Source organism: Amblyomma mixtum, chromosome 3 (assembly GCF_055824585.1).
Source record: "Amblyomma mixtum isolate Tamu chromosome 3, ASM5582458v1, whole genome shotgun sequence".
In the NCBI taxonomy this organism is placed as follows: domain Eukaryota; kingdom Metazoa; phylum Arthropoda; class Arachnida; order Ixodida; family Ixodidae; genus Amblyomma; species Amblyomma mixtum.
This window is the reverse complement of record NC_143014.1, coordinates 92276970-92348127: the sequence shown is the minus strand read 5'-3', so window position 1 is coordinate 92348127 and position 71158 is coordinate 92276970. Positions and strand designations below refer to the sequence as shown.

The following is a 71158-nucleotide window of genomic DNA, read 5'->3' as shown; positions in this document are numbered from 1 at the left end:
TTTTCGTGCTGGGCACTGCACTGACGAACGATGGGGAAATCGATTTGCTGACTAGTGCGTTAACGGTGCTGGTGTTGATGCAACAGCCTTATCACATTAATTCTCGGCATTATCAGCACGTACAGGCATACGGGGAGCGGAATCTCGCAGACGCGTGCCGTTAGAGTGCACCAACAAACGAACTGCGGCACAAACACGCGCAGAGATACTTTAGAAAGTCGGCTTTGTTGCACGACCTTCACGGACCGCAAGAAAGACAACTTCAGACCTCCTGGTGTAAGGCTTGTGCGCCATGCGGGCAGCACCCCAACCGGCTTCTTTGCCTTTAGCTGCCGGCAGCCCGTCAACGCTTTTGCGGATTTACCTTTTCGACGCTGACAACACGCGACATAATCAGCATAAGCATAAGGTCTTGTATTTCCGATTTCAATGATGAAGTGCGTTTCATCGACCACTGTGGTATCCCTGTGGAAAGTTTTTTGGTACTAGTTTCCTTTGATCTGAAGTCGACTTTTGTTAGATAGAGAGGTTCGTTGTGCCTGCAGAAATCGGGCATCTGTATTGGTTCCCGTGTAGCCCCGGTGCTTTCTGACATTTTTCTCAGCCATAAAGATAGAAACATTAATGCTAATCTTGAAGGTTTCTCTATGAAAATTTTCTGCTTTGTAGATGATTATTTAGTGCTCGCGCCCTCTGTTCGTTTCAACAATTACGTCGTTGACGTTTTAAAGGTCTTTAGAAAATGTGGACAAGATTTGAACTTCACGAAGTGCGAGCAAATTGTGCATGGTTTTTGCATACTGTGCACCAAAGTCTTTCAGCACATTCCCATCAGTAAGGCAGAACATGAAGCGTTTCGCTCGTGAATGGTGTAACGTTTTATTGACAGGAAACATCTAGCTTCGGCTGCAACGCTATAAACTGTGACAATGCAGCACTTATAAATCACAACTGAAGTTTCCCTTATAAGTTGTATCTAAAGGTGAAGCTGAAGTGCGACAGCGGGAATCTTCTTCTTATTTATGAAATACTTCGTAAATAGCATTCGAGCCCCGGTAAAGTACCGGCCGTCAATTTAGAATTTCGCCTCCATTAAAAATTCAACCGTCGCGGCCAGGATCGAACCCGCGTCTTTCGAGTCAGCAGCCGAGCGCCATAACCACTGAGCCACCGCGGCGGCTGTTAGAGAAATGCACAGAATATACCAGCCCCTGTATATAGCCTTCATAAATTACGTGAAAGCGTTTGATTCACACGAAGCGACAGCAGTCAGATAGGTATCGCTTGACTAGATTGTGGAAAGGCCCATATAAAAAGTGACAGAAAACATCTACAGTGAGCGTGGCCGCAGTTGGCGCCGGAGAGTTTCAACTAGAGCTGAGTGGGACAGGCCTTTATGATGATGATGATGGTCATCAGATGAACTCTGTAGGAGGCTTCGGCTAAGACGCATGACGCCGCCTACCCTGGAAGAAGTCCCTATATACAGCTATCAGCTCGTGCGTTAGAATGAGCAGGCTATGGCCGACTGTTTCAAACTCGATGCGCCCTGCGGCAGCACTACATACTGAAGAACTTGACAACCTATAAAATTCGCCTCTTGCTACCTTTGGCTCGGCCTCAGAACGACTTCGCTTCGACAATCTTTGACTGCTTCAAATCAGCCTTTGGTTTAACTTTTCTTTGATTCAACTCTCGGTTCATCAAGGCTCAAGGCGGCTGTTCCCACGTTGGAAACTTGCGCTCTCTTCTGCCCCTCCCACACGCTGCTCGTTTTCGCCCAGGGGCTCCATACCCCTTTCCTATAATGGCTTCCCAGTGATTGCGAAACCGTGCAAACCATAGAATAATACTGGAAAGAGATATTGCTTCACTTCCATAACCTGCACTTTTTTTGGTCAGAACACCTATTTACGGCTTACTTTTTAAATCCATGCTGCAAAACTTGGCCTTCACTTGTTGCTTAGCTCTCGAAACCATGGCGGAAGCTCTGGACAAAACTACATTAACTATGGACTCGTAGAGCATCATCTCCAACGAACTTCCAAACGGTCTGTCGGTGGATAGCATGCACGACGTTGCTACAGTCCAGGGGTTCCAAACTCACTTATCTTGCCACGCAAGTCGCAGTGACAAACGTCTGCCTCCTAAAGACCAATAACCAGAAACGGAAGAGAAAAAAGAAGGAGGATTACAAGGCAAACAAAAGAACAAAAGCCCAACCGGCTTCTTTGCCTTTAGCTGCCGGCAGCCCGTCAACGCTTTTGCGGATTTACCTTTTCGACGCTGACAACACGCGACATAATCAGCATAAGCATAAGGTCTTGTATTTCCGATTTCAATGATGAAGTGCGTTTCATCGACCACTGTGGTATCCCTGTGGAAAGTTTTTTGGTACTAGTTTCCTTTGATCTGAAGTCGACTTTTGTTAGATAGAGAGGTTCGTTGTGCCTGCAGAAATCGGGCATCTGTATTGGTTCCCGTGTAGCCCCGGTGCTTTCTGACATTTTTCTCAGCCATAAAGATAGAAACATTAATGCTAATCTTGAAGGTTTCTCTATGAAAATTTTCTGCTTTGTAGATGATTATTTAGTGCTCGCGCCCTCTGTTCGTTTCAACAATTACGTCGTTGACGTTTTAAAGGTCTTTAGAAAATGTGGACAAGATTTGAACTTCACGTCTGAAGTGCCGAATTTCGGTTCCCTACAGTTCCTCGGCTTATCGCTCCACTTCGACAACAAGTATGTTCGTTGTTGCTATCACCCTCGGTCCACTGTGAAATTACTTCATTTCCACTTCGAACATTCTTAAGTAGAAAAAAATACAATAATCACTTCTTGTTGGCGTTCTGCCCTCCTTAAATCTTGTAAACACAAAATGAGTGCAAGTTTCCTTGAGCAAGTGGCCAGATTGCCCAATGCTGCTTGCCCTAGTTCAGTGATTGGTAGCCGATGCAATAAGCTTCTGCGTTGGATAAAAGGCCATGACACCAAGCAATCATTGTTACCAAGGATCAAGAAGCCTGCAGTTCTTCACTACGCACATCGTTTCGCGCATGGATTACGCAATGTTGCTAATCGTAACGATGCGGGAACTGTCATGTCTGCTCTTTTAAAGTTATCTGATTAGTGTGGATTGGTTCATAGGAAAGCAGAAGCTGAAAAGAGTGCACACAGAGGCTACGTCAATCATGTATCCAGGTTTGTACCATGTCGAACGCAGGTCATCTATAAAACTTCTCTCTGGCGGGAAATTCCATGTCGGGCAAACAGGCCGCTGTTTAATTGTCCGTTTGTTCGAGCACAGGAATTCTTTGAAGCCAACTGCGCTAGAAAATTTACTAAGGCATTGTACAAAATGTAAGCGCCAACCCCTTTTTGAAGACACTGTTGTGCTTCGTAAAGCGCGCACCCAGCGCACCAGGGAAATTATCGAAGCCTTCCATTACCTCCACGGTGGTGTTAGCTGTGTAAGCGATACATCTATCTCTTTATCCACGAGCGAAATTGCCTTCCTTGGAAACAGTTGTTAAGTGATCAGCCTTGCTTGCACGTGTTTGGCTCTGTTTTTTGTGACTTGCTTTTCTAACCTTGCATCACTTTAATTTTTACCCTTTTTTCGTTTTTCTTCCTTTATAATCTGTAGCCTTCCTAAGAAAGATTCAGTTGTGAGACAGCGCTTCTATGTGTCTGCTTCATTTGTATCGTCTTTTATTTTTGCGCTGAATTTTCCAAGATGTTTCCGAGACGTACTGGCAAGTCTCTCTGCTGTTTGCACCAATCGACATGTGCGAAATGTGCCTTACATTTTAAGGCAAATCTCGGCAAAACATGCCCCAAAGAGCACTACGTCTGATGTCATCTTGCAACTTGCACATTTTTACGCGATAGGGTTAAATGCCTCATTACCCAGAAAATCCGGCGTCGGCGTTGTGAGGGAAAAGTCATGACCATGGCTCAAGCAAGTGGTACACAGATAGCAACCTAGGAGGCAGGTGGGCCACATAGGCGACGTGATCTTGCGGCGTCCCCAACCTTCCCGCCACGACAGGTTAACGATTGGTCGCTCGAGAAGAGCAACCTGAGCCGCACAAGGCCCACCAGTGGCAGCACCTGTCATATCCCAGGGCAATGGCGCATCGCTCAGCCGCTGCACCACTGATCCAGGAGTGGTATGAGGACTACCTAGGAATGTAAAGCAGGGAATGACCTCTTGTCTATGTGGGAAATAACCCACTACGCTATCACGCCACACCCTTAAGGCGGAGCTTAAGTGTCCCCTCCAATTTTAAATGAGAAAACACTGCATTGCTCATCAGCAACAAAACCCGGCGTCGGCGATAACCAGCAGCAGTGGTTCCAAAAAACTCAGATGACGTCACCGTGGTATGAAAGGTAAATTTTCTTCGGAAGGTACGGGGAATTGAACCCAGACTGCGAGGCGAGCGTTGCCTATTGATGAAGAAAGGTGAACCTAGTACACGTGTTGCCTTACGACTGTATATGCTAATGAGTAGGTGTGCCATTAGAAAGGAATAGAGAGAACTAAAAATAAAAACAAGAAGGAAAAATGGAAAACAACGATGCTTTCGCATTCAAAGCACGTAAGTAGTCTTAAGTGCCGTCTGTAATTTTATCCTTGGAGTGAGGATATAGAGTTATACCAGCAAGCGTGACTTTCTGCCGTGAGAAAATATAAATTACCTTGATCCCACACGTCGGTGCTTAATTTTAGTTACTTTTTTTCGTTATTTCCAGGGACACACACTATATTAAAAAATAAAAATATCCATGGAACATAGCAAAAATGCGGCGTATAGTAATGTGACAGAATGGGCAACTTGTTCACGTCAGCAAGCTTCATGTCCCGCCATTCTGGACAAAAGCATTTTTCAACGGGAAAAAGTTTATGAACGCAATGTTTTTGTTGCGAAAGCAACACTACGCGAGTCGCCAAGCCATTTCGCGGAGCTGACGAAAGGCCATACTGAGCATGCGCGAGGAGCAGTGACGTCACACGGCGCACAGCTGGCGCGTCGCCGCTGCGCGGGTGACTCAGAGGTGCCGCCGCCGCTCTCGCCAGTTGCGAATGCGCAGTAGCGACGCATAGCTATAGACGCTTTACAGCGGCGTATCATGGGGGCTGCCATCTTTGATCACGTGATCACGCCGCCATTACTCGCCTCCTGACCGCTCGGCGCGCGCCTCGTCGCGACGGCTGCTGCGTCTGATGTTTCAGTTCCGACAGGCAGTGTTTCGGCTGAAACAGTTTGGAAAGGAGTGAAAAGACGACACTGTGTTTGGTGCGAAGCTTCGAAGGACATGTGAAAACCCTAATTTGATGACTTCAGGCGTGAAAACGTGATCGGGCTTCATGTCGCGAAGAGCCGCTGAGCTCTCCGTCTGTTCGAGGCAACGGGTGGATCGCCTGAATGCCACGCAAGGCTTTGCTTAATATTTTTTTAGTGTTATTATCTAAAACAGCAAGGTTTAACGACCCTGCGGCTGCGCAGGTCGTTGTCGTATTGTGTACATGCATGCGGAGACTGCTCTAGAACGCTCACATGCACATCGTACTCATTTGTTTACAACCTGTTAAAGGTGCTTAGGAAGCCTAAAAATATTTTCTGTTGGTTTGCTAAACAAAGGAAGACGACAAAAATAAATGAACAAACAAATGTTACCCATGTAAGCAGTACCATGCATCAAAAAGCCTTCACAAGCCTGCATGCAATCGTTTACAAGGATTCCGCGATATATTTGTGATAACGCGCGCATGGCAGAGCGTTCACTACAAGAAGTTCACAATTTTGTCAGCCTCACATAGTATAAAATTGTGGTACGCTCCATGCTCGATATGCGGACATGAACATGCTCGAGGTCTCGTTGGTTGTAAGCAATCAGCCGTAGTCACTTCTAGTGACTGTCTCGCATGGATCGCGAGGAAGTGACAACCGCTGAGCACAGTAGCCGTAACACAAATGCTTTATTCCGATTGTGGTCCACGAAAACCACGCTATTTGGAGCGAAGTTCAACAGTAGCACCAAGACGGTGTGTAATACACGAACTGACGGTAAGCGTTGTCCGCTCGCACGGCTATGCACTGCACAATATGCAGTAGCGTTAGTCGTCGTTTTTTTTTGTGACGTTTCGGTGGCGGGACAGCTTGTTCATGCGGCTATGTTGCGCACTTACCCTCGCAGATTTTCCAAGATCGAGACCTTTCTTTCTATATTTGCTGTCTAGCGCTGGCGAACATGTGTGCTGCGTTCGCCCGTTCAGAAAGGCTGGATGTCCAACGGGCGCGAACAGGGGCAGTACGTCCTAGTGCAGTTCGGTTCCGTAAAGCTCGCAAACGATCGCATCCCGCCCCTTTAACTGTTTGTCGCAATTCTCGCAATCCACAACAGAGCACGTATTTTCTCTTTTCACATTTCCACTGCTGCGTCGAGGCATACACGCCGGCGGCTTACGAGGAAAGTAATGGCGCCGTGTTCTGAGCGCACCTGTGGCGCCATCTGGTCTCAAACAGAAGAACTGCGCGCTGTAAACGGTCTATAGCGTGCCGGGGCCGCCGCCGCTGCCGCGTGCTCTCCATCGCCTCTGTCTCTCTCCTCGTTGCTTTCGCAGTCTTCCAGGTTTAACCAGAGCTAAACCACAGGCAATTTTTTTCATATATTTTAACATTTCGCTATAACAATCAATATATACGCAGGTTTCCCGTCGGCAGGCATGAAAGTTTTGCTATTAATATTTTTGCAAAAGTCAAAAACGCTCCCCATTGGCTTTCTATGGCAGTCTTAACTGCTCGATGCTATCGATGACAAAACTTTAAAAGAAAGACTTTGATACTCATCGGAAGAATGGACCATTACCTTCAATATTTCCATAACTGTTCCTAGGTATTCCAATATTCAAAATTTTCGTCCAATAATACTGGACATGTGCGTTGCTTGATGTCCCTCAGATGAAGTCAATTTGGTCACTTAGGCAAATTCTTATAAGATTGCTACTAAGGTAGACAATACTTACCCTCCACAGGCCACTCAGCTAAAATGCAGAAACTGTAGTTTGCTATCGCACATGCTCCCCGCAGTGTGCAGTCACGGGTATTCGTGTGTTAATGAAAACGAAGAAGAACCTTGGTTTCCTTAAAAATATGAACTTTATTTGCCTCGTGAACCTTGTAAACCACATAGGCAAAACGTAAAAAAATGTAATTGATATAGTATAGCTGTGTAAGAAAAGAAAAGATGTCTTTGTAAACGCAAACACTGAAACTTGAACACTGGGAAGAATAGACTATTCATATTTGGCTGTGGTATATTCAGTGTTACAAACGTGCTTGATGAAGAGTATTATACCAAGGCATAAAACAACCGCAGCATAATATGTGTGCAGTTCCATACCCTGCTTTATGTTTTGGACACACAGAACGAAAACATGGTGATTGATGTGGATAACTTGTATTTACAGGGCTGTCAAATTCGCACCAGAGTATAGGACTCGGGCATAAGCAGCCTTAGGCTCACATACGCCATTGACAAGATGGATAGATATATTAGGAGGAATACTTTGCGCAGCTTCTTCTCCATCCCGGGCTGCGGAGACAGAGGCGCGCCGCGGAAGGCGCAATAAGTTAACAACGAGGGGGCGTCCGCGGGCGCATTTGATTGTTGGGAGAAGAGCGCTCCTGGCGCGCACACCGGTGGCGAAGGGAGGGTACGGCAGGGCGCTCAGCCGCCGTGGCTGCTGCGCACATGCTGTTCGAGCTCGAGCGGCGACTCGAACTTGATGCGGCACTCGGGGCAGCGACCCTGGTCCTGGACGCCCTTGGCGTGGAAGCAGTCCTTGCACATGAACGACTGGCGCTCCTGCTGGCGGCCCGTGATGATGCGGCTGGCCGCGTCCAGGGGTCGCTCGCAGACGCAGCACAGCGATCCCTTGTCGCAGTGGGCCACGTGGAAGCGCGCGTGCATGCGCAGCTCCACCTGCGACATGAGCGTCTGGCGGCACACCACGCAGGGAAGCGGCAGCGCGGGGCCCCCGCCGTGCGAGTTGACGTGCGAGAAGAACTGTTCCTCGGAGCGCAGGACTTCGCGGCAGCCGGCGCACGTGGAGCCCTTGACCACCTTGCAGTGCGTCAGCTTGTGCTCGGCCAGCGTGGTCGCCGAAGGGCACATTTCGTCGCAGATGTTGCACTTGTGCTTGCTGGGGCTTGCCGTGTGGCTCTTCATGTGATTCTCCAGGTCCGAGCGTGACTTGCACGGCTCGTTGCAGTAGGCGCACAGCAGGCTCACCGACTTCTGCGAGCGCACGTTGTGCACCTGCTTGCGGTGCGCCGCCAGCAGGGCGTCCGTGCCGAACGCCTGGTCACAGATGTCGCACTTGGCGTCCTTGATCCTCGGCTTGACGCTCAGGTTCTGCACTCCGTCCGGGTGCAAGGTGAGGTCGGCCGCGTGGCAGGCCTGCATGTGCTTTTCGAGCAGGAACTCCACGTGGAAGGCTTGGCTGCAGAGGGCACACGCGAACTGCTTGCCGTGCGTGTCCAGGTGGCTTTGCAGCAGGGGCTCGCTGGCGAACGTCTGGTCGCACAGCAAGCACCGGTAGGGCGCCGCCTTGGCCAAGTGCGTGACCTGCACGTGGAGCGCGAACTCGGGCTCGGACCGGTAGGCGGCGTTGCACGCGCTGCACTTGAACACCTGGCACTCATTGCTGTGCTTGACGGCGAAGTGCACCTGCACGCCAACCTTGGAGTCAAAGACGTCGCGGCAGAGCGCGCAGCGGTACAGGTGGTGCGCGTGCACGTCGAGCAAGTGCTTCTGCAGCTCGTCGGGGCGCGGGAAGAGCTTGAGGCACGCCTGGCAGCCGTACTCGACCGACGTGGCCAGGAAGTGCGCGGCCACATGCGCCTCGAGCTGCTGCGAGGACGGGAACTCGGCGCGGCACTCGGGGCAGCAGCGGGACATGCGGCCCTCCAGGTGGGACGCCAGGTGCGCCCGGAACGACTCGAAGTCCGGGGAGGCGGCGCCGCACTGGCTGCAGAGCAGGGGCCCGCCGCCGGAGTCGGCGCCCATCATGGCCGACATGCGCTTGCTCAGCACCTCGCTGAAGCTGTGCGCGGCCAGCGTGTGCGTCTGCAGCGCGTGCACGCTGGGCAGTTTCATGCTGCAATACTCGCACTCGTACGTCGCGTCCACTAGCGACGAGGCCGTGGTGGCGGCCGGCGGCGACTGGCGGGACACGGCGCGGCCGCTGGGCTCAGGCCGCAGGGGTCCCCCGTGCGACGGCCCCACCAACGACGCTGCCGAGAAGGGCACGTGCGAGGCGCGCACGTGCGCCTGCAGCGCCTCCAGGCTGCCGAAGTCACGCCGGCTGCAGAAGCCGCACGCCAGAGGCTCCTCGCCGGGACTCGAGCTGCCGGGCCGCTCGGACATCTGCGGAGAAGAGCGGGACGTCAGGACCACCGCAACAGACGAAGGCACAAACACACCCGACTGCAACGAAGGATATCGAATTGGCTTCTCTTTTTCGCGTCGAGAGCCGCCCCTTTTTCCTCCTCCCAGGACGCCGAGTAATCTATTTTGAATATGCCGAACGTGAGTCAGGAGGAATATGAAGAAAGCTGCTCGATACAATCTCCGAGTCCCCGAGTGACCGGGCACTATGCAAGAAGCTGCACGTAGACTCTTCCCATCTTGCTAAAATGACAAAAAAACAAAAAATGCACGAAAACCTCGCAGGCGGCCAGCTCGGCAAACAAAGCGCGCCGTCCTCTGAGCCCCCGCCTCGCCTGCTATTCGTTTCGATCCGAAAAAAGCGCGTCCGAATTTTATCATCTTTTCTTTCTTTTTACGTTGCCGTTTCTTCGATCGTTACGTTGTAGCTGTACAACGTGACCCGTCGCATGCAAATCCAAGCCATCTTCCCACCCGGTGCAGTCTCACCGAGTGGAACAACAACCGGGAATCCATATACCAAACAGTTGGATGCGGATTTCTCCTTTTTGATCTTTTTCTTCCTCGTCTTCCCTTGAAGAATAGATGGACAATGGAGCTCTTTTTGCTTCGCTAAACGAAGAATAGGGCGTCCGCATTCCGGATCTGCATGGCTCAGGTTTCATTCGGATCTGCATCCACCCAAATCCCAGCAGAGATTATGTACAGGTGCCAGCGCAATGCCTGCGGATTACGCAGATTGAACCGTACGTCCGAATTCCAGGCGTGGAGTCAGATTGGGTCCAAGAGCTTTTTCCTTGCCCATTTCAAAGCCCTGACACCTGCGTATCCTGGCAGTTTCCACATGAATACACGTGGCGAACTGTCAATGAGGCTGATTTCGAGCCGTCACGTTGTCAGTGATTGTTTGCAAGTGCAAAGAAGTGAACAGAGATAGCATGCAGTTATAATACTCTGCTAAAAATATTGCAATTGTGAACGTAAAAGTATCAATATACTTTGAAAGACAATTGTCCCGTTGTTTATCGAGATATAACGAAATGCTAAAAATCTGTACGCCGATATGCTTCGGATCATTCGCTTGTCGACAATGCATTTTGCACCGACACCAGTTATATTCGATGAGCCATAAAAACACTGCTTTCTTTCAATGGTCGTTTACAGGTAACCCACGCTGTTTATTTTCAGGTAAAGTGCACGTTGCTAGAAAAGACCGAAAAATTACACTCCGAACGTGGGGCAGACGTACTATAGACTTCTCTCTCACACACACACACACGCACATAAGCTACGAGATGTTTAAATTTACATCCGAGTAGGTTATCCAAAACAACCTACGTAGTATTTATGTGTAAGAGGTTATGCTTGCGACCTTCATTAGCATACACGTTGGGCACCTTCATACGCATTGTTTTTTTTTTCTTCCGCAAGAGTGGAGGCTGCACTGCGAGGATGTACAAAGAGGACAGTCACTTAAATCGAACACCATCAAACTCATACAACAGCGCGAATGTAATCTACACGGTGAAGGTGATGCTTAGACTTACCGATTTGCATCCGTTTGCCTGGACATCAACGCTGCCCGGACCTGGGCTCCCACCGGTTAAGCTTAACTTGTCAGTCGAACACGAGGAGCTGTCGTCCCGTGACATGGACGTCTGCGAAAAGAACGGCACCTGTATTAGCAGCTGTGAGTGAAGGGGCCTTCCCTGCACGTGTTAGCAACACCGGCGTGGTACTACTACATTACTGCGTGTTCCACAGCAGAAATGAGTCAATAAGGGTGCTCCAAACTTCGGGACAAATATCCTTCGCATCTAAAGCAGAAATCGCGTCTCGACAATAACATGCCCGAAATTTCAGCGTAGTTGAAAGAAGTGGCGGTATAAAACCGAACGCGGTACCTGATTTTAATGAAGTATTAAACTAAAGGTACAATAACGGGTCGCTACCGGTAAACGGCAAGCTATAGGGCCAATACGCCTGAGAATACGCCTTTAAACTTTTAATCCAGCTGCCAAACTGCAACGTTTTATGGGATCAGTTGGACGGCTCTTGTGTGAAGGGTGGTAACGTGGTTCGGGAGGGGAAAAAAATGCAGGGATCTACGAAATAGCAAGCGATATGCAGCGCTGTGCATAGCGTGACGTTACAGAAAAAGAAAACACAAGGGCAGCAGCAGCGGCAAGGATCAGCGTTTCCACGGTTATACTAACCGATCCTCCGTCGGCAGGGTTGGTCAGCGTGACGAGGACTCCGTTGGCCGAGGCCAGGCTGGAGCCCGGCCGGGAGAGCGCGGCCGACGGCTCGAGGCCATTGGTGGCGGCGGCGGCGCTCTTGCGGTGGTTCTGCATGTGCGATGTGAGCGCGGCCGCCGTGTTGTAGCCGCGGTTGCACATGGCGCACTGGAACGGTTTGGCATGGTCGTGGGTCTTCATGTGGATCTTGAGGTGGTCGGAGCGGGAGAAAGCGGCCTCGCACTGCGAGCACCGGTACTTGCGGTCGCCCGTGTGCAGCTTCACGTGGCGGTCGCGGCTGCGCTTGTGCTTGAACAGCCGCTGGCAGAAGTCGCAGCGAAACGGCATTCGGTCGCTGTGCACCTGCGAGTACGAATACGACCTAAGACTCGTCTCTTCCTCGGGCACTGTCGCGGGAGCGCGTAATGCCTACGCACGAGTCGACACTAGAGACGCTGACGACCCCTCATGTGAATTACGGGCTGCAGTTCTGCGATTTATGTAGAGTAGGCGGCTTCGATTGCCGGCTCGTCAGTGACAATGGAAGACGAAACCGCCCGTATTCTGGAGCATGTTAAGAGGAACTAGGGCTGTTTAAATCAAACGAAAACCATTAACTATATGGCACCTGCAATCAATACCCCACGTGTTCATTGCGAAGTGCAAGTATAATAATTGATATTACAATGTTATCCCACGGAGTCTCGTCATGCGTACAAAAGTGCACGGTTCTTTGCCCTGTATTTGAGTTTTCAGCGTGGAAAACAGAGAAGCCAGTGATTGAAATGCGCGCCTTGTTCAGTGAAAACCCAGAAAGGAACACGATGGCAACTGACCCCTTCTTCTGCGTCACAATGGTGAGCAAAGATTTTACAGTTGTGGTGGGCTCACCAAGCTTTTTGAAGTTGTTGACAAACAGCGCCAGATTCTCGCGTGTAGTACGCTCTGGTCTCCCAATACCTAGACAGTACTGTAGCTTTGCCAACTGTTAGAAATTGACTGTGAAGCGCCCTCGCTAAAGGGCTCCTTTTCTTCAAATAAGCGGCCGCGCATGACCATCAAATGCGGCGTATTCGGCGTATTTCGAACACTGGCCAAAACCTGACGTGCCCAAGCGGCGTCTCGGCGCGAGGTAGACGAAAGGAAGGGTGGGCGCTGAGTAGAAAGTGCATCCAGCTCTAGATTGCGTGCTCTCATTAGCGCGGACGGGGGGCTTTGCTGCGCCCACTTCGCCCCCAGAGCAGACAATGGTAGTTAGTCCTCGCCTCCGAGCTTGCCACGCATAGGCGTCCTCGCACAAAGCTCATTTGCACTCGCGTAAGCCCGTAAGTGCCGAGGTATGGACGTGTGCGCGTCGCAAGATGGCCAGATCAGTGGGCCCCAGTGCGGAAGGCTGCCCGGTCTTCCATCCCGGCGGTAGGCAGTCACGATTGACGGCGAGTTGCCGCCCATTAGCGGACCGGCCAGATAAACAGGCCGAATGGCACGGCGGGACAGCGAGCACTGCCCGAGAGGTAACCGGCCGGCGCTAATCCACTTTGGCCTGCCGCGTGGCCAAGCCAGGGATGCCTCAAATTAGATGATCTAAATTGCGTTGTCGCACCTCCGCCGTTCTCTCCGGTTTATTTTGTTTTTCGTCCTTCCCACAGCGTCAGGTCTGGTGGCCATGATATTCGCGGGCCCTGGATTAGGCGTAAGCACGTTAATGTGGATCGGGTAACCGCATTGCGGGCTGGGACTCGATCTTGCTCTCAGGGGACCCCGGAGCGAGGTCTGGTCAGCGTCTGCTCGTGGGACGCGCTCGGCAGGGGGAGCCGCTTTATGTCTCCCTACTGCTGCCGGCGCTGAGCGGGTGGAAAACGACCCCTCTCGTCAAAGATTTATAGCCTTTTTTATAGGCTGGCCACTCTCCCGAGCGACCGGCAGCGCTCCGCGCGCGAGACAATTGTCAACGGAGGGCAGACGGACAAGTCCTCCGCGGCTCCTGCGAAAGGGCCTCACTGCATACCTCGCGCACTGCGCCAGAAATTGCCGAGGCAAATAGCTAATAAAAGCGGGCATTGTTGGCGCACAGCACGCGCCGACCAGAGCTTCGCGTAAAGTGATCCCGTATATGCGTCCCTGTCCAATGGCGCTGCTCTGGGAGGGCATGAGTTTCCTGCGGCGAGGGGAGATGCGCGGGTGGTCCAGCATGAGTCGCCCGTAATTTGCCACTTAATGGTGTATTGGATGCAGGGGGGAATTGGACCAACACAGCATACCCGCCCCCGGCGAGCACCCCGCGAGGTGGTTACCTGTTCGTGGCGCTTGAGGTAGCTGAGCCTGGGGAAGGCCTTGTCGCAGAAGTGGCAGGCGTAGGGCGTCGCCTCGGTGACGCCGATGGTGAAAGACAGCTCGGAGTCGGAGGCCGGTCCGCCGGCCAGCAGCGAGGGCGGGGGCGACAGCGACGCCGACGTCAGCTCGTCCTCGGGGCTGCCGGACGAAGAGCGCCACGACGAGGGCGTGCCTGCGCCGCCGCCCGGGGCTGCCCCTGGGGACAAGACAGGAGTGCGCGCTCAGCGACACGCCCGCGACAGCACGTGTCCCCGCGTCCCATCTTCGCGAGCAGCAAACGGCGCGGCAGCGAAATGTGGCGCGAGTTCAAGGGCGGTTTGGCCATCGTTTCTCGGATGCACGCAGATGTCGCGCAAGAACACGTCTTCTCTCGGTTTGCAGGGATCCCCTCGGTCTGCCGCCCAATTACCCGTCAGACGCGCACCCTGGCGAACCCTTGCCAGGCCCCTCGCTCCCACGAAGGGCGGCCGCCCGCGGGGCTGCGCGCGGCCCAGACGTGCGCCACGGGGGGTCGCGCCGCGCCCGCGCGTTTAATAACCGGCGTCGGAAAAGGAGGAAGTCCACACAATGGCAGCCGGCGCTCCATAAAGCCGCCTCCCCCAGCCGTGACCCCTCCGCCACCCACCCGCGATCGGGAAAAATAAACCTCGCGCAGCACTGCCCTCGCCGCTCTTCCCAGAACTGGGCGTCTGGCGGCCGTTTTGTCAGCCCCGCCGGTCGGTGCCGGATTTTCGGGACCCAAGGTGGCCGTTCCTTCCGTCACGGAGAGGGCGAGAAAGCGCCGTTTCGCGAGCCTTGTCTAAATCAAGCGCTCCACCCAGTTGGGCGCCAGCGGGCCCCCTTCCGGCGCCCGCCTGCTATGGCCGCTTGCTCATCCGAGCTGACAACTCAATAGAGCAGGCCGCTGGGTGACCCCGCGCACAAAGGGCCATCCAGGCCGGATTCCTCGAAGCCCCCCGCCGCGGTGGTGCCTGTCTCCTCCGCAACAGGTCCGGACGTCTTCATCGCCGCGGACCCACTGCGCGCGAGGCTTACGCGAGCCCTTTGTGCCTCTAACATTCCGGCCGGTCTCGCCTCCCAACGGTGGCAAAACCGCACTCGCGGAAACCTCATGAATGAATATGGGCCAGTCGCCATGTCGCGCGAGCCGCGTACGTGACCGCCATTACAGAGAGGCGCTGGCAGCCCCCCTCCCCATAAAAGTTTTCGCCTGGGACCGCAGATAAGGTCCCTCAGATCCGCAGGCTGGACGACGCTACATGCATGCACCGCAGAAAGTGCTCAAGTAAAAGCGGCAGTGCACTAAGTGAACACGCAACTTAATAGCACAAACGCTCCTAAATAAGGTGGCTCGAGAAAAGTTAACGTCGAATGTAATAGGTGGCTTTCCTTTTTTACTGCAACAATACAAAAAAAATTGTTGTGTCGGCACGCATATCGACACGATGCAAGGGCTAGATTACTAAAACCAGGTCGGGGGCTACGTGACAAGCACTGACTTTAGCCCCAGACCACAGGCGGATATATTTGGGGGGGGGGGGGGTCTTCCTCTCGCCTGGCATGAAATTTTACATAGGAAAACCATGATGAACCTCATTCTGTCAAGGAAAACGTCCGAAAAATGCACATTTGAAGTGGGACCCCCCCCCCCCCCCCCCCCCAAATCCGCTCCCTCCAAGAGTGACCCATAAATCTGCACCTGCCCCAAACCGCATCAATTCACTCATATGCCATCTTGTCCAGCTCAAAGTCTATGGCGAAAGTTAGAAGTCTGGTAAGACGATCTCGTTCAGTTTTATCTTTGTCAAGCTTCCTTTGAACAGAGAGGACTGATGAAACAAGTGCATACAATCTTTGGCCAGAATAAAAGTGAAGGGCCGGGCCAATAAATATTCCCATAAAAATCAAACTTCATCTTCGCAAGACAGCGGATCGCTATGCAACTGCTTCTTTTGCACAGTTACCATCCTTGACGTTGACCACAGCAGCAAGACCTTGCTCACTGTCGATACGATCGGTTTCGCATGGATTCCTCCTGCACGCTCTTTCAGTGCATTTCTCTCGAGCGTTGTTGACAGACAGCAGAAATCGCAACAATGGTTACCGTATGTCTTACATTCACTTCCACGATTACTCGAGAAACGGCGCCCTTTTGCGACCACGATCGACCTGCTTAATTACGTCAAAAAGAGACTGAGGCTATGAGGGACGCCGTAGTGGAGGGCTCCTGATAATTTCGACCACCTGGGGTTCTTTAACGTGCACTGACATCGCGCACTACACGGGCCTCTAGAATTTCGCCTCTATAAAAATTCAACCGCCGCGGAAAAGATCAAACCCGCGTCTTTCGGGTCAGCAGCCGACCACCATAACCACTGAGCCACCGCGGCGGTACCTCCTTGGGGTAACAACCTGCTCGCACAACCATGCAAATGCCAAAGGCCATACAACAGTCAATTTTAAGCTAAATGTGCCCGTACATGCGCGCGTGTTAGTCAACTCCTCATTTCATGATTACGATGGCGTACGATTACAGTATCTTAATGGCAACTGAGAAGCAATAGAGCAAGCCTGCGCGTCTTTGAACCGACTATCGCATTGAATATGTGTAGTTTGTCAAGGTCAAATTATTCCTTAAATAAATGTCCGCCTCTTTCTAAATGTGTGTTTCTGTGGGAAAAGCAGAAGTAAACTGACGCGGGATTGCAAGCCACTAAGTCAACGGAAAAAGTGCGCACGTTAAAGTAATCTCGCAGGAGGACTCAGGTTACGTGCACGCATGCCCTGTAAAAAGAAAACGCACAAACGTTGCGTTGCGGCGAGCAAGGCGAAAAACCGCATTCAGCGGACGAGCCCCATTCACTCGTCGCTGTGGCAGCTTATCGGCATCTGCTCTCGGACGGCTAGATTGCGGCGGCCCGTGTCCGGCAGCCGCGGCCGGCCCAGAGGACTCTGGAGAAGCCAGCGGCGAAAGCGAGAGGCCACCGCGCGCGTGGGCACTTTTACGACTTTGTTTTTGCACTGTCCCCCCTGCTGGAGCGTCTCGGCGGAGGTGGTCTCTGCTGGGTGCGCCCGCCGGGTTGCGAGGGGGGCTCGAGGGGGTCGCCAGTGTCGCCCGCGTGGCCGGCTCGGTGCCACGCACGCGCGCGGGGGTCGTCGCTGGGCGCCCCCCACCGCCACCGCGTCGGGGGGACGCTCGCACGCCAGGGAGGTCGCGGCCAGATGAAGCGGACAGATAGGGAAGAGCACCTCTTCGCCTGCCGCGTCGCGTGCGCACTGTCTCCATCCGAGAGCGCCTTTGTCCGAGCTCGGACAGGAACAGTTCCGACGCACACCCATGCGACAGGAGAGATTCCTTCGTCGTTTTGGTTCGGTGGCCCGGCTGGAACCGAATCGGACTGTTTGTCTGGATCGCGTCTTCTCCGATGTGCCCCAAATTGGAATAATTTTTTCTGCATGATTTCACAGTAGGTATGAGCTGTTTGACTTCTTCGTATTATCCCAACTCTCACAGACTCATCGAACCGTGACAAAACTGTTACGAGGCACGACGCAGCACGGTGCAACACTTTACCAAGAGGCCACCTGACTTCATGCAGGTGGTTTCAGAGGTCTCAACGCGCACCGTCGCCAGTCCGTGACTTAAAGAAAGACTAGTGCATGTTGGCTTTGGCAAAATGGGCTTTTCGCCAGAGGACGCAGCCGTCGTGAACAAGCTCATCAACACTTGGTCCGGATGAGCGCGCAACTATTCGAACGGCGTGATCAACGTAGCTAGAGCATTTCCTAGCGACCCCAAGTTACGGCTACGCAATGAATACTTTCCACGGTCAAACCCCCTGAGCTTGGCGCGCGCTCCGGGATCTCACTGCAGTTCCTGTTACCACTGTTCCGGCTCTGTCCTTGGAAGGGGGGGGGGGGGGGGGGGGGATAGTCTCTCTCTGAAAAAGACATCAGCGGGACGTGGGTGCGGTGGCTGGTTTGGAAGGGGTGCAGTGCATCCGCGGCCGAAATAACAAACTGCGCCGCTGGAGAAAGAGCGAACAGCATTAGCCAGGCAGCAACCAATAATTTCCCAAGTCGCGGTCTGTGTATGACGCACGCCGCCCTGCGAGTCCAGCCGGTCGGGTCGCCGCGCCGAGGTGCGCAGGGCGGGCAAAGGAGCCGCCGGGGTGCGGTGGGAGGGGCGCGCTCCCTTCGCACCCACATGCGAGGAGCCGGCCGCGGAGGGAGCACAAAGCGTGCGGCGCGAACAAAAGTGAACCGCAGCGGCAATTGCGTGCGCGCCGGCGTCTTCCCGTAATGAGGTGGCGCGGAGAGATTGAGCTGTTCGCGGAGGAGATGATCGGTGGCGTCTATTTATCTGCCCACGTACACGCGCCCGCTGTTTGTTTCTCCTTCGCTCGCTCCCTTGCTAACTTAATTTACACCAAGTGAGAGGACGCGGCTACAATTTACGCCTCCCGTGCCGAGAAGCGCGGCCGGGGCGCAAATGTCTTGAGAAATAGGACGTTTGAGGCGAGCCGGAGAGACCGAGTGTAGCTGCTGCCCACAAACTCCTCCTTGTTCGCCAACCCCACTGCCTTGAGTATTTTGTTTTTCTCGCTTTGTTTCGTTCTTCCGAGTCCGATCATTTCTGGCGTATAAATTGCCGAAGGGAAACGGCGTGCAACACTTCTTGGAACACCGCCGCTTGGATAGAGCCAATATCGCGCCACTCCAGCAGCTGTCGGCCGTGAGCTTATAAATTTTTTAGAGCACCAAATCGCATGATGTCTGAAATGAAAGACGAAGCGCGTCGTCGCATGTTTCACGTCCTACCCAGGAAGGGAAACTGTTGCAAGGTATAAATCAGTGTGCCACTGGAGTCTCCAAGAAGAGGCATCCCGCCGAGGCGGTTCGAAGCAACATCCGTCGGCGACATTTGAGAAGCTCCCGAGAACCGTGTTCCTGGGTCGTGTTCGCGGCTACTGTCGGCACTGCTGCGCTGAAATGCTGGCAGGTTGTCCGTCCGCACCTGTTCGCCATGGCGACGGAGCAAGGCTGTCTAGAAAGAAGCGCCTAGCTGCTCGAATTTCCGCGGGTAGACGCAACAGAGCTCAAGGCAACACGAATCCAGAGCTCAGCGCGCTGCCATTCCATAGCTCGCCTTGTGCTGGCTCCTGTTCCCAAGGGAAACACAGGAGCGACACGTCATGTGACACGAAGTAACGCGCGGCCATGAAAGTCACGCTCGCTGCTGCGAGACTGTTAGCGCCCCCTTTCCTCCAATGGAGCGAGTAGGTGCCGCACCAGACACTTGCAGATTCAGAAATTTACTCTTGCCAAGCGTTAGAAAGTTGACTCGTTCGAAAGTGTCTGTACAACAATGTACAGTCTTTGTCAAAAGTAACCAGGCCGCCCGTTTTTCTTCTCAGTCGTATATTGAAGGTATTATGCCAGCCCTCAAGGTCTAAATCTCTGGCATGGCAAGAAGAACCCCTGTTCTCACCTTCAAAGGACTTTATGATCTTTAGGGTAGCCGTGAGGGCTCTGTTATACGAATGAGAAGCAAACCGTGGAGCCTGGTTACTTTTGACAAAGACTGTACTTCTCAAAGCTCGCCGGTCTATGAGTCTCGACTGTTGCCTAGCTGTGAGTGCTTCACAAACACACAAAAAAGAAAAAGCGTAAATTCCAGTACAGTAAACTGCCGGTGCTAGACGTTTTGACCGAGTCAGAACGTGTAACTCGCTTCACTTATCACTGGTTAAACTCTTATAAGTCGCCATTGGCTCTGGCGGTTCCCAGATGTCGCATGTTGAATAAGTAATTAAATAACAGCAGACTTTAAAAGGAACACACAACATTGTGCTTTTCTCTTTCGAGTGGTTCGAAGTTTTCAGGGAGGCACCTTGAAAGAATAATTTGGCCCAGGCATCTCGCCTGCCACAGCGCAACAGCGATGAACCGTTTTTAGGGATGGATAGAGTGTCTCTTCACGAATAAAACCCGTGAAGAAGAACTTTCGTAATGTTTTAAGATATTTGCTACTTAAAAGGAAGCAGGATTGGCAAGCACAGAGCCTGACACTCAGGTAGCCTCTTCGCAACCGTACGTTCACCATTTTTCGGAGGCACAAGGTTCAACGTCACGAAAGCAGGAAAGTAGCCAGAGTTGCGACTAGATTCGAACAGAGCTGAATTCAAGAGATGCTGCTAGTTCAGCACAGCAACAACGGATGCAGAGACGCGCGTATCAGTCCTAAACAGAAAATTAATCGCGTAATTTTATGCGGAAAAAAGAAAACACGTCAGCAGCGAAAATATCTGTGCTATGACTTCTTCACCAAAGGTTACATTTACACCCCCCAATACTCACTACAAATACCACAGGCAAGGTTGCCAGTAGTTCCGGTTTTCTCCCACTATATCTTCTCTGCCGCGCTCTGGAAAAAAAGTTTCTCGGCGCGTTTTCTTTTTTACACGCAGTTTATCTGTGGATTTAGTTCATTACTGTGGCTGTCAAAATTCCCTGTCTCGTACCATATTCGCATCACAGGAGCAACAACCTGCACAATGCGTGTAAAAACCTCTCCCATTAAGTTCCCATCTTGTGACGGCGGGTCGCGTTATGAGCAGCCAACTTTCGCATTGCATCGCCTTGTCACCACTCGCAAGCAAAATTAAAACGCTTAGCACTGCGGCAAGATAGTTCACAATTTCACAATTGTTTCCCTCTTCTTTTCATGTTTAATGACATTTATGCTTTCTGCAAAATTCATACTTAATTGACATATAGCGCCGTGCGCTCATGTGAAAAAGGGCCCGGATTAAAAAGAAAAAACAGAAATGTAAGTCAGGGCATTCCGTGGTTGACCGGCGCAACAACTCTTGGCAATCATGACAGCAGATCTGGGGTGCGCCGCATTAATCACAGCCAGCTATTGCGTACAAGTTTTGCGAAGAATCTCGCCCTGTTTCTCAGCGACAGACTCACTTGTGTCAATTAATCCTCCGTGTCACTGCGTCTCGGCTTGAAGAAACACAACAGCCTGTGGCACCACCGCCAGCGAGCGAGAAAAGAGCGTTCACATGAGCCGACGCACTGCAAAACCCGGGCCCTGCACGTGTGGCCGACGCGGCGAAGAGCAGCGGGGAGCCAGCGCCCACCGCGACGAAGGCGGTCAAAACTCGGAGGCCCACGTTTTGACAGCCCTCGGCAGCGCGCCAGCACTCACCGAGTCGAGCGTGTTCCGGCACGGCGGCGAGCATCTCCTGCGGCTGCGACTCGGAGCCCACGTCGAGCTCCTCGGTGCCGTCGACGTCCACGTCGGAGCCGGGGTCCGAGGCGGCCATCTCTCGGCACATGCCTATCGCGCACGGAGTCCCGGACAGAGCGGCGCGCGCGGCGATGCGAGCGTGTCGGCCAGCGGCGGTCGACTCGCGCGGCGAGCGGGCGAGCGGGGCTACCTACGGGGAGGCGGGACCCCCCGGAGGAAGAGGGCGCCGGGGGGGTCCCGCGCGCGCGAGGGGGGCCGCGCGCGACCTCCCACAGAGCGCACCCCCTCTGGGCTCTTGTTGTTGGCCGCTTCCCTTCCCCGCGCTGGGTCACCCTGGTGATTATACGACCACCGGCTTTCTCTCCGGCCGAGAGAGGGCTCCCAGACGATGTCTTCATTACGGAGGCTCGCCGTACGCCTTTATTTATGCTCCCGGCAGGTACGGGCGGCCACTTGTCTCTCTTTTCTTGGCGGGCGCTCGAAAAACGCCGGCCGCGCTGCCAGGGGAAGAAGACATGGGTGGCGGGCTCCCTTCTGGCCGGCAGGTGCGACTGCGGCTAATGAACCTCGCGTGCGCGCCTCTGCGCGGGCCCCGGGTCGCCGGAGAGCTCCGCAGGGGGCCTCCTCTCACGCTGTCCACGCTAAGCGGCGTGCCAGCGCGACGCGGGTGGGACGCGCCCGCGGAAAACGCCCCGCGGTGCGTCCATCTGCCTCGCGGCTTTGCGCAACAGGCCGCTCTAATGTGGACGGCCGTCACAATACGCGCACAGATGTAATCGCGCCGCCTTGCGTGCGGGCTTTCAGGCGCACGTAATGCGTCGCCCCATTCGGTGCGCGCTGTGCTGTACGCGTCGTTACAATTATCCCCGAGTGCTGATACCGTGCAACTCGTTCCATGTGCGGATGTGATGTGCCATCGCTTTCGCTGACTGCTCAGTCTCGGGGTACAAGCCGTGACAGCTTCGTTACTGTGACCTTTTTTATTTTATAGAAACGCTTTCTGTCAGTAGAATCTGTGCTGATAAATCGAAGGTTGTGTTCACGGATACCGATGGTATGCTTATATTTCCTGCGTGTCTCGAGTCAAACACCAATAATCAAACGTGTTTTAGCCACGGCAAACTAAAGGTTTTGTATGAGTGCCTTAAGCTCTCTAAAACAAATTAAAATAGCAGTTGTTCAAACCGTAACCAGATTTATTTGTTTCGACGTTTTTATTATCGGGTAAGTAACGGAGGTAACGAAATGTGGTAAATAATTTTGCGCCCAGGTTTTCGTAGCTCATGCGACTTGTAGGCATGGGAAACCGTATCTAATGTGACAGTGAACTTTCAAGTGTCCGCCCACCAACATCCCCAAAAGAATGCCAAAAATGCCAAAAGAATATATATATATATATATATATATATATATTCTTTTGGCATGCAGGGAGCCCAAATGCAAAATTATGACCTATGCTGGCACACCTTTATTCATTCGATGAAGCAATCCAGAGGTGCTATATACGGTGCATCGAGTGTGCTATAGTTTCTTTCTGCACCAGCTTACGGAAATCCCGTTACCGTGATTTATATGCCCGAAAAAACCATAGTACGCTCGAATACATGGCATGCGAATTGATAGTCGGTGCCAAAGTTTTGGTAGAAGTTAAGTACTTTTCCAAACGCCAAATGTAACTGCAGCGAGTAATTACTTCCCGGCCTTCAGCAAAATAAGCATGAAACAAACAAACAAAAACAGCGAAGCCGTGATCCGGCAAGAAACCACAGCTCAGAATGTATAATGATCGTGTTTACTGCGTGGCGCGCATTGCCAGAGTCTTTCGTGTATCCAGAGGCGAAAAAAAAAGAAAACAGATGGAGTCGAGTTGATGTTAAGATGATACAGTTTGCCATTCTTGTACGGGGACAATGATTGCACGGTGCCTCTGTATCTGAATGCCTGGACTTCTTATTTTTTTCATGTGCCTATAACGTGTTTGGATTTCGCTGTTTTCTGGAATTTCGTTACGCACACCCAGCTAGTATGAAAACCTAAGGTCTGAGGAAAGAAAAAATCACAGAGACGACGTTTTATTCATGCTAACCAAGACAAAAATGGCCAGATATTTCTGAGGGCTGTTACTTTCATACTTTTCCATCTGCAGTTCTCCCTACTTCTATAATTATTCAAGCTTTGGACTGTCTGGCATAAAGAGGCGTGCATGTTATCACCTTTGTCGGCACACAGTGCGCATGCCGGTACAGTCTTGATCAAAAGTCTCAAGGCCACAACGTTCAGCTGCAGCGAAATGATTGTTCCTATAGAATGCTCCGTGTAGTGGATCATTCAGAAGACAAGTCAAGCACGAAGCTTCTCTAACGAAAGAAGAAACCTTCTGCTAGCATTTCAAGGTCATTCGGTCTTTAAAAGTGCCGTAATGGACCTGTTATGCGGCTGAAGCGAAAAGCCTTTGGCCTTAAGGCTTTTGACTAAGACTGTACTTACATGAGACTGGATAATTTGCCGGAAGCCTTTACCACTGTACTCATGGGCTGCTTGTTGCAGTGAGGGAGCAACACTCAACTGCAAGACGGGCTCTCCGAAACTCAAAGGCGAAGTAGAAGAAATAAAAATGCGTGCACATCTCTATGACAATCTTCGGTTCCATCAACAAGCGCGTGAAGACAGCGTGCGCCGTCCTCCACGTGAGAGTACACATCACCGCCTCGTATACTTTTAACTTTCTCCGGTATCCCCGAAACTCTTTCTCATGAATGGCCTTTTGTTACCCGCGGTGTTGCGTACAAGTGTGCTGTGATGTATCGGCAGAGTGTTCTGCGCCAGGTCTTGATTCTGCGCGAACGCACACTCCGCGACAACGGTAGTTGCCCAAAACGAATAACAGGCTGTAGAAATTATCATCCAGACATGCTGCCCAAGAACGGAGCATTCTGTAGTGGCAGGAGTAGCAGAATAGGATCCCCGTATCAGAATATGAACGCGTACGGGGCTGATGATTAATGGCTTTTCTGGACACAAAAACGAGTATAGTTCAGTGACTGTATGCGACAGTATTGGATCTGTTTATTAAACTTAACATTAACAAAATAGAAAGGGCTAAGAGAAAAAAGCTGTTCGGTTTATTTATTCAAAGTTTAAAATCACCAGCTCCCCCCCTGAGCTTATGGCGGTTTATAGTATTGAATCCCTCGAAACGCGAAGACAACATCGTCTTGACTTTCTTTATTCTTTGCTTGACCTTAAGTTAGTTTTGAACCCTTCTCAGTACTTATCCCCTCTTAATTATGTTCTGTATCTTTCTGCAATACTCTTATCGATACATGCCTGTCCTACTTGAAACCTGACAAGAGTCTGCAGTATGTACTAAATAAATAAAAAAAAATGTCTTGGGTCTGAGTCACCAGGTGTTGTACAATTGATGAAATCAATTCTGAAAGTGGCTGAATGTTGACGATGGTCAAGCAATGGTCTGCTTTTTTATTTTTTTTTCACTGTGACTTCCGACTTAGCTTCGTGCTTGGCCAAATCAACCAAGGGGGAGGTGGGCGTCTTCCCACGTTCATGATTAAAGATTTCAGTGTTCGAAGCTGCTATTGGCTACATCACCTTCGAATGAATTATCAAAACGCCGTAGAAAAACATGCTGAAATAGTGTAAAGGTAGCGTGCATTATCTTATATAGAAAAGGAAAGAAACCCAAGCGACATCTGTAGTGAAATTGCCGGTTCTCTTTTCCTTTTTAAATCTTTTCTGCCGACGTGGGCTAAGCACAACACGCAAAAATATCATTGGCCCCCCAATGACGCTTCACACATCGGCACAAATGACGCGTTCCACGTGAAGTGTCAAGCATTTTTCGAACTACGCTCAGAGCCTCCGAGACATCGCATCTCTGATATATGTCGTGAGCGTATCAGCAGAAACGCTTGAGCGCAGTATAGTGTAATGTGTCACAAGCACGGATTTCTGCGAACACGCCAAATGTAAGGAAGCTCGTGCATTGCAGTATAGCGCCACGGGGAGGAGTGACTGAGTGGAAGCGTGCGCAATCAAGTTTTAGGTTTTTCTTTTCTCGTGCTGAGAATTCGGAATCGCATGCACCGTTACCAGACTCGATCCGCCGTGTCCGAAAATTTACAAATGCGCGCATGCGAGGCGTGCTGGCATCTTTCCGCCCTGTCAGTGCTGATATGTTTTGCCGTTCTAGTAGCGTGTCCCACCAGGCATCGGGTCCAGGAGCACCGCCGCAGTGCCGAAGGAGGAAGGAACGTGGGCCGGAGACGGGGAGTAGGGGAAGTGAAGGAAAAACTGTATTTACATTTTTACATGATTATTTACAAAAATGACAAACAAGGTAACAACTGAGAAGTCTCAGGGAAACGTTGAGCGTATCGCTCAGGGAGTCGCTCCGGGAATGGCTTTGGCAATCGATTAACGGCTCGAGCGCTTTAAATAGACCCTCCCGAGATCTTCCCGCCTTTTTCAACCAATCGTAGGGACTTCGTCCGGGTGCTCCAAGGTCGTTCACCGCTTCGTCGTCTTCCTCGGCTGAGGCCCCTGAATAGTCGGAAGTGGCCCGTCAGGCCAGGTGGATTTCATATCTTGTCTCGAGGAAACAAGATGGGCGGACACCTGCCGCGTCGTCACCTTGCTTCATCCGCTGAGGCCAGTGGATACTTGGAAGTGTCCAGAAGCGCGTGTTGACGGGCTAGTCGTTTCCGGCCAGGTGGATTCCATATCTTTGTTCCAAGGAAATTCCCCAAAGGCGCACACCTGCCGCGGTGTCACCCCGCGGTTGACAAAAGAGCTAGGACCGGTTGAATGGCAGGCGCTTGGCAGACGCTCGTCTCCGCAGGTATGCAGCTGGCGTTTGGGTCATTGTTACCCTGACAGATGCACACACAAAGTCGCAGGGTCAATACTTGGGTGCCTTGGGTGACGTTTAAGGGGAACTCCGGAAGACACGTCGTGGCAGCTAGGCAGAAGTGGTGGTACCAGGAATCCAGGAGTTGAATACCTCCCTCGTGTTCGTTTCCACCTGTCAAGAGGTTGCATGGGAGCGCGTGTATGAAAGAAGACCCCTTTCGCAGAATCACGCACTGCATCTGGGCATGGCTTAAGTGCAGACAGGTGCGACGGGAACACACAAAGAGAGTTAGGGGGGGGGGGGGGGGGGGGGTAGAAACACAACAGTGCGCACAGAGACACGGCACCCACTGTGCCCGATTCCACATCGCAATAGTAATCCCTTGATCTATGGAGTTGCGCGGGAGGGTCAGGCTCGGAAAACGTATATGCGCCATGCCGGCGGAAACAGATAGGCTGCATACCGCAGTCAAGCATTTCTGCTTCCCAGCCACTGCCCACCTGACGACGAGTGCGGCAGCCGTAGAATTGCGGAGGATATATGGCGCAATATCTGAATACACGTGCAGACCAGCCACGCGAGCGAAACGCGCAGCATTTCCAGCTGTTACGTGTGGGCGCGCTCCGTTCTGCGGTGTGCCTGTGCAGATGCACTGCGGCCGGCTTCCCACCAGGGCCCGGAGCTGATTCTTGAAGCGTCGGAAACCACCGTCATGCGCTTGGTAGATAACAGCATGGCCGAGTTTAGCCAAGCGTCCCAGACTCGGCAGAGCTGGAAAACCACCGAGCACAGGCCAAACAGGTGACCCACCTTCCGGGGCTCTAATCTGATCCCGAAATAAAGTTGTACTGACTCGAGAAGGACAGGAACGTAGGAAGAAAATGTCGACAACATTGCTGTGTTATGATCGCATGCATGCAGACCTTGTCCTGTGCATGTTACGCTCGTATTCATTGAGAGTATGAATGTCAAGCTGCGACGCAATTTGGTACGCAGGCCGTGACACTGGTCACAACTCCCTAACTCCCTAATACAATATTAACTCATTCGTCGGACCGCACTACGAAGATGTTTACAAAGTGCGTCGCAGCGAAACTTACCCTTTCCAAAAGCGCTAATCCCTGCATGCACCCAGAAAATCAGCTGGGTGGCTTTTTACTAATGGATGACGTTAATCTTCGTTTTTTCCTTTATCCGAGACTTCGAAAGTCCTTGGCGGGTTGATAACGAAAAATTCGCCAATTATTGCACTGCCTAGCTAAGTACTTCACACAGCCCTGTCACTTGCTGCTACAAAGATTGTGTAGGCTATTGTATCACTGCGGGAAACTTGGCCCAGCACCATCTCATGACATAGCGCAGAAAAAATGCGCGTTAAAAAAGTCCAACAAATGAGCAATGAACTAAATAGGCGCAGCCGCTTCAGCACACCTTCTTTTCTTAAGAGCGCGAAGCTGAAGAGCGAAAACGCAACATGCGCAGAGGAGGAATGCCGGTTTCGCACCATTCGAAATGTAGAGTAAGCACCAGCCCCTGACAAGTTCTCAAGAAGGACACGTGAGGGCTGGCAAAGACTCGCGTACTCAGCTTCAGTTTCATGAGCCACAAGTGGCTTCAGACAATAAAGTTCTGGCTGATGGTTGCGACGGTAGAGGCGCTTTGTATATGATTGCACTATAGGTGTCAGAAATGTAGCCTAGTATTGATAAAAAAAAAAAAACTAACGTTACGAGTTTCGCGAATGACCGTGCGTCAGCTGGCTCATTATATAGCGAAGAAATGCTGAAATACATTTCTTGGAGAAATGGTGAAAAAGTTGATTTACTAGAGTAGACGCTCTATACGGCAGCTGTGGCTTAGTGATAAGAGCTTCCGCACTGTGTATTCGGGAGGTGCTTGGCTTGTATTTCGGAGCTGCATTTTCAGTTTTTGACTGCGAATGACCCCCCCCCCCCCCCCTTTTTTTTTACTTGTGAGCTTTACAAGTGGGTTTCGTTTGTGGGAGCTGGGTTCGTAGGGGACAGATGCATTTTTACTGGTGTGTGCACGCTAAAGGTGCATTTTCCCGCCGGGCATACCCACCGTGCTGACATTTCGGCTATAACCATAGGAGCTCATCTTCACCGTCTTCAATCATCAGAGGTCCTTCATCGCCTTCCCATGCATCAGCATTGCGAGTGCCATCCGTAAGATGCATAACCACGAGCTAGAGCGCTAGTACTTCTCCACTCCGCTAGGGGCGCTGTAGCCTGGGCTTCGGTAGTAATCGTGGATTAAAAGGCAGATCAGGAAAGAATTTTTCTATGATAACTCAAGAGGCAGTGCCCTACTTTTTGAAGCTAGATCAGGGTGTCTTAGAACGCGCAGCTACAAAAAGAAATTTAACGAAGAAGATGACACATGTGCAGTGTGTGGTAGATCTGTGGAAACAATTGAACACCTCATAATCAAATGTGATGGTATCCATCCGGATGTCGATGCAGGCACAGTCACTCTTTCTGAGGCCCTAGGGTTTAAAGATAACAATGGTCATGTAAATAAATCTGCAGTGGAAGTCAGCAAAAAGCGATTGGAGGATTGGTGGCTGAAAAGCAGAGATGTGGAATAAGGTTAGAATAGTAGGAAACCGTAAGCAAAGTTGATGGAGAATCTTAATGAGAATTGCCAACACAGTAAACAAAAAAAAATAAATAAAGAAAAGCTGAGCATGGTGGCAATTGCCACCACCCCGTTTCAAAGGGGGCGCTCCTATCCATCCATCCATCCATACGGCTTCGCACAGTTCGCACAATATTCGGGAATGACGCCCTTCTAACGCCGTAATACAACGTCATACTGGGAAATGCCACCGCTTCACCATCTATTTATGCGCGCCTTTATATAGGAGCTAAGCGTTAGCATTTGTTTCTGCGCTCACTTTAGGTCATGTCATTAATTTCAGTAAAAGGCTGCGCACTACGGAAACAAGATGAAAGTGAAGCTATTATAGTATGGACAAAAAATGTGCTGAGGCTTAAGTGAAAAGAGAAACTCTTGATAACTACAGCTTCAACGACGCAGCACGCAGTGTTATTATTCCTGGTGTTCTACTGGCCACGTCGCATGAATGAAAAGAATTCCGCTGCACGGGAGCATCTATTTTATTCGTAAATGATACGACGCAGTAAAATAGGCAAAAGTGTTTTACTGAGTAATCGTGGATTAAAAAACGACGAGTGTAGCTTTACGCCTGAAAAGGTAAAAGAACGAGGGTGGAAAGCGACACACGCACGCGGTGGTGTCCATTCTTAACGTTGTAGGCGCTGTATTGCAACCGTAACAGCATCATTATTCCTCCACAGGAGAAACTGAAATCGCTGAAGGAAAATCCCGCACCAGTGGCTCTGCGAACGTCTGTCACGCGGTCAGGCATCGGGGCGAATAAGCACAGGACGGACCGAGATGGACACTCGGCGAGTGCAAAAGGCGTTAATCGCAAGTAAGCACAAAGTAGCGTTACTTGCGGACACCCCTTCTCCCTCCGAGCGCCGCCGCCTGCCCTCGCACTGCATGCTTGCGCATTCCTCCTCCTCCTCCTATGGGAGAGGTGCTCCCACGACCAGCCGGCTCCGTGGCAGGCCCCTCAGCGGCGGTCCGCCATTGGCCGGCGGCCGCCCAGCCGGCCGCCGGTGGGTGGACGGCCCTCGCCCTTCTGGGAACCGCGGGGACCACACAGCGGGTCCCTGGGCGTAGCGCCCGGGACCTTGGCTGTGGGCCGCGGGGCGTCCGCTTGATTTGCGCGCAGAGGCCGGAAGAGCTTCCCGGTACCGGTCCTGCGCGCCAGCCGTCCAGCGGCGGAGCGCGTCGCAGCGGCGGCCCCACCTGCTCTCGCTTTATTTACGAGGCACCCTGGCCTTTGTGCTCGTCTTCTCCGCGGTCTTCATTAGGGCGCCCGGCTGGAGGTCTACGAACTCGGCGACGCGGCCCGCGTGCCGCCACGCGCGCGCGGGTGCCCCGCGGGGTCCTTCCCTGAACGCGCTCCCTAATCAGGCCTCGTTAGAGCACGACGGTGCGAGCCGCGGTCACCGCGGGTAACGCGGGAGTCTCTTAGCGCACAATGTCCCCCATAGGACGGCCGTGCACAAAACGCGACCGCCGCGGCGGGGCAGCTTCGGGGAAGCCGGGCAGTGATGAATGCGTCACGATTCTTCTTGGGTGTTCGAATGCCATTCCCTGCGCTGTCACGCTCCTCCGCTATCGGCGCGTAAGTGGCCGCCGCTGCTCGCGGCCGGCCCGAAAGGCTTGCCTGCGCTTTCCCCATAGGAGTGCTCGAATTTGATCCCGCGGGCTTCGGGCGAACATTTGGTACCTTTACTTGAACCAAGACAGTCATCTTTGTATCTCGAAGGAAGCGGACCGCCACTGTGTAGACTTTTGTATCGGGCGGTGCGCTACTGAGCGCGGGCGAGAAAGCTTGCCAAGTCTAAACGCGTACTCCTCCTTTTAAGTGCACACGCCATTCCGTCGGTAATTTTTAGCGCCGACGTCGGCCGACGAAAACACGGGTCCAAGGCTCGCCGAGGGCATGTGTCAAGTGGGCGGAGGATGGGACGAGGAACGGGGGCTTTGATCGCGCCCGAGCACCAGTCTGCAAGGCCGCGGCGGAAGCAGCGGCGGGAGGAATCCCGGTGCAAGGCAACATCTCAATCATGCAGGCTCCTATTAGTCGAGAATGGAGGCTCCCCGTACTGATCCCTTCAAGGCCCTCGCATGCTTCGGCGGGCACGTTGGCCGTGCAGGAAACTGTCTTCTTTCAGGATTAGCGCCCACGCGTCTCCGGCGCCGCGCGGAGGAGAGGGCCGGAATGGGCGAGCTCTAATCCGCAGCCGCCTCGCCGCCCGCGACGCAACAGGTTCCAGGGCGCCGCCGCTCACTTCCTGCAGCGCGGGCCGGGAGCGCGCTGGTGGCCCGCGCAGCTGCGCGCTGAGCCCCGGCGGTCAGGTGGGGAGGCGCGTTGGCCGTCTACCGCGCTCCAGCTGGCGCTTAGCGTCACGAAGGCGCAGTCCGCGCACAGATCAACTCCGGAAACGCAATGTCTCGTAAAGAAGTACACAGGTTTCGAACCGTTACTTGCCTCATAAATTTCAAGGAAGGGGATCTGCCACGAGGACAGTTAACACCCCTTCTAAGTGGCGACAGTTACGGCGTGGAAAAGAAAGCAAAAGTGGTACCTCTCCACAATTTCGACGCAGTCCAACATTCTTCTGGTCAGTTCACCCCCCCCCCCCCCAAAAAAAAAAAAAAATCGGTTCCTCAGAGACAACCCGTAATCCCACCGCCCAAACCCATCCCCCAGTACCATTCAAAATTTACTACAGCGCAAAACACATGACTGACTTAAGGGAACTAAGGTGAGAGGCAGCAAAGCTAAAGTGTATAGCTAAGTCTAGAAAACTGACCGCTGTGAAGATAGTTTCCAAATACAGACTGTAGCGTTCTGCGATCGCAATTTGCGCTGTGCCTCCGTTAGGCCTGCGTGTCACCCTTTCACCCTATCGGCAGGTACCCCTCTCCTTTGGTCAGTCTGCTGCTCGCGTAGTTTTACCGGTTTATTTTGTTCCATTTGCGTGGGCCGCCAAATGCGGTTCGCTTCGGCTCGATTCCGTTTGCGGGCGGCTTCTCGCTCGGCAACCAACATTCGCTCACTGTGTGGCGGTTTCATGCCGACCGCGGCTGTCGACTCTGTCGCGACCGCACACAAATACACATACTACGCGAAACGCAGCGGCGACTCGCGCCTCTCTTCAGCTAAGTTCAACGCGGTCAAGCACGACTCGCGCGCCCTTTTCCCCGCCTCCTCACTGCCGCTGTACGTGTCCAATCAGCCTGTGTGGCAGCCGTTGCTTTTAATTTTTTTCCCGTCTTCTGGCTCTGTTGTCATCGCAGCGTCTTTCCTCTTCACTCACCTCGTCTTCCCAAGACAGTCACGCGAACACACACCCGATTCGCTCGGTTTTCTCGGAAATGAATGGACGATACGCGCGGTCTATACACGACATTTCAACACGAAGTACCAATAGCTTATGTGGGCCACGTTTCCTATGGATGCAAATGATGTATGTGTAATTCTACCCGTCGCGGTGACTCAACGCCTATGGATTTCGGCTGCTGGGCTAAAGGTCGCAGGGTCGAATCCCGGCCGCGGCAGCCGCGTTTTCATGGAGCATAAATGCATAAGACGGCCGTGTTTTGTGCGACATCAGAGCACATTAAAGAACCCCAGCTGGTCGAAACTAATCCATACCCCACCCCTACGGCGTCTCTGAGGCTATCCTCCATTACTGTTTGTTCTCCAATACGCGCTGCTCTATCTTTTAAGGCGGAAGCGTTTAATGCCTCATCGTTGTAAGCAGGAGTTTTCGACAGAACTGTCACGCTTTTCAATTGGTCGAAACGGTCATGACGTCACAGTGCGCGAATTTCAAACGGGGCCAATTGTACTTTGGCTAGTAACCATGCAACCAATTAAAGGGATCGTATGGTGATGCTCCAAGTAAGTGGGAAGGAGTTTAGTTAATTGCTTAATCACCCAATTAGCCTAATTAAACTTTCTAATCAGACCAGATAAATAAATAAAATTGAGTAGGAAATTTGTCGAGTTCGGGAATCGAACCCCAGTCTCCGGAGTGCGAGACGAGCGTGCTAACCCGCTAACCCCTGCGCCATGCCAGCTCGATGGTTTGGAAAGGACAAAGGAGCGTCTAGTGAATACGGTGTCTTCGTTCACTCCCATCTTCCTCCCTTCCCGTTACGGCGAGGTTCAGGTGTCCATCGAGGTATGCCAGACAGATACATTTCCTTTCCTGAAAAACCAATTCACCGACGAGCAAGGCGTAGAACCGAACGGGCGATGTCGTTCTGTGGACTCCCTGGCAGCGTTGCAAGACGCTGTCGCGTTTCATTCTTACAGGCGAAGCTTAACATCTTAACAACACATCAGTGACACAAGTAGCAACACCGCGCTTAAGGCTTTCGCCTCACAGCACTTTAGGTGAACAAAGTGCCCCCCTGAATTTTCGTTTCTTTTTGTTAACGTTATACTGATCACTCTTTCTTCAATATATCATTGCATTGCCTTCAGCCTCACTTCAAGCTTTTTCGTTAGTCACCAAGTTTCGACCGTACAGGTAAAGCGATGACACAGTACGACTACCTTGTCACAACGTGTAGCAGACTTTCTTCAGGGAAATCCAATCACTGCTTCGACCGCGGAGTACCACTGTAGGGGCGGCACAGAGCGCGAACAAAGGGAGCCACCGCTCGCCGGTATGCAACAGCGCTACCGTGACACCGGATGCCGAGAGCGGCCGCTGCGGCGCCTTATGCTACAGAATACGCGCCCGTGCCTAAGACCGGATTCGCATGACGTCCCCGACTTACTGCATGTATCAGTGCTCGCGTTCATTGTGACATAGGAAGAACACCGACACCTTCGGTGCCGGCGTCCGGAGGTAAGAACACGAGGAAAGTGAAGCACACCGGATGCAGTACAGCGGTAGAAGCAATGGTGGATTTAAGGGAACAGGCCCGGCTGCCTCATCGACCCCGCCCGCCCGCTCCTAGAGGCACCCATAAATCTAAAGTTGGTAAATTGGTTTTGAGGAAAGGAAATGGCGCAGTATCTGTCTCACATATCTCGGCGGACACCTGAACCGCGCCTTAAGGGAAGGGAAGAAGGTGGAGTGAAAGAAGAAAGGAAGAGATGCTGTTGTGGAGGGCTGCGGAATAATTTCGACCTCCTGGGAATCTTTAACGCTGCCCCTGGGTACAAAACAAGAACTTTAAAACTCCCTCAATTTTCGTTCTCTTCGAGCCGAAGAAGTGTGAGCAGTAGCTGTACCATACCCTCTCGCCTTCCACAAGAGCGTCGGCCTCAAGGCGCACATGCATCAGTACTGTTCACCTCAGTCACATGGACTCCCACCACCGCCACCCAGATGGCGTCAAGTGCAAGACAAATGCATCGCCCAATGATCTTCAAGTATAGAGCCACCCCCTGCGTCAGCCACAGATATGCCGATGTATTTCCTGAATACATTCCACTCAGAGCAACTCAACCTCGCATCAACAGATCGCTCAGCGAACAAGGATCACTACTCCGACAAACACAAATAAAAGCCTTTCTTACGCAACTCAGACACCACACGATGAATAGTTCTCCGCAGGGCTGGCCCTCAACATATAAATTTTGGACATACTTAGACCATTCTTCTCATGTATTTTATGGGATTGCTTAGAGTAAAAAAATTGGCTGAATTAGGAAAAGAAAATCTCTGCCAGCCTTTTTCGAGTGTACTACAGCATTCGAAAACATGCAGCTTTTATATATATATATTCATTTTGATCGCACTTCTCCAATAGATCTTGCTGGTGACTTCAACGGCGCCGTCATCAAGCACGAGAAATTCGTCGTCGTTTCGTGATGTTGTTGACTGGGTTGGATTTGTTTCGAGTGGATGCATGTGTTTGGGTCTTCAGACGAAGGCCGGTCCCCAACTGAATCGTCAAGAAGTGTTTATTCACCACGTCTGTTTTCTTTCGAGCGTATTGTCAACCAGTTTCGAGGAGATGGCTGACAATGGTTCCAAGAAATATATATATATATATATATATATGCCGGCTTGAGTGTTTTATATTTGCGCTAGTGCACCACTTTGAACCTGCGCAGTTGGGATTGCAGTTTGCGATAGCTTAGCTCCTTATCTAAGAGGAGTGCGACTGTCTGTGCACCAGCGCAAGTGCCTCCCAACTTTGCAACTCTGCGAGCTCGTCTCTCCAGCCTATTATTATACGCTACTATTGCCTGAAGACGTTTTGCTCCGTTCCGGCAACCGGCCGAGGTCCGATAAAACGACGCTTGGTAGTAACAAACTCCATTCAGTTCTCAGATACGTAGTCGGGGCCCTATGTTCACTGTGGTAGTGCCTATATTCTTCAGGATGTGTGACTATGTGACATGGTATGAATGTAAGAAATCATGACAACCTTTTTGCTTTTTTTTGTTGTTTTTTTGCCTGTTTGTGTGTTTGCTTGCTTGCTTGCTTATTGAGTGCTGTATAGCTTGACAGGCTTGCATGCTGCATCGTTTTCGCTTCTTTGAGAAGTGAGCCGGTTTTGGATACCAAAAGATATGACGAATATCCAGCGCAGGAAAGCCTTTCTGACTGCCGCTCAACGCCGTTTCCACAATCGCCCTCCCGATCAGTGCAACTACCGTACACTGCAGGACAAAGGACTCTCTCAGCGGCCCTCCAATCACCAGCTGCGGCCACCTTATTCTCTCAAACTTCATATCTCATCCGCCCACCTGACTCTCTGACGCCTTATTTTGGAATAAATTCCGTTATCCCAAGGGACCACCGGTTGTTTTTCCCTCACATCACATGCCCTGCACATATGTCCATTTCTCGTCCCTGATTTCAGCTTTGGTATTACTAACTTGCGTTCGTTCCCTGGTCCACTCGATTTGTTGGCTTCCCGTCTCTTAACGTTACCGCTGTTGTTTTTCTTTCTTCCTTCCTTGCACGCTGCGCTCTCCTCAATTGAATTTCAAGCTTTTTCGTTGGCCTCCAAGTTTCTGTCCCATAGGTGACCACTGACGAGATGGAGCTAGATGCCGGGCGCTCCAGCTAAAAGAAACCAAGATTTTTTTAAAAATGCGGCGGAGAGTCCTATAGGTGAGTGAAACCATCGAGCTCCATTAAGAGTCGTTTGGCCTAGTGAGCAGTATATGTTTCATTATGTAAACTCAATTACGAGTAAAGGATAATTAATTATCTTTTTAAATATTCATATCAGGAGTAATGTGTCAATGCGGAAGTTGTAGGTCGTATTGAAAAACAGTCGGCCTGGATGTTTGCACCGAGGCACCGTTTCCGTAAAGGAGCTTTTTCTACCGACCATAAGAGGATGCTGGCCAACACGTGACAGCGATGCTGTTTCGGCGTCAGACGCGTCTCGCAGAACAAAATCCACTTTTCTCCGGAGGGCTCTCCCGGAGGGGGGGTTTCGCGAGTGCACTGGGCGAGATATATGCGCCAGCGGCTGATCACCACCCAACCATTCTGGACAAAAGCATTTTTAAACGGGAAAGAGTTTATGAACACAGTTTTTTTTCTTACATTGTAATATTTCACTATAACAATCAGTATATCCACAGATCTCCTGACGGCAGGCTTGCATTTATTTTATTAACGTTTTTGCTATCGTCAAACGCATTCCCCAATGGTTCTCTATGGCAGTCTTGACTGCTCGATGCAAGCGATGGAAGAAATATAAAAGAAAGTTTTTGCCACACATGCATCGGAAGATTGGACCACTACACCTTCAATGTTTTCATAACAGAACCATACAATCTTCCAATGTTCAAAATTTTTGTCAAAGAATGCTAGACATGTTCTTTTAAGGTCAGTAAGTAAAGCTGCGTAGATGGCATGCCTTGATACAAATATTTTGGCCGACTGTTTTTCGAGGTGGCCTACAACTTCTGCATCGACACTTCATTCCTGACACAAACACTTAAAAAAGGTAATTAATTAGTCTTAGATAATTATTCAACTTTGGAAAACTAAAAAAAAAAAAATACCGCAGAGTAGGCTGCATGACTCTTAACATGCACTCAATTGGTTTCACTGGGGCTAGGACATTGCTTATTTTTTAAATCCTTTCATGGTTACTTTCATCTGGAGCACCTCGTATATTTTCCTCTTGTGAGATAGTACCGCCGCCGCGGTGGCTCAGCGGTTATGGTGCTCGGCTGCTGACCCAAAAGACGCGGGTTCGATCCCGGCCGCGGCGGCTAGATTTTCTTTGGAGGAGAAATTCTAGAGGCCCGTGTACTGTGCGATGTCAGTGCACGTTAAGGAACCCCAGGTGGTCGAAATTTCCGGAGCCCTCCACTACGGCGTCTCTCATAGCCTCAGTCGCTTTGGGACGTTAAACCCCATAAATCAAACCAAACCAGATACTAGTACCCTGGTATTCATGACCAGAAAATACCTGCCAAATGCACTCCACCCCATTCTCATTCTGCTAATTGTTCACTCTCTGGTCCGGATCTGCAGTCAACACTTGCCCAAAGTAGATACGAGGTCTGTTAGAAAAGTATCCGACTTTATTTTTTTTTGCGAACACCTGATGGATATGAAACAAGCGCGCTTACAGCAGCCGACCTTGAACCCTCGTGGGCATGTACGAATTTTTTCCCTCCTGCCGATAGCGTCAATCGCTGGGAAGCAGCGTTTGAGTGAGGCAGTGCGCAGTGCTCTCGTCGGTTTTTTGTTGCAAGGAAAACGGCGGAGTGAGAGGAGCAGCGCTACTACCTCAAATTTCGCCAGACACTTGGCGATAGCCAAGTGGAAACCATTCGAAATGTTCAGACGGCTTTCGGTGATGATGCTATGAGCAGCACACAGATTAAGCAGTGGTGCAACTGGTTTAAAGACAGCCGCACATCCGTGGAGAGAGAGCCATGCTCCGGTCGGCCATCAACATGCCGAAATGACCAGGTAATTGCCGAAGTGAACGCTGTGGTGATGCGGGACTGTTGTGTGACTATCCGAGAAATTGCGGGAGAGGTGGACATCATCAATTTTTCTGCACATTCCATTATCACCGAAGATTTGGCCATGGAGAGAGTGGCAGCGAAATTCGTGCCGAAGCTGCTGAGGTGGAGAAAAAGCAGCTTCGTGTTGAAGTCTCACAGGAGATGCTGGATTCCACAAACAGTTACCCTGACTTCACCGACGCCGTAATCACTAGTGACGAGTCTTGGATGTACGGGTACGACCCAGAAACCAAATCCCAGTCGTCACAGAGGACGCATTCCACGTCACCAAGACCAAAGAAGGCCCGCCAAGTGCGCAGCAATGTCAAAGTGATGCTGACTGCTTTTTTGACTCCCTCTGTGTGGCACACCACGAGTACGCACCTCACAGGGTCAAAGAATGACTAAATGGTACTACAGGGATGTCCGCCATCGCCTACGTGGTGCTGTGCGGCGCAAGAGACCGGAATTGAGGTCAACAAGAAATTGGCGCATCCCTCGCGGCATTGTTCCTGCACATTCCTCTCATTTGATTCAGACTTTTCAGGCGAAAAACCAGACTCCTGTAGTTCAGCAGGCTCCTTACTCTCCTGATATGTCCCCCTACGACTTCTGGCTGTTTCCTAAAATGAAGAGGCCATTGAAAGGAGCGCCATTTCAGAAAAGAAAGGACATTATGGCTGCAACGACAGCAGAGCTAAATTTCATTCCGAAAAGGGCCTTTTCGGAATACTTCCAACAATGGCAGCACCGCTGGGAGATGTATATGGAGCCCCAAGGAGACTACTTTGAAGGTTATTAGGTTTCTAACGCTCCAGTTATGCCAGTTTTTTTTCTTCGGCCAAAGGTCGGATACTTTTCTAACAGACCTCGTATATCCCCTTACCATTTCCAGTACTTCGCTACCTATCGTAAACTGTTGACCCTTGACGAGACTCTTGTATATTGCAATAGTTTTTTTCATAATTTTTTTAACCATCGTTCTGTTTTGTGAATCGTTATCTGCAGTTTGTCACCGGAGTTATTTAGCAACGCAGTGCCATCGGCAAATCGGGGATCTGCCACTGCCAATTATCCCCAGCCCTTCCCAATGCAGTTCTCGGAATACCTCCTGTAAATGCCCCATGAACTGCAGTGAAGAGACGGCGTTTCCATCCTTGACACCCTTCCTAATTGGGATTTTATCATTCCCATGTGTATAGATATGATCACGATGCAGTCCCAATAGATATTTTCCAGCACCTTTACATATATATGCCTCTTCTACGAGCCGGCTACATAATATATGCATGTCTGCTGATGTTTAGACTGAATCAGATACTTTCTCGTAATCTATTAAAGCTATTTGAAAGGGCTGGTTATATTATGCGCATTTCTCTATCACCTGGCTCATGGAGTGTATGTGGCCTGTTGTCGAGTATCCTTTTCGAAATCTTCGGTCCTTTGGTTGATCGAAGTTGCCACAATTAAGAGGACCGAAAGATTTCGCAATGATGACCTTTAACCAAAACCTTACAAGGCATCTTTTAACCTGTTTTGTGTGTGCAGAATTGCATAGCAGGAAAGGCTTGCTGCTTCATGGCAAGTGCCTCCGAGTCAACAAGTGCGATGAACAAGAGATGGTGCTTATCAGTTTTTTGCAATCGGTTTTAAGAACGTCGTTAAGAAATTTTTTCCGCATGCCTTATGGCAAATAACTGTGAGCAGCAATCGGAAAGGCATTCCAGCGCTAAACCTCGTATCTACCGGTACTTGTAGCTGAATCCCTCCACAAGAAAAAGAAAACGACAGAGCGTTTTTTTCTGTTCTCGATAACATTTTGTGGAAAAAGCGAACCCGGCTGCACCACGATACAGGGTAGCGCGCAAATATAAAAAACATAAAAATAAAAATTCGCGTGTTGCGTGCTCGCTAAACGTTGTAAATGAACTTCTGCCTGCCTTCTGTGGTAAGTGACATGACCACGGACAACCTCCCTTCGAAGCGGGGCCAAATTCCCGACGCGTACGCTGAAATTCACTTGCGGTGCAATACAGAAATCTGAAATGTTTGAAGGAGCTGCGACCAGTGCCTTCTTTGTGCGCGCGTCTAAACCAAAACGGAATTGAAATGTAACCGCATTACTTTTCGGAAGTAATTGTAATGTACTGTCGTTACTCCTCATGGCGGTAATTTGTAATGAAATTTAATTAAATTGGCGAGATTTCTAGGGAATTATTTAGTAGCGTAATGTACGTATCTTTCAAAAGTGATGTCGCGATACGTGTAATGAGCTTACGCTAGAAATTACCGAGGTGGAAATAATTACAACGGAGACAAATGCGTTGGTATACCACTCCTCTGAGATGAGGCGGAACTGTCACAGATTGTTAACCTCAATCGCACAGATTTAAAGCGGTCCCCTCGCGCACATACGTACTTGAATGATGCTGCAATTTTTCCTTTCGTTCACAGACACATCCTTGAACTCTTTTGGGGTATTCACTGTTGTGTTTCTAACCCCCCCCCCCCCCCCCCCCTTAACTCTCTTTGTGTGTTCCCGTCACACCTGTGTCCACTTAGGCCATGTCCAGAGGCAGTGCGTCGTTCTGCGAAAGTGGTCTTCATACACACGCTCCCATGCAACCTCATGACAGGTGGAAACGAACACGAGGGAGGTATTCAACTCCTGGATTCCTGGTACCAACACTTCTGCCTAACTGCTACGACGTGTCTTCCGGAGTTCCCCTTAAACGTCACCCAAGGCACACAAGTATTGACCTTGCGACATTGTGTGCATCTGTCAAGGTGACATGTCTCAACGCCAGCTGCTACCTGCGGAGACGAGCGTCTGCCAAGCGCCTGCCATTCAACCGGTCCTAGCTCTTTTGTCAACCGCGGGGTGACGCCGCGGCAGGTGTTCGTCTTTGGGGAATTTCCTTGGAACAAAGATATGGAATCCACCTGGCCGGAAACGACTAGCCCGTCAACACGCTTTTCTGGACACTTCCAAGTATCCACGGGCCTCAGCGGATGAAGCGAGGTGACGCCGCGGCAGGTGTTCGTCTTTGGGGAATTTCCTTGGAACAAAGATATGGAATCCACCTGGCCGGAAACGACTAGCCCGTCAACACGCTTTTCTGGACACTTCCAAGTATCCACGGGCCTCAACGGATGAAGCGAGGTGACGACGCGGCAGGTGTTCGCCCATCTTGTTTCCTCGAGACAAGATATGAAATCCACCTGGCCTGACGGGCCACTTCCGACTATTCATGGGCCTCAGCCGAGGAAGACAACGAAGAGGTGAACGACCTAGGAGCACCCGGAAGAAGTCCCTACGATTGGTTGAAAAAGGCGGGAAGGTCTCGGGAGGGTCTATTTAAAGCGCTCGAGGCATTCATTGAGAAGCGATTCCCGGAGCGACTCCCTGAGCGTTACGCTCAACGTTTCCCTGAGACTTCTCAGTTTTTACCATGTTTGTCTCTTTTTGTAAATAATCATGTAAAAATGTAAATACAGTTTTTCCTTCATTTCCCCTACTCCCCGTCTCCGGCCCACGTTCCTTCCTCCTTCGGCCCTGCGGCGGTGCTCCTGGACCCGATGCCTGGTGGGACACGCTACTAGCTCGGCAAAATATATCATCACTCGCTTTATCGCTATTCAGTTCTCTTTACAGCGGATGATGATTTTCTCAGCTTGTCCACTGCTCCGGTTTGTTTTCTTAGTATGCTGAACACTTCTCTCTTTCCTGTTCTGTATATTGCTTTGGCCTCTGCTCTATTGGCCGGCAACGAACCAAACAAAGAAACATAAAATAAATAAGTCACATACTATGCATTCAGTAATAATTTTCTTTGGAAGTTAGCGCCTGCTCTTTTTGTATTCTTGCAACCTGTCCTTCATTGCTGTTGTTAGGCTACAATAGCATCAACATTTACCAGCAAGCCTAAACGTGCGTCTTGCTCACGTAAAAGATGAGAGGATGGGGCGTGTCCTGTCTTCTATTCCTCGATCGCCCTTTCACTCGAATTTGATCCTTACGTGCCGCAGTGACGAATCAGCGCCAAGTGACCCACCTTCTCTCTCTCTCTCTCTCTAGGTGAGCACTGCGCATATGGTATCTGAAATCGAGGCCCACCGTCTCCGGAAGGCTTTGAAACCGAGCGAAAGGAGAAAGCATGGCGTGTCACGTGGTATGCGTACATGTTTCTTTTTCACTTGCATGTTTCTTACGTCCCCATACATGTTTCTTACGTCCCCATACTGGAAAATACCGTTGAGAGTATTCTTTTTTCTTTTTTGCCCTTTTGCTTGCAGTTTTTAATGGATTGTATGTTGAACGTCCTCCCTTTTCTTATTTAAAATACTGCGGGCATAGCAAGTCCAAGCAGGGCAAGGTCAGTACAAGAAAAAGGAATACACTGATGTTACATAACAGTAGATTGGTACCAAGAATGGACAAGCAAAGCGCAATAAAACTTAGGGCAATTCAGTTATTGGGCGATAAAAAACGATGAACTGATCGGTAGGATGCTCTATTCTGAAAATGTTTGGAAAAAGAAAAAGAAAATTTAGACATGCCAGTTCGTGCAGACACTGGCGATATGCAGTTGTTATGTGTATGGCCGGAGAGCCTGGCGGAATTTATGTAAAGGCAATCTCGGTGTCTGATGCCAAGTTTTCTAAAAAAAATATATATATATAAAGATTAAAAAAAAAGAATAATCGGGGATTCATTTTTCTTTCAGGCGGTGGTTTTAGGTTAGCGAGATAAAGCATGGACGATGGACATAAATGAAACGGGCATATAAACGTTGCATATTTTCAAGTTCTTGTCTTGAATGTCGTTTTATGTATGAAGATCTCACGTCGCACGCATATTTGACTGTAGCTACTCCTTTCCCATAGGATGCTTGAGAAGTGTTTAGCCCGCTTAGATTGTGATGATGTTTTACGCCTATTTATATTCATTTACCCATCCAATTATATTTATTGTTAGACAGAAACTCCAATTTATAAATTTTATTACTGACGCGGAGCACAGCGGTTCTCTCGAAATATATGGTCATTTCCCGTCTCTCACACCAACTTGCTAACATTTGCAAGTTATCATTGAGAATTAGTTAATCGAAATGGATTTAATATCGTTAATACTTCAGCAAATAATTCATTTGAAATTGAAGATTGCGATTCCCGGACTATATCATTTATGCTGATTTTAGAAATGTAAGACCCAAAACGGACCCCCAAGGAAAGCCAAAATAAGCACTATACGCGAGAGTTGACTCCATTAATATTTACGAAGTGCTTACGCTTGGTAATGCTAGAAACAACCTAATACAATTTTGACAGAGCTAATTCTTACCATGCACTCCTGATGGCCACCTTTCAGGACTTCTGAGGCAGATACACGCTTTAGTCGACGAGGATTTCTTTTGTTATTTTACCTTGACGAAAATTGTGTCACGACACTACGCTGCGAAGAAAACGCCTCCTATCCTTGTTGTATTGCACGAACAGATGCAGAAAACATTAATACGGAAAATCGGGATCGATTAGCGTCTAACAAGCGGCACATTTGATGTTAATAATTCGTCGCAATAGGAACGCCCGACTAGCAGTATTATTCGGCGCTGCTTGAAGATTAAGCACTCCATGAAATCATTTTCAACACAGTGGCGTTTGACACTAGCGGACGTAAAGTTTCACACAATGCCCCGCAAAACGTTTCAACAAAAATCCTAGAAGCAGTCATCGAAGAATAAAAAATCTTCATGCCATCTTTGTTTTTTGTTTTTCTCTAATTATCTTTGGGGGTCTGTGAGCTCACTTAAAAAAAAAAAAAGTTACCTTGTTCAGGCACAGCTAATACAAGGTTATACGAGGTGCACGAGTTGTTATCGCTCCTAAAGGGGGTATTAGGGCTGCACTGGTGGTCGCAATTGCAGGGGACGGCGTATGTTTGCTTAGGGACCGTCACTGCTTAATGAGCACCGTTAGCAAAGCTGCGCTATTAAGGAGATGTTCGAGCGATGCCACTGGGTGTTGTTCGCTGCAGCTGTTCCTCGCGGTGCAGCTGCCAGCGCCTTTCGCCTTTGGCTTGCACGCGAAGGCTGAATTCAGGCGGACAACTGAACACCGGCGCCCCGCGCAGCCATGGGAATCGAGTGGCCCTTGCCGCACCCTGAATATGGGCAAAGACGCGCAGCTGAGCAGGAAAAAGTGCACTCAACGTATACACTCGCGTGGGCCGAATTCACAAAGCTCTGCGAGCGTAAGAACGGTAAACCACTGGCGCACGCGTTGGCTATCATAACGCTGTCTATCATGACAAGCTGGGTCATCCCCGAAAGCGCTTTTCCCTACGTGTGAGGTGGCGAGAGATGTGTGATAGCTGCAGTACACCGCGACTGCTTTTAAGCTGCAACAGTACGCGGCATGGGTGTGGAGGTCGTCAGAATCCTCGCCTTGCATGCTTTGCACGCGTTCACCAATGCGCTTCCATCGCGTTTCACACCGCTTGCAACCGAACTCTATACCTCTCGACCGGTTTTGTTTTGCATACGGAGGCAACAGGGTCAGATCATTTATTTCACCAGCAAACTAAGCACTGCACGACACGGTGTTTCACAAAAAAGGATTGGTTTATGGTTTTACGTGGTTTAACGTCCCAGAGTAGTTCAGGCTACGAGAGACGCCGTAGTGGAGGGCTCCGGATAATTTCTACCATCTGGGGTTGTTCAGCGTGCACTGATATCGCACAGTACAGGGGCCTCTAGCATTTCACCTCCATCGAAATGCCTCCGCCGTGGCCGGAATCGAACCCGCATCTTTCGGGTCAGCAGTCGAGCACCATAACCTCTTAGCCCCGCTGTGGCGGCACAAACAAACAAAGGAGCTTCGCAAGTTGCATTGCTATTGCACAGGACGTACTGAAAGCACTGAGGTTTCATATGTTGTTATCTGAGCTTTCAAGTATGTTTACCACCTCCCGTGGATGACCATGAGAGGCAGCACGCTGTACTGTTGTGAATGCATTCGCGTCTGTTCTGTAGCATAAATACGAAGTTGCGGAGCGCGTATGCAGGACAATCCCAGTTGTCGAGCGTGCACTACACCTTCAAATCTGAGATTATGCAATGACAGCCTGTGGCGCTCCTTGGCCTTAGATGCCCTTGCGCCAATAAACTCAATTTATCATTACTATACCATCAAATTTCGGCTAAACAACGGGTGGCAAGGGCTAAAGCGCTGCAGCGCGCTCCGTTATACTTCCATCCACGCCATAGGATGGACGCTCAACGCTTGTACAGTTATCCAATACAAGGCACATGGCGCTTCAATGCAATGCACGCAAGCGGGACGTACATTGGGTGCCGGGCGCTGCGCAACAAGGGAACGTGAGTCTCTAGATAAGCTAATATTAAATAATACTATTAAATAAACTTACCCAGTGACTTTAAGGGAGCGTGTTCGTTATAACTCATGGTAAAGACTGTCAGTAGCACAATAAACACGCACAATTCTCCGTGGTATGTTGAAATTTCGGAAATTTATTGCTGCATCGTTAAGCAAGGAACTGCGCGACACAAACATGGACGTGAGGAGCACACGGACAGGCACCTAACGACGTACGACCTACCTGCCCAACAACGTGCGCTATTGCTGCGTGGTTGAAAATGCTGGCTAATTTTACAGCTATACACGAGAAACAACACTGAAAAAAGTGCGCGAGATGGCAGCCCTGCGGGTGTCGTTTTGCCTGGTTGTCGCTGCAAAATTATGCATGTCTAACTAACTAGCCCGCAGCCATGTACCTGTATTGAAAACGTTATTTTCGAACTCCCCCTCCGACGAATGGGGACGTCTACAGTAACTAAACTACTTTAAACTACGGGATTTGACAAATAAAACAAGTAAGGATCGCACGCAATGTCCAGTGGAAGTGCTTAGAGCTCTTTTTCTTTACGTTAAAATTGGTAAAAGTCCGTTTCAGAAAGAGATACAAGCGACACAGAGGTACGATTCGTCGGGCTGCTGATGTGACTGCGTGCGTGCCATAGATGCGTCCGCACTGAGTTGGACTGCCTTAGCTCTCCTGTAGTGAAATATACGCGGCGAGCGCCCGGGCTGTGGTCAGTCATGAACCGGTCTCACGTATAATCGTCATCGCAGTCACCTGTATTCAGTGCAGGGCGAACCCTTCCCTTGTAGTATCTTGAGGTACACCTGTGCTGCGCAATTCGCGGTGACATCTCCTCCCCTCCCCCACTATATGTGCTTACGAATGTTTTAACCTCAACACCCGATCCTCTGCTCCCCCCCTTTGGGTGCCCTTTTGCTCGGCCTGCCTGATTGGTCAGTTTGAGAGCCCGCACAAGAGGCCGCTGGTTACCTGCTGCATGAATTACATATCTTGCCCGAGTTCATTTATGCCTCTTAATTGATTTCTTGCAGCAAATTTATTACAAATGACTTTATCGCCAATTTGCTATTACCGTGTAGGGGACTGTTTGCATGCCCATGCCAGGGTGAAAGAAATCTACAAAGAAAAGCATAAAACTGATTACAATGAAAATGCAAGCAGCTCTCTTATCCAGATTGAAACCGGGTAGACAAATAATGCACATTTTATTTAAAAAAAAACATAAAGCACCTCATTGCACAAAGTTTGTGGCCAAAAGAAAACTTATTTAAATGTACACGACTCTGTATGACCTTATTTCTTTTAGAATTGTCTCGGTCTCCTAGGCTGACAGATGAGGCTGTTGGTATAATGTTCACGAGTGGCCCATGTTGATTTCCATGGTACCCTAGTCACTAAGATATTATGTACTCAAATTTCGGGTCGTATTCACAGCCCTGCTCTCAAGGAAGAACTCTGCATGACTGGCGTCGCGTAGACAGCTGACAACCGCGACGACCGGCGACAAAGGCGCCGACAAATTACGAAACGCAAATGCATGAGAAATTTTCTGTAACTCTGTTTCCTTGAGGCTCGGTCTTATATTACAGGATTGTAATGACCAGTGTATGCGTTTTTCATTTGCTCTTAGAGCACTGATATCGAAGCTACGCACTTGAGCCAAGAGAAATGAGTTCGGCGAGCGCGCGCTTGCTGCCGGGAAGTTCGACGTGGGTAGAATTTTCTTTTTCCGTCACGTACCCTGGCGTTGGTAAACGTGCTTCACTCCCATGGCAGGCAGGGACAAGCTAATTATTTAGAGCAGTGAACATGTACTTACATCTACGTGCCACATGCATATGCATGCCGCTAGCATATCCCTGTCTCGCCAAGAAAATAAAAAAAAAAAACAATCGAGTTGACACCCGCTAGAGGCAGCAAAACAGCATTCTAGAAGAGAAGTTTTGTGCAGAATTTGAAAACGTGTGGGCCAGTCGAGGAACGCTGGGCGCTTTTTGCGGAGAGCGCATTGTCTGAGAGAGTTATGGAGCGTAGCGGCAGCGGGCACGACTGCGCCGGGCGGCGCGCTCCCCCCTCTCTCTCTGCGGTACCTCCCCCCCTCATCTCGGGGCGCGCATCATCTGGCCCCGAGGCCGCACTTAGCCCAGCGCGCGCTCGACGCGGGCCGGCGACAATGCTCGCCACTTTCGCCGTCTGTGGCCGCCCGCTGGCGCGACAGTGCGCCCTGTCAGCGCCAAGCGGCTCCGAGTTTTCACTGGGGAGTCCAAAGGACGTGTAAACACGGCTGCAGATACACTGGGCCCTTTCACGGGGCAACGGGACTGAGAGGCCGCGGCATATGGCAGGCCGCGGAGGGGCCGGACACCGGGGAGGAAAAAAATCTCTTAATAGCTCTTTGAGGTCCACCGGCCGGCGGGGACGGGTTTTCCGAGTGGGCGATTCCACCTTAAAGGCGAGAGCGGGTGAAAGCGGCCGGTGGGCTCGTGGCGCGATGGTCTCTTTGACGGGCCCACCTGCAGGGAGCGCTCCGGCCGGCCAACGGGACATTGTGTCGGCCGGCCTGTCCGGCGAGCGCCTCGCTGACAGTGGCGGACCGTGCCACGTCTTCTCGGGCCCGGCTTTGGGAAGCGCTGACAGCGGCTTTTACTAGGCGGCCCTGCTATCAGCCGGCTCCCTATCCTTACTAGAGTCATTTGCATGCATCGCCCAGCGGGAGTCGTTTGAAGGAACGCTGCAGCGTCCCACTGCACGCTCTTTCTTATCGCGGGGTCGCGCGACAGTGAATGGCTGCGTAGCACTGTTGGGGCTGTTGCGGATAAGTGAACGGATGATGGGGACGTACGTGTCACTTGTGAGGCATCTCGAACAAGGTTCGCCTTCTTGTCCATCCGTAGTAAAGCTTTCACGGAGCAGCGCGTGCTGGGCGCTTAGCGACTATCGCGACTGGGAGCACGTCGTTGTATTCATGGGCCTTTCCTTTGCACGAAGTGTCCCGAGACAATTAGGAATGAATGGCGTCTAAGTATTCAATATTTTTACGCCTGTTGCAGGCACTTGCACCGTTTATAATTCCACGCATCTTTGTTCCATAAAACAATTGGGCAGGTTCATGATGCCAGTCGGTATGACGAAATTTGGCAATTTCTTAGGGCCGTACATGCTCGGTCGTTTAGTTCCTGTGACAAGCGCGGTTGTTGGCCTACGTGCGCGGCTGTAAACGCAGATACTTTGAATGTCCAGCGCATGAAATCCCACGCTTCCGTGTCCCGACCCGCCTATCTGGACTATCAGCAGTGACCGTTTCTTTTTCTGCTGTTTACATCCTAGCTTCCGCCCGTCTCATATGCTGTCGGGAGCCGCGGCGCACCTGCGGCAATGGCTCGCTTTACCGACGTCGCTGCTGCGACATGGAGTGAGAGTAGCAGATACGGCGGCGGTCAAGGGCGCGCTGTCGACAGCCGGACGAGATCATGCAACAACGAGGGCGGAGGAACAACGCTGAGATCGTTTTGGGAAGGCGGGGGGGTCAGCGCAGGATTTTCTCCGTGGTGGTCGACGCGAGCGGCCACAGCAGAGTGTCGCGGGTCATGACGCGGTGGGCGTCTGTGCAAGATACACAACGCGGCGCGCGTGCGGCCGCCGGGCGCCCGTCCGGCGGGGCCTTTTGATGGCGGGGCCGCCGGGGGCGATGCCGTCGCTCGGGTGCGTCCGCCGCCACTGGACGATGGGAGACGGCGATCGTCTGGCGTGAGCGCGAGATCCTGGGTGGTCGGGCCGCTTCTCTGCCCCCCCCCCCCCCCCTTCCTCCCCCTCCCTCCTCGGCCCAACGCCCCGGCGGTTGTCGGCGGCGGTATTTCGGCCGGCCCGGGGAAGGTAGTTATTTCTAAGGTGACGTTGTAATTTGAGCGGGAAGGGAGGCCACTTCCTCTTGTTTAAGCGACGGCCTGCGTGGGGGCTCCTCTCGTGCCGGGGCTGGCCTCCTCCGACTCTGACAGCGGACGACGGCTTCATCACCGCAGCTGCACAACGCGGCCGCCGACTCGCCCCGCCAAGGAGGAGGCCGCCGGCTGCTGCTGATGCCCGCCGAGACGGGGCGCTCCGCGAGGCGGAAAGAGCCAACGAGGGATCGGGAAAATGAGTAGCACATCAGACAGTGGGCTGAAAGTTTTATCTGTGACTCAGAATCACCGTATCTCCTCGCACCCAACTACGAGACACAGTCACTCAAAAACCGGCTGGAGTCGGGTGAAGTCTGTGGGAAAAGGGGAAGTGTTTTAAAAGAAATAGGGGGAAACCCGAGAATGTTTTATGAGACATTATTGCTGGCGTGCATGTAGAGCTGAAGTAGACGCGCCGGAAGGTGTGATGTGGCAGGGTTGGGCCATGCTGCAAAAAAATTAGAGGAAGAGGATAACACCCGAGGAAGCCTACAGGAGAGCGGAACACACATGCCACAAAAAGTCACTAAAGATATGATTCGCGCTCGAAGTGGCTCGCTCACGCCGCAAAGACATACGGAAGGTCAGCATTCCCATACTTGTGGCGCGAATAGCCCTTGCTCGGCGGCTCCAGGAACCCATTGAGAAAGATGGCTCTCGTCGCATGTGCGGCGCTGGTCGCGCGGCCGTGGCGGCAAGGTGTCGCGGGCGCGCATCGCTGGGGACACGCATCGCTAATCAGCGCCGATCCACCGGGCGCTGGGGAACACTGCATCGCCGTAATGACAGCGCAACGACGGGAGCGCCGCGCGCCGGCGGCGGCGCTGGGACCACCGCGCCCCGCACTTTTGTTGCAGAGGTCCCCCCGGAATGAAACCCGCACAAAGCGGCCGTCCGCCCGCAGACCAAAAATAAGCAATCCGAGCGGCACGAGAAAATTGTTTCCTAACTACCGCCGGATGCTGGCGGGGCGATACGCGGCTTCCAGTTGGTCCAGGGACCCCCCGCAAAGGCCCTGCGCTGGCCCTTTTTTCTTTAAAGCGGAGGGAAGAGGCCCGGCGTCATCTGGCGTCTGCGGCGCGGTGATGAGTCCCGCTGAGAAAGCGCGGCGCCTCTGAAGAGGCCAGCCGATAATCAACCGGCCGAATGAACTCGTTCCGGCTTCCGGAAAGTGGCCCGCGCAGATCGTTGCGCGACAATGAGTTTCGACAGCGCCGAGTCATAAGCGAGCGGAAGAAAGCGGAAGGAGGCCGAGAGAAATGGCCTGGGAGGTGCACCGTGCCACTTCGCCCAATTGTCAGGCTCGACATCAGTTATGACCGGCAGCGCAAATGACAGCGGCCGGAAGGAGGGCCCCAAAGGCTGCGCCGGACTCCCGCTTGCGTCAACGGCCAGTGCGAATGGGCTCGCACATGCGCGGCTCCCACCTGCGGCCGTGCTCAGTGCTGGCCAATCGCGACCCCCGGAACCCGGGCTGCGGAGCGACGGTTCTGAGTTAATCTCCGGGCGCGAAGGGCTGGACGAAACCTCGTTTGGGACACCGCGCGCGTTGCCTTCCTACGAGACCTATACGAAGCGCACCAAAGGCGACCAGCGGAAATGAAGCAGTAACGGAATTCGATAGTGGTCATGCATGGATCAAGCGTTGCACTCCTAGAAAACGCAGTGCGCGTGCCGAGAAGCACGTTCCCTCATCGTCAGTCAGCTATAGCTATATTGTTGATACAACAATAGCGCAATAGCCCTGTTCGTATTCCTGACAGCCTTGTCGAACTCAGTCCCTGCCCAGGGCTAGCTATAGGTTGGATCGTGCATAACGTTAACGAAAGATTGCCGCTTTTCTAAACACTTATTAAACCTGTTCCTTCTTCATCTCTACCAGACTACGTCGCCCCCTCTCCCTCCAGCGAACGGAATAGCCGGCTAATCTCCGCGCGCAGCCCCAGCATGACGAACGGAAGCTAATGGCACCTTAACCGTGCCTTTGCCGGACCAGCGGATGAAAGCGTAACCTGGGTGGGACCAGTGTCCGCTGCACCGAAAAAAGTGGCGGATGAGCGCGGGGCCACGGCGTGCGGGGAGAACGAGTGGGCGGCCCCTCGGTGCCGGCTTGTTTGAGGGAGCTGCGTGCCGCTGCTGGGCCTTTGTCGCCGGCCCGGTCCATCAGCCGGCCGCCGAAGGCGTCACGCCGAGATGGACGGGGAAGCGCGTTCGAGCGTCCAGCGCTCTCGGACGGGCACAGCAGCAGCCCCCGGACTTTAATGAAGGTCTTCGGAGAGTCTCACGGGAGCCGGCGCGGGCCCCGGTTTTGTTCTCGCGGGGGGCGGCTGCGAGCACGCCGGGTGGCCGCCGAACGACGCTCCTGGTCCGGCGCCGCCTTCCATTTGGGCCGCGACCGAGCCAAGGTCGGCCTCTCAATGAAGCGCGGCCCTTTCACGACTGTCGCCTCCGCCGTCGCTTTTTATTTCCCGCTCTGGGCGTGTTCCCAGTCGCCACTGCCAACGCCCGCGCTGGGAGGCTCGCAGAATGCGCGCCTGCGGACCTGCAGCCGCAGCGTCGAGACTCGTCGCCGAGTCACGGGGCGGACCGCCGGGCGAGGCTCCTTCTGCGGACACCCGCGGCTCCACCCTTCTTGCTCCCGGAGGACGGCGTTGAGCGGTGCGCGCAGGTGCGAGTCAGGCACCCCTGGCGGGGGTGCACAGCCGCTGACGAGCGTCGACGGAATGCGGAGCGAACACGTGCGGCACCGCGGGGCGACGACGCTCGCCACGGGTTCTCGCCTGCCGCCGTCGTAGCGCTGATGCGCGCCACTCGTTCTCTGCGGACGTAATCGCTTAGCGCCTGTGCGGCAGGCAAAGAGGCAACTCGGGTGTTTCCTTCACGAGGAGCTCTGTGGGCTACGCGAGGCACTACGTGGGACACTAAAGTTTTTGTTATTTAGCAAAGGCAGAATGGGAATGTCTAGACCGCAAGCGAAACAAAACGCTTTTTGAAATGCTCAAAGTCTCTGCCACGCAAGACCCGTTCGTGTAGCGCTGGGTTAATAATGATAAAAAGATTCATCGCCACAAGGCGGAAATCGCCTCTGTGCTGCTGTTTCAATTTTTTGAACCAGTAACTAGCCGTGATATAAAGGTTCGCATTTTTCTTGGATGTTTTGGAACTCCTTTTAACATCGCATAGTGTGCAAGCTTCTCAAACCCTCCTTGGATGCGAGCCAAAATACCATCATCAGCCAAGCTACGTGAACTGTGGGACAAAATCCCCTACCAGTGATCTCCAATTACCGCTGTCCTGCGCCAGTTGCAGACACCCTATACTCCGGTAACCTTCCTAATCTCATATGCTCTCCTGACTCACTGCCGCCCCCTGTTGCGCGTATACCTTCTCTTAGATTCCACCCTGTTGCCTAGCCTGGCCACCGGTTGTATACCTGTTCTCATGCCTTGCTCATCAGTCATTTGCCTAATTCCGATGCTGGAATCCATTAAAAACAGGGCTGCCCGCTTCATCGCGCGTAACTTTGACCGACCCATGCAAGCGTCACAAAATTCAAACAAAACCTTTCAGTTCATTCCCTTGAAATTCAATTCGTCGTACTATTAGTCTTTTATGTCTCCTTCATATAAATATATCAATTCCGCCAAGCAATCACCTCTTCCCCTTCGAAATTCCAAATTCTCCTTCCCTTTTCCCCAGCCTCCAAATTTTTGCCGCATAGGTCAGTATCAGGAAGAGGCAACTATTATATACTTTCCTTTTGAGGAATATTGGTGTGCTATATTCATGACTTCAGAGTACCAGCCAAATGCACTCCAAGCCATTCTTGTTGTCTATAGCTATTCCATTCTCATGGTCTGAATCTGCAGTGAGTATTTACCCCAGATAAATATATTCCTTGACCACTTGCAAACCCCTGCTTCACGTCAACGGTTGCTCCATTCCCGGACTGCTGTACATTACCTTCGTTTTCTTCATATCACTTTTCAGTCTCACCGTTCTGTTTTTGAGCGTCGATGGCCTCAGTGATGCACTACTCCACCGAGTCTCTTAGCAAGGCTTCCAGCTATTCCAGGGCCATGTCATCAACGAGTTGGGGGTTAATACGAGGGTCCTCAAACTACGATGTTCCGGGGAGCAGAGGCGAAAGTGCCGCGGGTGCGGTATGTGTCGGCGCACATGTGCGTCCGTCCCCTCAACAGCTGACGCCGGCCAGGTTCCCACGTGAGGCCGGCCAGCGGTCAGCCAGGGGGCGGCCCGTTAGGCTCGCTGCGCCTCGAACGTCTCAATCCCGCGGCGCCACAAAGCAGTTGCACGAGCCTCCCGCGGCGCGCGCGCTCCCCGGGCTGTGGCGGCGCAGGCCCCATTGACCTTTCGATTGGGGGCGGTCGCCGCAACGGTCGGCCGTCCAGCTGCAGGCCCCGTCGTCGTGGCCGCTGTTCAGGCCGCAGCCGGCGGCCCATTCTCCGAGACGCGGGCCTTCCAGCGAATTGGACATTCATTACGTCCCATTTAAAAACGGGGAGCGTCCCGGGTGCGGGGGCTCGATGACAGTTGCCCTGTTAGGGCGAGCCTCCTCGGCGGAGGGAGCCGTCGTCGGCCCTTTGTTGCGCGCCCGAGTGCCTCGACTCCTTGTTCGGCGCCCGGGACCCGCCTCCGAAGGAGCGGCCGACATGCGTCACCCGCCGGTCGCAGCGGTCGCCTTCCCCGCCGCCGCCCATTCACGGTGGTGTACTGCCGGCGCGAAGAACAGCAATCGCTACAAGCGTGGCTCGCCCGCGATGTCAGGAGGGTCCCGTGCGGAGGGCGCAGTGCACGCACCCGCACCCCAACGGCATTTCCTACGGGGCCTGCGCGAAGTGCGTTCGCGGAAGCATCGCTAAAAGCCGGAGTAGGGCTTGAACAGCACTGCGCGGGGGCGGCTTGCCGGCAAAAGAGGAACGAGGTGGCGGAAATCCTACTGAGTGTTCGATTCACCCTTCACTACCGATATAGCATGCACCGAAAGCAGCGTGCAGTGCTCGAGAGCTTGAAGTTGAGCATCTCGGGGTTCCAGTGGGGATGGCAAACAGGATATCTGTAACCTTCGGTTTACCTTTCTTAAGCTCTTTGAAATCACGACCGGAAAGCTGCTCGCGCGCAAGTTAGACTCGAAGGGGGTCCGTGGCACCCTTGCGACGGGTGATTACAGGAACAAATGAACCGACAGCCTATCAAAGACGGATCTTACGCGAGGAAAGTCTCTGTTAATACGGCCGATGGACACCAATAGTCGGATACAAGTGAAGAACGAAGCGGCAAATGCCCATCAAAGGACGCTCTCCAGATTGTCATGACATCGTGGTTAATCCCCTTGGACCTGCTAGTGCGACATTGCAGAGGGTGGCAGATGAAAGGCAATTAACCATCGCTTAATCGGATTGACCGCGGCGTCATGCGGTTCGCGCCATCAGTCTTCATTCTTCCTACGTTCATTGTTTGGCAGATAGACCACGTATACCTTGCGCTTCTGCATGCACTCGGATACAGATGGAATGAAGAGACAAGCTCACCGTTGTCGTAGAAACAACAACCCTTCGCCTCTATTTTAAGTTAAGATGATTGCCAACAGAAATAGACGACTTTCGCCGTTGTGCCTGAGTGCATACCCAACATTCGTTGGACCGTTACCGTTAAAGTCACGCTCTCTACCACACTTGGGTCAACGGGCCATCAGCGCCGACAGCGCCAAATGCATCAAGTGACGCATTCGTTTCCTTTGGGCCACCTCGGTGGCTCAGTCGTTATGGTGATCGGCTACTGACCCGAAAGACGTGGGTTCGATTCCGGACGCGGCGGTCGCATTACGACGGTGACAAAATGCTAGAGGCGCGTGTACTGTGCGATGTCAGTGCATGTTAAAGAACCTCAGGTGGCCGAAATTATTAGGGAGCCCTCCACTACGGCGTCTGTCATAGCCTGAGCCGCTTTGGGACGTTAAACCTCATGAAAAACCAAACCTTTCCTTTGGAGAAGGAAACGCTATAACCATCCATAGTTCTCAAAAAGAGTTCGAGAAAATCGGTTTGGTTTATGTGGCCTAAAGTCGCAAAGCGACTCAGGCTATGAGGGACGCCGTAGTGGAGGGCTCCGGAAAATTTAGACCACCTGGCGTTCTTTAACGAGCACTGTACCCGGGCCTCTAGCATTTTGCCTACATCGAAATGCGACCGCCGCGGCCCGGATCGAACCCGCATCTTTCGGGTCAGCAGCCGAGCATTATACCTACTGAGCCACCGCAGCAGCTTGTTCGAGAAAAATGAGTTTCTTAACTAAACCGCCAGGATCCACGAGTTGACCTGGCTATACGAGGTCTGTTAGAAAAGTATCCGACCTTATTTTTTTTTTTTTTTTGCGAACACCTGATGGATATGAAACAAGCGCGCTTGCGTCAGCGGACCTTGAACCTTCGTGCGCATGCGCGGATTTTCTCCCGCCTGCCGATAGCGTCAGTCGCTGCATGGGACGCAGCGTTTGAGTAAGGTAGTACGCAGTGCTCACGTCAGTTTTTTATTGCAAGGAAAATGGCGGAGCGACTGGAGCAGCGCTAATGCATCAAATTTTGCCAGAAACAGGGCGACAGACAAATGGAAACCATTCGGAATATTCAGACGGGTTTCGGGGACGATGCTATGAGCAGTCAAGATATTAAGCAGTGGTACAACTGGTTTAAAGGCGGCCGCACATCGGTGGAGAGCGAGCCACGCTCCCGTCGGCCATCAACATGCCGAAAATGACCAGGTCATTGCCGAAGTGAACGCTGTGGTGATGCGGGACCGTCGTGTGACTATCCGAGAAGTTGCGAAAGAGATGGACATCACCACTTTTCTGCACATTTTATTATCACCGAAAGTTAGGCCATGAAGAAAATTGCGGCGAAATTCGTGCCGAAGCTGCTCACGGTGGAGCAAAAACAGCTTCCTGTTGAAGTCTCGCTGGACATGCTGATTCCACAAACAGTGACCCCGACTTCATGAACACCATAATCACTGGTGACGAGTCTTGGGTGTGCGGGTACGAACCGGAAACCAAATCCCACTCGTCACAGTGGAAGCATTCCACATCACCAAGACCAAAGAAGGCCCGCCAAGTGCGCAGCAACGTCAAAGTGATGCTGACTGCTTTCTTTGACTCCCGCTGTGTGGTACACCACTAGTACGCACCACAGGGTCAAACAATGACCAAAGAGTACTACAGCGATGTCCTCCATCGCCTAAGTGATGCTGTGCGGCGCAAGAGACCGGAGTCAACAGGAAAATGGCGCATCCATCACGACAATGCTCCTGCACATTCCTCGCACTTGATTCAGACTTTTTTGGCGAAAAACCAGACTCCTGTAGTTCAACAGGCTCCTTACTCTCCTGATAAGCCCCCTGCAACCTCTGGCTGTTTCCCAAAATCAAGAGGCCATTGAAAGGAGCGCGATTTCAGACAAGATAGGATATTATGGCTGCAACGACAGCCTAGCTAAACTCCATTCCGAAAGAGGCCTTTTCGAAATGCCAGCAGTGGCAGCACCGGTGGGAGAAGTATGTGGAGTCCCAAGGAGACTACATTGAGGGTGATTAGGTTTCCAACGCTCCAGTTATGCCAGTTTTTTTTCTTAGGCCAAAGGTCGGATACCTTTCTAACGGACCTCGTATGCTTCGGTTTATGCATTCATAAAAGGCACCTTCATAAATACTTGAGGGGACACTCCAGCTCCGCCTTAAGAGTTTGACAGAATAACGTTAATGGGTCCCTTCAGCGGCTTGGGGTCTTCCTTGTGCGTCACTTCGCAGCCACGGTCGTTCTCTGCTTTACATTTATACATCGCTGGGAGCCCTCGTACCATTCTTGGCGCAGTGGTGCAGCGGAGATGCAGCACTGCCCCGACAGATGGCTGTTTCAAACACAGCCTCCGGTGGTGCTTGTGAGACCCAGGTTGCCCTCCCCGGGCAACCGCTGCCCATACCACGGTCGGCAGTTTGCCCACAATCCGATGGGCAGGTTGTGATGATGTCACAAGGTCAAGTGACCTATAGGTGGTATACGTACTATCGCGATGGAAAGAAACGCGAACAACGCGGCGCCTATACGAGCTCCGCTGTTCGAATTTCTTTTCATCGCGCTTTCACCTGCAGGGGTGGTAAGAGAAAGACGCTAGAGTCTTCCTGCATCACGGTCGACTCTAGCGTATTTTTGCTACCACCCAAGTAAAAGCGTGATGAAAAGAAATGCGAACAGCGAAGCGCCCAGACTCCGCTCTGTTCGCGTTTCCTTGCATCGCCCCTGTACGTTGGCTGCCTGTCTTTTTCGCTCACGTCTGCAGAACCGGAGCCTTAACACTGTCGCGTTAAAATACAACACGGCGTCTGCTCCTGTGCAGATTTTTTTTTTGCTTCGCTTATAGCATATAGCCGCATCGTGGGGCTCTTTCGGGGACCGGCGGTTCGCGCAAATGCTGTTACTTAATTAGTACCATTAACTAAAAATAGAATCAAATAACAGAGTTTAGGACGGTATGTCCTGCCTAATGAAAACTTTCGACCCTTTTATTTTTGTTGCTTTCCCTCTAGCTTTTATCGCAGCATGGTCAACTTCAAACATCTGCTAAACACAGTGTTGGGGAAAAAACCGCTCGGTTTTCCGAAGCGTACGCACTTGCACCTTTAAGCAAAACAAAGACAGAGGAACCCCGTTAAATGCTGCAGCAACAAACGAAAAGTATTAGAAAAGTTTGAAGTTTATTCGTATGCAGTCAAGTGCTCACAGACAGGTTTGCAGAACGCTACTTAAAAAAAAAAAAAACGATTTCTCTAGGCTGCCAATAGAAGTGATCGTTTCAACGTAACCACCGCTTCAGTCCAATGCTCCGAGTTCCAAAGTAACCAGCTGCGCTGAAATGGAGCTTAAAGAAATCCGTGCGGCAGGATTAGTTTAAACCCTTTGAAAACAGTGCGCGGAATCGAATACGCTAGAGATGCCTGAAATCACGGAGAAATTTCTTAATCTAGCAAAGCATAATACCAGCTTTATTAATACCGGTGATTTCAGCGATGTATTGAAGTTCGACGATACAGTATCGAGTGTCTGTATCGGAAATCAATTTTGGTTCTGTACTGTGTATCGAATATACTTTTTTGAAGTATGGTGCCCAGCTCTGGTAATGTGAGGAGCCAGCTGTTAAAAAAAGCTTACAGAGCAAGTATTCTCCGAACACCGCCTACGTGGGCGCACACACTCGGCAGTTCGATTGTGCTGCGAAGGGGTAGCAGCGAACGCCTGTGCAGTACAACTGCACAATCTGCTACGTGCCAGATCCGCATGCTTCTTTTCGGCGCACAGTATTACAACAGAGTCCGGTTGATTCGTTTTTATGGACAACAGCAACACAGTGGGCTGCAAAAGTATACTGCGTGCGCGCACCAACTAACACACGCATACTTTAGCAGTTGTGACTGTACAGTGATGTATTTATATACTCGCTAAAGAATATTAATCTGAATGAAACATTAGCAGTAGCTTATAAAGGTAACCCAAAGCAGCCAAGTCCGCAGTCATCAAGAGCGCCTGTGTGACGCAAGGTGTATTTTAGCGAGCCACGGCGTAACAACGAGACCGATCATCGAGGCTCGCTCTCGGATCGAGCAGGGAGAGGGCGAGGCACGGGTTGTCGGCGGGGAAGCACGGGAGGCCCCCGCAGTTGGCGCAACCAGTGTAGAAAAGAAGAGGGGGCCCTCGCTGCACGCCTGGGCGCGATCGCAATCAAGCGGCATGGAACGAACGGAAGCCGCGCTCGATCGGAGCTCTCCTCGCGCGAGGAGGGTTTAACCAGCGGCCCCGGGCATCTCGGCCTGACGGGAGACAGCCATTTACGCCGCTAAATTGCAGGAAACGAAGGGGATCCGCGGCCGGCCCGCGGCTGTGCACACCTGGACACGCGGCCGTGCACAAGGTGCGCTATGCCGCCGCGATCTCCGGGGCCGAGTCGGGGCCTGCCTCTTGGCTCCGCTTCGATGGGGCGCGTTTCGTCAAGAACAAGCCAAGCGAGACCGGCCGCCGCGCTGCTGCTGCTGGACCGCGACTCGAAGCCAGCCAGGGTGTGAAGGGAGGGCGCCAGACGCGGAAGCGAGCGGCGGCGAGGAATGTCGCGATGTCCGGCCGGCAGAAGAAGCCGCGCATTGCAGCTTTTCACTGGTATACTCGCAGAGAGGCAAGGTAAGCTATGGGCCGAGAATAAAAAAAGAAGAACGAGAAGCGAAACCACCACGGAGGAATGCAAAGGCCCGCAATGTCCGAACATTCTTAGGCGGAGCGATAAGCTCAGAAAACAACTCCTGTGTACACTACCTGCCTCGCGGCATATGATAGAATTAACCGGTCTTTGAATCGCCGTAGTAGGCGCTTACTGTGGGAACGATGGCATGCCATATTGTTTTCGATAGCCCCTGCGCGACATCAGCAATACGCATGCGGGCTTGGCCATACATATAGCGCCTGCGACAGAGAACAAGAAATCTTCGAAGATCCTGCGAGGCCGTCAGAGGTCCAGGCTGAAGTTGCTACCTGTACTGTAAGCTCTGTCTAGAAGCGAGAGCCACACGGCTTCATCAGTTTCTCTCCCAAATAATTACGATTGTTTTGCACGTGAAGCACTTTCAGACAAGTTACAGCGTATCCCTCATCCTTAAGCTCATGGAAACCACCTCCTGATTACATCAAACTTCACAGCCTTTACTCTTCGCTATCGTCTGCCTGGCAGGCAATGTATGACGCTGACCGTGGCCAGAGGAGCGTCAGCATCTGTTACCTATGTGCCAGCAAAGGAATCACGGCCTGGCATGAAAAAAGAACCAAAACAGACTGAGGCTTGAATGGACTATGCGTCTTCTCATAGATAGATGGCTATTTATGTATCCTTGATATTATAAAACCTCAGTAATATACGTGAGTCTTCGCTGTTCGTATCGTATTTGTGGTGTTCCGCAAATACTATTAATTACTGTAAAAATCAATGTTAATTAGATAACGCGTTCATTCTGTGTTGAAACATTCATATTTCTTAATGCATATTGCCATCTTTCCAAGGTGCATGCTCCAAACGCCTGCAATCATTGATTCTTTGAGCTCGCTGCTACCTCTCTGACAGCTGGCATCCAATTTATCTAGCACCGTGGAAAGTCTCGAGTATGGTATGGTATGACATGGTATGGTATGGTATGGTATGGTATGGTATGGTATGGTATGGTATGGTATGACATGGCATGGTATGGTATGGTATGGTATGGTATGGTATGGTATGGTATGGTATGGTATGGTATGGTATGGTATGGTATGTGGCATCTAACGTCACAAATCTGCACGTGGGACGCCGTATAAGGGGTTCCGGATTCATTTAGAAACCCTGTGGTTGTTTAATGTGCACTGACTTCACACTAGGCCATGGCCGTTCGCGCATTGTGCCTCCATCGACATGCGGCCGCCGCAGCCGCGAGCTATCTAGCGTCCAAAGTTAAAATAGTGTTGAAAAATTGTTATATAAGTTGCAGTAACGTTACACATTACAACGGAACGTTAATTTAATACTAAAAATTCAGAGATAACGTTATATGCTGCTTCATAAACAATATTTTAACATTCAAAGAAAGCATTGCGTTAATGCTTTGTTCCAATGTTATTGTAATATTAAAATTTCACAAATAATGTTATATGGTACATCGTAAACATTCGATTGCCGTTCATAACAAATATTGCTCTAACATAGTGTCCAAAAAGGGGTTAGAATGTTTACATTATGACTATAAAACAACATTACAAATATATTTCAAATATTGTGTGCCATAACTTTTCCCACTGTTCTTACAGTAAAGGTGTTCTTGAAGTAGCAGTACTTTGCAATAAATCTCCTAGATTGTGCCTGCCATATATCGCATGCACAGCCTCTTTATTTTGTTAGAAAACATCGCTTATTGCCCATTCACCACACTCACTCACGGGGCACCCTTCAATAATAGCTATATAAGGTGATATTCGTTCGAAGTAAATTGCCTGTATTGGTTGTTGTGCATTTTAGTACTCAAGAGTCGCCCTCTTTGCTGGTTATTTGCAATTGGCGGGCCTGCATGCTCTTGCAAGATTACTTAGCCATTTGAGATAATGTTTCAGTTATGTTGTTTATATGTATAATTAAGCTGAAGGCAAGATTACTGCAACGTTATTTTGTAACGTTCAGGGAGGACACTTTGAATAAAAGTGACATTAAGAACAATACGTTTACGTTTGACCAAATAAAAGAAATAACATTGTAACGTTTCGGTGCTTTTCCGTAACTCGTTCTTAAACCGAGTAGAGTTTGGTGGCACATTTATGAAAACGCGTTAAGTAGTTCGCTTATTAGCACTGCGTTTCTGGCCCGTCTTAAGCTGCGTAGGCTTTCATTTCGACGTTTTTCTACTTACTGTCTTCTTTCTGTTTCGCCGCTTTCGTGCGTTTGTGGCCCACGAAACCACATAATTTTTACCAGCTTTATGACAAATAGCGTAAATTTAGTTTCCATCATCTCCTGCAACCATCTGCACACAGTCACTGTCGTTGCGTTTCGCTGCATGGTCCCCCGCCAGACACGGAGGCCGCAGGCTACAGCCGCGGCCTGTGCAACTCAGGACAGCACTTGCATTGAGCGAGAGCTTGGCTGCATGGTTTCTCTAACCCCTGAGCATCACGTCGCCTTCTTTTTAGTCAGAAGCGATGGGAGCCCTGCGACAACGTGCTGGCGAATAAGGAACTGTCTCGCTGTATATACACGGTGTAGCGTCTTGCGTGCCATTTTACGCTATTCGTTGTCTGTGGAGCCGCTGCGTGGAATTTAGTGGGCGGCCAATGAGAGTGGGTCCATTTACAGGGCAAACACGGCTGCGGCTGCTGCAACGCCACCAGGGCAGCACCTGCGCTACGCGACGCCCTGATTGACAGGCGGCCAGCCGCGCTGCGCGCGGGGCCGGCGTCAGCGCGAACCCGCGGCGATTGTTTCGGCGGCGCGCGTCGTCTTTCGGGGGCACTCCGCGTCCTCAGCCGCGCCCGCGCACGGGTGCCCCGTAACTCAACTTCGCCCGTGCTCGGATGAAACGCCCCGAGCCCCCTCTGCTCTCTGAGTCAATGCAAATCAGGGCCGGCACCGAGTTGTCGACGCTGTGCAGACCGGTCTCTGCTTGGACGCCCGTCCGGCGCTGGTGCCTAGCAGCGCCTCTCGGGCCAGCTTCGTTCACGTTACCCGTCGAGCAGAGGCACGTCTCTGGCACCAATCTTCCATGCAACTGTTGCAGCAGATCCAGAGGGAAACCCGCTTGTCCACGACCACCTCCACCCAGTTGGTAGCGGGTCTGGAGCTTCTTTCAAGAAGAAAAGCATAAACGCGTGTTCAGCAAAAAATGGCCGGTTATTTTGTCCAAACAGCGGAGCGAAGACATGATGTGAAAGAAGTTTGAACTGATTAATATGTCCGGAATAGGACTGCGAACGCGCCACGCACTCAACGGCGCGCACAACGAACGAGGCAGGCAATGTTCGCAGGCGAAAGACGAGTTTGACTGGAGGGGCCTCCGAAAGCGACAGCAACGACCGGGACAAGCGGTGCGCGAACACGCTGCCGAGAGATAGCTCCGACAGCGCGTCCGCACCGAACAAAGCGGAATTCAAAGCGAGCCGGGGTGGCGGCGCTCGTTATCGGCCCGGGCGGACCCAGCAGCGCTCATCGGTTCGAGAGACGGCTCCGAAAACGGTCGGTCGTCCATGGCGATTGCCTGCGCCCGAAATTTGTGTCCTCCGACGGAGCGTGAGAAGCGGCGACGGTCGGACAAGCCCCCGCGATAATTGGCCCGAGCCAACGACCACGCACCGGCCGCCAAAGATAAAGCGGGCGAACCCAAGGAGAATAGGCGACGTCTCCCAGACAAAGCGCGCCGATTCGCGCGCGCCACCTGGCCAAATAGCATTATACGCAGAAACTCGTTAAAATATGGCCACAATAACGGCGGTGGGCAGCGCGCCGTAACCCCCCGCCACCTGCCCGCCTCTCGGCTAACGAGTGCGATCGATAATCATCGAAGGGTCGTCGATAATGCCTGCGATTGTTTTGGGCCGCCTTTGTGGCGGAGATGTCCGGGTGATGCTTCTCTGCGGCGTCCGAGGCGTCCTCGCCTTTTGTCATGTAAAGCGCCGATTGTCGCTCGGCCGGGGGAGCTCTTCGGCGGAGATGGGTCGTACAGTGTTTCACAATGTGGCGCCGGACGCCCCGGAATGCCGAAAACGCCGCCGCGGCGGCCAAGGCCCGCCGGCGCATGGGAAGAAGCGCGCGCGTGTGGGAGCGCCCCTGGCGCCCGCTCTCCTTGGGCTCGGCGCCCGCGCGCGCAGCGTCCCAGCACTGGCCGGGCGGTCGGTCAGACGCGCTGCTCGCAGGGCATGCTCGCCCTTATCGCCGCCCTCCTTCGAGACAAACCCTGGAGCCTCTCACGGGGCGACCAGCGGACGCGTTCGTCGAGGGCCTCCTTTTGCACTAACGGGGTTACGAAGCTTCGCGCTCAGGCCCGTGAAGAAGCAACTTTTCAGTCTAAAATCGAGGGTGCTCATAGCAGAGTTGTACGAGATGTATAGATGACATCTATACTCCGTCTCGCTAACGCTGCGGAACGCTTCAGTAGCTACAGGGCTGACGTTAGCAGAGATGTCCCCATTGATAAAACACTTTGCACGTGACAACTGATTGTGATTGGCTGCATGAGTGCACACGCTGGCTAGTCACGATAGTCAAGACGTCGGTCGACCGCCAGCCGCAATAGTTTTGTTAAATCGGCTCCTAATAAGCTGGCGCCAGCTCTGTATACCTTATCTGGCGCTGCAAAACCATGACAAGAGCATATGGAAGTACCAAAGGACGCAGACGTAGCTGCAGCCACGACTTCATTATTGAGCCCAGCTTCTTTCATACAGTTTCCATTTCCTAATGCATGCATAGTGCGTAGTAGTAAGCAGCTGCAGAAAAATGAAGAGGGTGGAGGGGGGTCTGTCGGCTGGCATCAACTGGGCCACTGTTATTGCCGCGTGCCGATAGGAGAGGGAAGGCGGAATGAAGGATTCAGTTGAATGGTGGTGTACGAAGGGAGTAAGCAGAGCCTCGGACGATTTCACTGATTTTAGAGACAGCCGACCGAATAAACTGTCGGCGTAAGGAATCGAGTTTTATTCCTCGTGATACTTGTGCTTAGTCAAGAGCAACTCGCGCGTGTTCTCGTGATTGCTGCACCGGCACCAAGAGAGCTCAGAACTACACCTGCACGTGTTCTCTTTCGCCCTAAACAGAATTCCTGGAAAAGGGGTGTTTGCGTGGACAGTTGTTATTGGGTAGAACTGCGAAAGCCGGTAGATATTTGCACAAACACTTTCTTCCGCTATATATTTTGATGACGGCACATCATCAAGTAACCATGCAGCTAATTCACGTACAGCATGACTGAAACACTTCGCAACAGTCCGCGCTTCGTGAATGATTGCGTTTCGAAAGCGCATCAACGATATCACCAAACGCACAGACAGGTTACAGAAATTTGCGTAAGTATTTAGCAGCTTGTTTTATTTGTATAGAATGTTCATTAAGCATGTAAAAAGGCTGTCGATTCTGACTGTCAGTGCTTTTCAAAGAATGAATACTCGGGGCGTTTCCTACTTGGTGTGTGGTGCCGCGTGAACAGTACCTCTGATCTCGAGATCTGTGCAGCCACCGCATCGTTAAAAGTCACCACTCTGGCGGCAACAGCAGCGACATGGTCAGCACGTGCTGCTCGCGACGAAGCTGACCGCGAAGCTCTGCAGCCAGAGGAGCACAGGGCGCATGACGCTGCCGCGCTTCCCAGCAATTCGCAAAATTCCACAAAGCGAGCCTCGCTTCGAGCAGGTCATGTGTGGTTACCACTTCCGCGCACGCCTTTTGCGTCTTCTGTAATGCTTAAGCGTGGCCGGAACAAGTGTGTGGCGCAGAAGGGCGGCCACCCCAGCAGTGTGTTAATCGAAGCGAGGTCCGTATGCAGACAGACGTTTCTTCCCGAGTAAGCGTGACGACTCAAAGAGACTGGAGCATCGCAGTCAGGGAGGGGGGACGCGCAGCAGATGAGTGCTGGCAGAGGAAGCGGGCGACGCGCCGGAACGAGTACACCTGCCGGTGGCGCGTGCCAGCGCGGCGAGCATCCGGTGCGCACGCGACGGACAGTTCCGACGAGCAGGGCGCAGATCCGCTTCCCGAAAAGAAACGAGCCGGCCGGCATAATCGGCGAATCCCTTTTCATTAAGGGCATCCAGCTGCCCCCGCCAGCGACTCCAGCTCGCCTCCGAGGTGCCGTCGCGTCCACCTGCCCGCGCTGGACGCCTTCGGACCAAGGCGCCGCCGCGTCAACCGCACCGGCGCCGACAGAACAAGCGCGCGCGCGCGCGAGCCTTCCAGATGCGCGACGCATACAAAACGCGGGGCCCGCGGGAACCGCTCGAGCGCGCGCGGTCCGCCGGCAGCTGCTTGGCCCCGCGTTGCGCCGTTGCGAATTTGATGGGCGCCTTAAGCCGCCGCTGCTGCGGGGGCCAGATACAGCGAGCGCTCGCAGCTCGCCTAATCTTCGCAGACATTCGCGTTGTTACTATAAGCGAGAACGCTGTCACCGCACTGGACACCGGGCGTTCTCGGGCATAATAGCGCCTACCGACTCAGAGTTATGGGCAGGGGTGGCCATACAATCACAGAAAGGAAAAGGAGGATCGGCGGCTGCCCGAAGGCGTGCCAAATGTTTTGAAGCCAATGAGAGTGCGTAGTCATTGCCTCGTTTAATGGCCAGGTGCTGTCTGGCATCCTCAACTGGCGAAAGACGGGAAGATGCGGCATTTGGAAACAAAACTAAATGGTGAGGTCATTACGCTACGTCCTCGACAGTTGCGAAGATACCTTATTGGACTCCTGCATAACATCACGCACTCGTGGAAGGCGTCATTAAGAAAACGAGCCCTGTCTCTGCGGCAGCCATTCCTTATTTTCGCATTATAATTCCTGGGAAAGTAATACTGAGACAAGTGATGCACTTTTCACCGTAAAAAGAGTTTATTAATGGAATAACGGACCTCAGCTCTTCCGCTTATGAAGTGTTCAATTTGAGCTGCATTCTTACCGTCAGTAAAGGCAATATACTAACAACACTATTATACAAGATTTTATATATTTCATGCCGTCCTGTCAAAAAAAATATGCCAGCAGATTTCACTGGTCAGCCAAGCAATGACAGCTTTTACTATGCTCCCAATAAAAGCTGCATCAATTAACGATTTCCGTATAGCTGCAACAGCAGCTTTCCTGAACTCAATACAGCGAGCAGGTCTATATATCTTCTCCGCATCCACTCCAGCGGCGGTGCGGAAAGGTCGCGGACGCTGTATAAGGCGCCAATAAACTGCTAACGAAAGTATAGCAGGAGATGAAGAAAAAGAAAAGCTGTATTCCTGGGCTGTCATTGTTACTTACTGCGAGGGAGCCTTCCTAACTGAGGGCCTACATCAAAGATCGTATTAAGTGGAGAATTGCTGAGCTGCGATCGTCACGCAGTCACTGCTTCGACTGACATCAGATTGGTCTCATCTTAGGAGGAGCAGTGACTACTGGTAGCAAGTTTGAGATCCAGGCCTTGGGGTCTCCATAAGAGGGTTGCTAGATGTCGCGGAATTCCAGACTTAAATTTACTGCTGCGTAGCTGTCAGTATAATGAAAAACTAAAGAAGTTCTGTAAACCATATGCGTCAGGACCTTCACGAAGTTCACAAATTGGCGTCTCAAATTGCAGTGTTCGCGACATTTAAGCAGGCTACGTGACTTTTCCAAAAGTATCATCAATGAATTAATGGCACAATAAGGGCAATCGCATTCAGCCATTTGGTCTCCTTTAGGCACTGGAACAGGTGCTGTTAACAGTTTTCTGATAAATCTGTTTTCGCCTTGACCGCACAGACTCGTAAAAATAAAACTTTAAACCAATTATATATGCCAATTTTTAGGCAGCGTTGTATGATAAGCCGATGAAATATTGCCCACGAAGCAATGTTTTGCTCCTCATAGTCCCTAGAATTTTGCGTGCTCTTTCGAATTCGACAAATATTATACAAATCAGTTCTGCGACTTCCGAGCGAAAAACCATACTCCCGTTCTCGTGTACTTACACTAGGCAGGAGATTTCAAAGATTACATCTTGTTCTCAGAACAAACTAAGAAAAGGTGGCAGCTAGAGGGAGAGGGGGGAGGAAGCAGCCCGTCACAGATATGCCAGTGCGGAATGTGGGCCTGCGAACCATGCTGGTCGTGGTTTCCGCCTCAGTAGGTGCCAGGCAGCTTGCACTCGATGTTGGCGCATTTCCGCCAGTAGCCGTGCTCCGGCTAGGCTTCTTGGGACACTGTCCGCCTGCTACGGGAACTCGGGAGTCGGCTTGGGATGCGACGCGAGGGAAGTAAGCGAACTCGGTGCGCGTAGCTCCGCACACTCACCGTGCGGCGGCGGTGTCCAGGACCAGAGCAGCGGCTCGAGGGCGGCCCAGCAGAGCGGCCCGATCGGCCATGTGGCCGCGGCGCCTGCCGGCATCATGGCGCGAGCTAGTCTGCCGGGTCGCCACAGTCGCGCGCGTCCACAGCGCGAGGTGTTGCATTGTCTGCCCCTGTCGAAGATGGATTGGCCCTTGCATCGGAAAGTAGCGGCGGCGAATAACGCCGCAGGCGCACACTTGCGGAGGGCGGCTCCCCGGGGAGACTTCCGCGGGGGACACGCTGGCGACCGGCGTCGCGCCGAAGACCGCGATCACGCCTTGGCCACCCACGGGAGGCGAATCGCGGAATCGCCACATTTGTGCAAAACCGGACCCGTCTCGGGATGAATGATTCAGACTCAGATTCAGACTAATCCTCGCTGCCGCCCTGCCTGAAGCAAAGAACGCAGAAAAAAAAATAGAAAGGGCGCGTGATGGCAATATTGCCGACTGAGCGACACCCAGCAGCGAAAGGCCATACCCTAGAGTACATGTAGGTTTTTTAGAGTTGGTCAAATGCTCCTGGCTTCTTGGCTGAGGGCGAGCGATTTTTCCACGAATATGTGTTGTACCGCGCTTACGTAGAACGAATCAGATTTTATGCGGAAATAAGTATTTGTGGAGGAAGTGCGTTATTAAGGAATCTTTCTGTGCTTGTGCCCTCGGCAAAGTTAGTTATCTTACTGTAAGGTAAATGTTTTCTTAAACGTACCCAGGAGACAACACGCATCGATTGCAAGCACGTCGAAGGACCAGATGTCCATGGCATAGAGCGACGTATATTCAACTTCCATGGCAGGTGCCTCTCGCAATTAGCTACGCTGCCCGCTGCAAGAAGAGGCATCCCGATGCCAGCGTGTGCTAAGCGTTCACGCCGTGCTCATGGGCCGACAAAATCCACGGGGCGCAACGAGGGCGCAGCTGCCCGGTGCCAACTCTTCTCCGCCGTGCGGACGCCGCGGTGGTCACAGCACACTGTGCCCTCGCGCTCAAACAAGAGCGCGCACAAGACACGTACAGTCTCGGAGCAACAAAGGCGAGAGTGGCGCCGTCCGAGGAAGAAGACAAGTGGTGTCGGCGCACCGGCGTGGGCCTGTAATTCCAACGGCTTGAAAAGATCGCTCCAGAGGAGTCCAGGTATAGCGCCATCTTCTTCTTTTTGACAAATTGTGGCCGGCCCGTCAGGCGATCAGCGCGCGCGCGGTCGGCGCCAGAGGCGAGATGCATCGGGAGAACAAAGAAACAGCCCGACCGGGCGCGCCCTGAAAGGTGCCGCGCTGGGCCCCGCCAAGTGGACTGTCCGGCTCGTTCCGAGAAGGACCAAAACGGCAGCCGGCGGCCCTCGTAAGCGTTTTTCTTTCCTTTTCTGTTGCGCTGCACGAGATAGGGAGGACCAACAGGCGGCGGCCCGCCGCCGTTATAAGCGCGCGCGCGAGCATTTGACCTCCGCTCGGCCTCTGCGGTCTTTCTGGGGAGCGCGTCGGAGTAGCGCAGCGAGAAGCATGCATGCAGAAAGAAGAGGGGAGAAAAAATAAAAAGAAAGCACTGAACAGAGGGGCTGACAGCGGCAGCGGCGCGCCGGAGTCGACCTGTCAAAGCAAACCTGCGTGGCAATCAGAGTGAGCTCCGTAGCAATCGGAATGAGCGCAGCGACCAAGGGCCGCCGCGGTTGTTGTGAGTGTATTTACTCAAGATCCGCCGTGACTGGAAACAGGGCGCCGAGAGATTCAGTTCTTCACAGCACGTTGGGGGATAATGGAGAAGCGACGTATACGCCTTTGCCGCACCTTGTTGCGTGTCCGTCTGCTCGGCTGCTGCTTTGACAGGCGTTGACTAACTAATCAAACAACGTGCATTCGCCAAACAGGCGCTTGTAGACCTCCTTTTATCCTGCTGTGAAGTTATTTTTCATTAAATTTCAGCACTAATTTGAGTAATGATTTAACACATCGTCCTCTCGAACGGGCGCTAATTTGAAACGTTACCAACAGAGACAAGCGACAGCGTGGTAAGCGGGATGAATTTGTGGTTTTGTTTCTCAAGTGAGATGAAATAAAGCTATAAAGCTCCTTCGGCGCTCTGGGCTTAATTGCTGCAGTCAAAGTGACCCGAAAAGGATACCCGAGAAATCCGAAGTCCCTTTAGTCGAACTGTGATTTACAGTACAAGCAAATATTGGAAGAATGAGCGCAGTCGTCGGTGAATTGGATGCCAGCAGCGCGGCTTGCGCATGTATCGATGTCCATATTCTTTTTGCAGTCGAGAGCAAGACTACATTGCAATCACGCTCTGCAAGTTATGCGTACTTCCATATATCGATAATGATGCACACGATCCACGGAACAAATGCGTCTTATATCAGAGCATGTAATGTGAGAAATACGTTGAATTCCGTTCAAACTTCACTTTTTTTTTCTTTTTTTTTTTGCATAGGCGCAACTGTATAGGCGTCGTTCGGTGAAATCATGGCGCCGTCGTCGTCAACGACGCGTGCGTACGCGCACAGGCCCCCAGGCCCAAGCTGCTAACGTCACACCCTCGCACCCCCGACCATCATGCACTCCCTCGCTGTGCCTGCCAAGCCGGACGCCTGCTTTATGTGGATGAATGAGCGACCATGCGTAACCGTACGTGGCGCAAGTGTGACGCACGCACCCTTCTACTCCCCTACCCCCCCAACCCATGACTAAGGTTACTGCACCCGGTTTCTCCACCACTCTCAGTAAAGACTGGAGCTTACCCATGGCTCTAATGTGAGTGTAGCGGCATAAACGCAACAGACAACCCACACCCTTAATCAAGAGTTACTAGAACCCATATGCGTTTGGAACACTCCACCCCCACCCAATCCCCCCCACCACGTTCGCTTAAATTCGCATTTCCAAAAGAGTAAATGCCCCACCATATATATATATATATATATATATATATATATATATATATATATATATATATATATATATATATATATATATATATATATATATATATATATATATATATATATATATTTGCAGTGGAACGGCTCTGCTTTCTCTATTCAATTTGTGTAGGAGCCTAACCAAGGAAAAAAGAAAACATTGGACTCCAGAGCTTCGGTCGCACATACAGGTTTACTAAGAAAATCAAAAATAAAGCACTTCTGTCCCTTTTTTCTGGTGATCACTGTAATAACACTGCAGCATTTAAACAGTACTCTTTATGGTTCTGCTATATATTATTTGCGTTGAGGATACCTAAAGTTATGCTTTACTGTGCTAGGTTACATCAAAGTGGCTTTTGCTTATATATGCGATATCATACAAAGGATTGTTCTCTTACCCGCATTGCCAGTACACCACTAGGACGGCGTTATCATATATTCTAATCTATGACGACCATGTTCCGTTCGAATCTCACAGGCAAATTGAGCGCTGCTGTATGCGGTCGAGTAACTGCACAAACATTCACTCTCAT

At 51.7% G+C, this 71158-nt stretch overlaps 2 protein-coding genes across 2 annotated transcripts; both read right to left on the bottom strand.

The window, feature by feature from the left end:
- Positions 1-7146: 7146 nt before the first annotated feature.
- L (zinc finger protein Lobe) lies at positions 7147-21476 on the bottom strand. The gene is made up of 5 exons (XM_089576953.1): positions 21249-21476; positions 13990-14225; positions 11675-12058; positions 11006-11116; positions 7147-9437 (listed from the first exon to the last, which is right to left on the bottom strand). The coding sequence occupies exons 1-5, from the start codon at positions 21376-21378 to the stop codon at positions 7737-7739; spliced, it is 2562 nt and encodes an 853-aa protein (XP_089433079.1). The 5' UTR covers positions 21379-21476; the 3' UTR covers positions 7147-7736.
- A 4400-nt stretch (positions 21477-25876) lies between these two features.
- LOC149350942 (uncharacterized) lies at positions 25877-67818 on the bottom strand. Its single transcript, XM_089576954.1, has 2 exons — positions 67668-67818; positions 25877-26331 (listed from the first exon to the last, which is right to left on the bottom strand). The coding sequence occupies exons 1-2, from the start codon at positions 67762-67764 to the stop codon at positions 26078-26080; spliced, it is 351 nt and encodes a 116-aa protein (XP_089433080.1). The 5' UTR covers positions 67765-67818; the 3' UTR covers positions 25877-26077.
- Positions 67819-71158: the final 3340 nt, after the last annotated feature.

Excerpts from the sequence above, each read along its gene's own strand:
- L (XM_089576953.1), bottom strand. The coding sequence starts at position 21,378 with ATGTGCCGAGAGATGGCCGCCTCGGACCCCGGCTCCGACGTGGACGTC. Across the intron at positions 12,059-13,989 it reads ACCTCAAGCGCCACGAACAG|GTGCACAGCGACCGAATGCC; the intron begins GTAACCACCTCG and ends TCGTACTCGCAG. Across the intron at positions 11,117-11,674 it reads ACCCTGCCGACGGAGGATCG|ACGTCCATGTCACGGGACGA; the intron begins GTTAGTATAACC and ends TTCTTTTCGCAG.
- LOC149350942 (XM_089576954.1), bottom strand. The coding sequence starts at position 67,764 with ATGATGCCGGCAGGCGCCGCGGCCACATGGCCGATCGGGCCGCTCTGC. Across the intron at positions 26,332-67,667 it reads CTGGACACCGCCGCCGCACG|GTGGAAACGAACACGAGGGA; the intron begins GTGAGTGTGCGG and ends ACCTCTTGACAG.